Here is a 72,089-nt window from a genome sequence, read left to right on the forward strand (position 1 = left end):
ACTTTGGCCCAGATTTGAGAGAGGTTCTGGTGACCCAACATGAGGAGTGATGTTGCTGAGTACATGGCAGCTTGCCCTGAGTGTAAATGCAATAAGAGTAAGTCAGCACCCAGTGCCGGACTTCTCCGGCCTGTGCCATGCCGCCCCTGGTCTGACATTTCCCTCGACTTTGTCACTGGTCTGCCATTGTCTGAGGGCAACACTACAGTGCTCATGGTAGTTGACAGATTTTCTAAGATGGTGAAATTCATACCACTTCGTAAACTGCCTTCTGCCAAAAAACGGCAGAGGTACTCATGCATAATATGTGTCAAGTTTTTGGGTTTCCTAGGAATGTCTTATCTGACAGAATGCCTTACAGAACTGTGCCATGAATTGCAGACCCGTAAGTCCCGCGGGGGAGGCCTTTGCATCTATATAAACAATGACTGGTGTGAAAATGCCTCGATAGTTGCCACTCACTGCTCACCACAAACTTAGTTTTTAGTGGTAAGATGCTGGCCTTTTTATCTGCCATCGCTATCATGGTAGTGGCAGTGTATATCCCCCCTGTACAAATGTGAATGAAGCACTTGGAGAGCTTCACAAATCCATCAGTGAGCTACAGACAGCCCACCCCGGCGGTGTTTTCATCATTGCTAGGGACTTTAATCAAGCAAACTTAAAAACTGTTGCACCTCATTTTTACCAGTTTGTGAACTTTGCCACAAGAGGGAACAACATACTGGACTTATTTTACACTAACATCCATGACTCGTACAAGACCCACCCCCACCTCCACCTCCGACCACCACAGCGTCATGCTCCTGCTGAAAAGATCCAGGCCAGCACAAAAGACTGTCCGAGTGTGGCCAGAGGGGGCTACTGCTGCATTGCAGGACTGCTTCAAGAGCACAGATTTGGACCTGTTTAAGGAAGCAGCCACCTGTGACCAGCAGTTTCTGTGTCAGGCTACATAGAGAAGTGTATTGAAGATATCACAGCAGCCAAGGTGGTAACAACACGTCCCAGTCAGAAGCCGTGGCTAACTGCTGAGATCCATCCTCTGCTCAGAGACAGAGATTCAGCCTACAGATCTGGAAATGAGGAGGCTCTCAGTTCAGCCAAAGCACAGCTGTCCAAAACCATCAGGAAAGCCAAACAGCAGTATGCACAGAAAACTCACAATCATTTCTGTGATGAAAAGGACCCCAGGCGTATGTGGTAGGGCATCCAGTTACTAACAGACTGCAAAGTAACACCACAAATAAACAATAGAGAAGATAACCTTCCCAACAAGCTGAAAGATTTTTATGCACGCTTTGAGGCTCTTAACAACACACAGCCTGAAAAAGCTGTCTGACCACTGCTGATGTCAGGAGGACGTTATCCAGAGTCAGCCCACAAAAAGCAGCTGGCTCAGACGACATACCAGGGTGTGTGCTCAGAGACTGTGCTGATCAGTTGGCAGATGTTCTGACAGACATCTTTTATATCTCACTGAATCAGGCTTCAGTGCCTGAGAGCCTTAAGAAGACGACCATCATCCCTATGCCAAAAAAGTCATCATCAGTCATCGTCCAGTAGCACTGACACCAGTCATGATGAAGTGCTTTGAGTGACTGGTCAAGAGTCACATCCACTCCTCCCTCCCCAGCACACTGGATTCATTACAATTTGCCTACCGTCCCAACCGTTCTACTGATGACGCTATTTCTTATGCACTGCATGCTTCACTCAAATCTGTACAACCCAACCCATATGTCAGAATGCTGTTTATTGACTTCAGCTCAGCATTCAACACTAACATCCCCCAGCAGTTAGTAAACAAACTGTCCATGCTAGGCCTCAGCACCCACATCTGCAACTGGATCTTGGACTTTCTGTGCGAGCAACCACAGTCGGTGCACATCGGTAGCAGGACATCGGACACCATCAAACTGAGCACAGGAGCCCCCCAGGGGTGTGTGCTTAGTCCACTGCTCTTCACACTGCTCACTCATGACTGTACTGCAAAGTCTAGCTCCAACATTGTCATCAAGTTTGCAGACGACACCACTGTAGTGGGCCTCATAAGCAACAACAACGAGGTACCATACAGAGAGGAGGTGAGGCATCTAGTGAGCTGGTGCAAAAACAACAACCTGCCCTTAAATGTGCACAAAACAAAGGAGATGGTCATTGACCTGAGGCCCACTTACCAACTCCCCCTGCTCATTGATGGCTCTGAGGTGGAGAGAGTCACTACCACCAGGTTTCTGGGCCTCAACATCTCCAGTGACTTATCCTGGACCACCAACACCAACTCTGTTGTGAAGAAGGCACAACATCTTCACTTCCTACAGAGACTGAAGAGAGCCAGCCTACCACTACCCATCCTCACCATGTTCTACAGGGGGACTGTGGAGAGTTTGCTGACAAACTGTATGACTGTGTGGTACAGAAACTGCCACGCACTGGACAACAGGGCCCTTCAGCGCTTTCCTCCAGGAGGTTCACCACGAAGTTCAGACATCCCAGGACCAGCGCACACTGATGCAGGTCAACTCACACAGAACTGAAATTACACTGACTGACAGACAGTGGAGTTACAGCTACAGGAAGTCCCTGCACTTACAGCTGGCAGCTTCCTGTGAGCACTACAAGCCTACAAGGTGGGACTAATATTAGAAACCACATGAAGCTGATGATGAGATAAAGGATGAGGAGGAAACATTTCAGACTACATGAGGAAGCTGAGCATCAAAGAGGAAGAGACACCAAGTGAAGACAATAAAAACTGGACATGGCTCTCCTGTTGATGCTGCTGGTGTTGCTCTGCAGCTCTGGTAGGACTCTACTTTCATAGTAATGATGAACTTTAGACCATTTTGAGCGTAAAAGCACGGTCAGCTCTAGCTTTGACCTGGACGCTGGCGCTGCCGGCAGGGCGTTGCCAGCAGATCTGAGGCTGCGACTCGACTCGTAGCGGGTTGAAAAGTCAGGGATGAAGCTTGAGACTGGACCATCAGAAACAATCAGTCAAATATGAAAATCACTTCTTAAATCATTAAGAATGTCTGAGATACCAAATTGCTTGATGTCCCCCTAGAAAACTGATCATGTGCTAATTGGCTTTACGCAGTTTAGGCAGACAACTATTTTCACAATTTTTTTAAAAAATATCAAGACAAATGGCAGTCAAATGCAAAAACAGATTTATTTGTCTCATTGTTTCCCATAAAGGTATCCAATTAAAGAATTGCAATAAGCATACTTTTTCTGTCCCAAACAGTTCCAATAAAAATAACACTCAAACACTCTCAGTGCAATAAAAGACAATGACTGATGTCTTCAGCTCCCACAGTGCAAACAGACAGTTTTCACAAAATAGAATATATATACACATCTCGACATCATGGCAGAGCATTCCTGCTCGTCTTCTTCATGTTTCTGTGAAGTGACCGTCAGGCAGAATGGGCTTCAGCTGATCCAGAGACAGTGACTGGGTTCGGGTTAGTTAATGATGATGATGATTTTTCACGCAATATCACCACTACAGCTGACCTGAATCAATGTTTTTTTGTGTATTCCTTCTAGCTATGTCATCCTTGCAAATACATAAAGTTTGTTCTGAATAACCCCAGCCCTATAACCCTGACCCTGACCCTAACCCAAACCCTAACCCTAAAGTTATCTTACCTTTAAATCAAGTCTTGACCCTAAAATTAATAATTTTCACTTATGGGGACTTGCTTTTTGTCCCCATAAGGGAGGCGAGTCCTCACAACATGACTGTGTAAACAGATTTATGTCCCTACAACATTAGCAATACCAGGTACACACACACCTCAGCCTGACACACACACACACACACACACACACACACACACACACACACACACACACACACCTCAGTCTGACACAGACATACACCTCAGCCTGACACACACACACACACACACACACACACACACACACATACACCTCAGCCTGACACACACACACACACACACACACACACACACACACACACACCTTGCCTGATACACAGCTTCCCTGGGTGTTCTCTGTTCTGGGCGGGTTCTGTTCTGGGCGGGTTCTGTTCTGGGTGGGTTCTGGGCGGGTTCTGTTCTGGATGTTCTCGGTTCTAGGTGTTCTCTGTCATGCTAAAATATACTCCATCTAAAATAGTGCTTTTTATCACAATAAAATTTTAGATTATATTTGATTTTTTAAAATATAAAACCATGTTGACTCACAGTCTTTGTTCCACACACAAATGAGTGTCATATATAAAACCATGGTGACTCACACAGATGGTTGTCATAGCAACGATGAAACCAAAACAAGAGTTAGAAAGGCCTTGCGGCTCTTCGCTACAGTCAGGACGTTAGAAAAACATGGAGCTCTAACCCACGTAGAAAAATAACAAGTAGAAAGACAATAGAAAGCACAGATTTAATTTGCTACACCAGTATGGCCACACCCCCTTCAATCTGATTGGCCCACAGCTTCTTCACCACAGCTGCATATGGCCACACCCCCTTCAATCTGATTGGCCCACAGCTTCTTCTACACAGCTGCTGGCGATGTAGGGGTGTGTGTCAGTGTGCGTGCATTTGTATGTGTGTGTGTGTGTGTGTGTGTGTGTGTGTGAGAGTGTGTACATGACAGTGTGTGTGTGTGTGTGTGTGTGAGAGTGTGTACATGACAGTGTGTGTGTGTGTGTGTGTGTGTGTGTGTGTGTGTGTGTGTGTGTGAGAGTGTGTACATGACAGTGTGTGTGTGTGTGTGAGAGAGTGTGTACATGACAGTGTGTGTGTGTGTGTGTGTGTGTGTGTGTGTGTGTGTGTGTGTGTGTGTTAGATGGCGGTGTCCCAGAACACAGCGGTGGCTGGTGGCGGGTATGGCGGCGGGTACGGCGGCGGCTGCTTCCTCCTCCAGCTGGGCAGGATGGGCATGCTGTCCTGCTTGCAGAGGTTCTTCTCCGGCCGCTGTCGCGCTTTGATCTCCCGACACAGAACCCGCTTCTTCTCCATCGTTTCCATCATGGTGGCGTCGCCGCACAGCCACGGCATCTGGAGGAGGAGAACACATTCCTTTCACAACGTGGTACTTTTCATATGTTACATATAATACATACATTACACATTACAAGCTCCTTTCACTTCAAAGTAATAAGTTACTTTGAAGTATTACTGAAGTATTACTCATAGAGTAATGGATTACTATATGACTTTGGTGTAGTAAGGCATTACTCTATAAGTAATGTGTGTTTTACCAAAATAATTGCAGATGTACGATGAGACGTTATTTGGAAGAGGGGAATGTTTTTCATGGAATCAAAGCACAGAAGCTCAAGTTTATTGCAGTTCATTTTAGATCCAGTTGGGGGCGATGCTGTACAGCCTGATGAACCTGTTCTCCTTTTGGTCAACTCGTCCTATGAGGCGTTTGGGTTCCCTACAGGCTCACTCCACTGAGAGCTGAGGCTGTAAAATTATATTACTCTTGCACATTAAATCCAACTCTTTTCATGACCTAAATAATTAGGATTAAAAACCAAACAATGTCACAGTTCTGAAATGCCACCACAGTCTGAAGTGTGGATTTAACAAAAAAAGTTAATTTCAGCTACAAACACTTGACATAGTAACTGTAATAATATTACCTGTCCTTTTAGAAATGCATTGTATTACATATGTTATGTTACTGCTAAAAGAAATATATTGCTGTTGTACTGTAGTTTTGTAACATGACCACTTCCCTGCTGGCTGATGCAGCAGTTTCTAAGTTCCTGCAGCTGCCAGCAGAGGGCACCAACTGGCAGGGGTCCCGCTGCAGGGCCCCGGGGCCCCAATGCCTCCAGGGCCCTGCAGCCAACAGGATCATGATGTGAACATGGGAACGGGGACATGGAGGTGTGCTTCCTAAGGTGATTGTCACTGCAGGCAGGTGAGAGCCAATGAAAATCAAGATGCAAATGAGGAGTTCCATACTTGGATTTGCTGAAGCACCACCTGTTATTCTCTAAAGGCGGCTGAACTTCCTGCCAGCTGATTTCCTCATATTAAAGTGACAGTGGTGTTTCGTCTTCCATACGAGTAGAACAGATCCTCCACTTTGACCCGTTAGCGCCTAGCTGTGGAGAAAGCGAGCACTGCACCGCCACTGTTCTGCTCCAAAATGAAAGAACTGGATCTGGACCAGAAAAGAATACATTTTGAGATGAAAAAATGTTTTGAAGGATGAAAAGCAACACTCATTATCGACGCTCTTTTACACCTTTTCACCTCCCAGCTGGAAGGTGGAACTACTTTGTCTTGTGAAGCTGCTGCAGCGCTCTGCGGCACCACATCCCGTGTTGAACACAGCAGGAAGGTGAGTGGATACGGGGCAGATCCACTGCTTTCATGTCAACCTCTTTCTCTCCACAGGGAGGCGCTGATGAGTCAAACAGAGGATGTTTATTTAATTTACATGGAGTGAAGTTATGTTGTGCTCACTTTTATGATGCTCTGGAATATAGAAGGAAGGTGTGTGTGTGTGTGTGTGTGTGTGTGTGTGTGTGTGTGTGTGTGTGTGTGTGTGTGTATCTGTGTTTTGTTTTGTTTCCTGTTCGGTTGTCAGAGAAAATGTTTGATGACAGACTGAAAAAGACAGATCATGTCTTTGTCTTTTTCACGATGGTTTTAGACTCAAAGAGAATAAAAAGAAGAGAATAAAAGAAAGACTAAAAGAATAAAAACAAAGGAAAGGCTTGTTTTGTCCTGCTGGCGTGACATCATCAGCCTGCTGGTGTGACATCATCAGCCTGTGACACTCAAACTGTTTCTGATTCTACTGCTGGAAATGACCAGAAGAGCAACATAAACCAAAGTTGGTCTGATTCTTGTTTTTTGTTTCATGAAATAGAAATCTGATGTTTGATTCTGCTTCAGAATGTTGGAAAATGAAAAAGGCCTCAATCTGATTTTCATTTGGCCTCAGCGAAACAAAAGAGCAAAACAAATTTTACTGCCGAGCCAGAGGAGGTCGATGTCACAATAAAAGCGTGAGCCGCTGAGTTTCAGATGTGTGTGATTTGTACCCTCGTGTGAAGAAGAGGTTAAGATTCATCAGTGAGCTGAGGCTCTCCCACAGACAGGACACTTCCACCAGTGACCAGCAGGGGGCCCCGCTGCTGCATCTCAGTTACAGTTTAACTTTGAAATGGCAGAACCAGGGAAAAAAAGTCTTACAGTTTATTTGCCTACTTTTTCCTCGCCATATTTAATTTCCCCAGCTTTTAACAGCGCTTTCTTTCTGTGTTTGTTCCCAATCAAACAGGCAACATGAGTTAGAGTTAGGGTCCGGGTTAGAACCTGCAGCGTCTCGGCCGGTTCTGCTGTTCTCAGTACGTCTGTTATCCAGGCTATGCTAGGCTATATTAGCTGTTGGCTAGCCACTTAGCTAGGACAGCAGGGCTCCAGTCAGGGGCATTTAGCACTTTATGAATCCAACACTGTAACTTACCTTTTGGCCAAACACAGGTGTGCTTATGATCTTAATTAACATTTGTGTGTGTGTGTGTGTGTGTGTGTGTGTGTGTGTGTGTGTGTGTGTGTGTGTGGTGGAACACAGGTGTACCAGAGGAGGTGTGAGTCTGTTTTACTTTTAGTTTGGCTCAGTCTCTGAAGAAACTCTGAACCTCTGCAGAGACTTCATTCACATCAGTGGAGAGAGACGTGTTGATTGGCTGAGGGCAACATTTAGTCATCTCTGATTGGCCAGTTTGCAACTGAAGGCGGGGCTCAAACAAAGATAGAACATATGACTTTGCTCTGTAAACAGCAACTAAAGCAGGAAGTCTGGCTGCTGGTTTGTAAACTGCATTTTATCCAGAAGAAATCTGACATCTGATGTTTAAAACTCACACAGATCTCCTGTGTGTGTGTGTGTGTGTGTGTGTGTGTGTGTGTGTGTGTGTGGTCTGATGCAGTGAGCTTTGAGATGCACAAAGAAAGGTGAAGACAGAAAAACAGACAGACAAAAGTTTATTTTTAACTGTCAGATGGTGGGGAGTGTGTGTGTGTGTGTGTGTGTGTGTGTGTGTGTGTGTGTGTGTGTGTGTGTGCTTTTAACTCTTGTGTATATACTGTTGGTATAGCTGTTACATTGGCTTGTCCATTAATATCTAATATTTTGTTGAAAACAGATTCAGAAAAATGAGGTCAAAACTCTTTACAGTCAATGAACTTAAAGTTTAACAGGAAATATTGAAAATCTGATCTGATGATGTCATCCACCAATTAAAGAGTGCATTTTCATCATTTAATGATTATTATGAAGACAGACAGACAGGCAGACAGACAGGCAGACAGACAGGCAGACAGATGTAAGTTTTTATATTTCCAGGCTTTGCGGTTTCATGTTTTCTTCTAGTACTTTGATGCAAGTCGACAAACAGAAAGTGTTGCGACCAGCTGATTGTGGAGATCCAGGTGGAATTCCGGGCGGAAATACAGGCGAAGATCCGGGGCGGAGATCCAAGGGCTTTGGGTGGGAATCATGACATGGCGAGACGCAAACAGGAAGTGGAGCAGGTGTGTGTTTGAGGACACAGCGCTCACGCTCGATCTGTTTTCCGCCAGCTAGTCGTCACATTTCACTCATGCTGATGTTAAAAAGTTGAATTAGTTTGTTAAAAGGACGAGTTAGTTGGTTTGAGCGATTTAAAGTGATTAAAGCATGAAAGTGTTAGTGGGAGTGTACCGAGGAGTTTAAAGGATCTAAACAGAGAGCTGCTGGAAGTTTCCGTGGATGTAGATAAAGCAGGAAGGTGTTTAGTGCTCAGGGTCAAGGTTAGGGTCAGGGTCAGTGTTGGGGTTAGGGTCGGGGTCAGGGTTGGGGTCAGGGCTAGGGTTAGGGTTTGGGTTGTATTTAAATGATGTGGTTATAACACCAGGATTTGGTGCATCAGGTAAACTTTGTGGCACCAAATTCAAAAATCTTGATTTTGTTGACAAAAAGCAGAAACTCAAAATGTTGTTTTTGACTTTGTGGATGAAAATGAAAATGCAATGTTAATTTCATGAACATACAAAGTTAACATTTAAAATAAAGTACTAATTTATGCAGATCTACTTATTTGTATTCGTATTACCATAAACAGTACTACGGGGGGGGGATACTTCATTTTAAGGAACTTATAATAAGCATGAATTAATAGGTAAGTCCTTTATAAGATTGTGTTAAAGTGTTAATAACACTGTGTTTATTAATAATACACGTTGTTAAATTATACGACACTAAAATAAGAAATGAATCATTTTTTTTTACTTTAAAGCAACAAAAATGCTTTGTAAAGGTTTAACAATGACATAAGTTAGTTCAACTCAATAAATTTGTTTGTAATGCTATTATAAATAATGTCCAGTCAAACAGCTTCTATAAATGTCTTATAATCTACAAGACACTGATGAGACAAATAACAATAAATGTGTTTATAAATGCATTGTTAATACACGTATATAGTCTTATTAAAACTTATAAAAGTTAATAATCATCTTATAAAGATCTTCCTACCTTTTAACTGACATTTATTACAAGAACCTTTATGTAAATATAAATAAAAAATATAGAGAAATATTAATAGCAGTAAATAAATAAATCACGACATGGACAAAATAAAAGAAGCCATATGTTTACACCAACATGCATATTTCAGCAGGTGGCGCTACTTCAGGACTCCACACAGTCTCTGTCTGTGTCTACAGGTGGGGAAATACCTGGCTGAGGGCTGGGTGGGGGTCGTGGGGCTGGCGCTGGGGGGTCCCCCCGGGGGAGGGGACCCCCGAGGTGGATGCTGAGCGGCCCAGTTTGCACACGGCCTTGGACTCTGCAGAGACACAAACACAATGCATGCTGGGAGCTGAAAGGCAGAAACGTGTGCAGAAACAGAAGCTGAAACCGAGGTGCTCACCTCCTCCTCCTCCTCCTCCTCCTCCCAGCATCATGGTGGGGCTGACAGAGGACCGCCCCATCCTGCTGGAGGCGGGGCTTGATTGTCCGTCCCACTCTTTCTCTCTCTCCTTGCTGTCATGTCTGGGAAGTGACCTGGACTCACCTGAGGAGACCAGAGAAACACCTCTGAGTCTACAGGAACCACAAAGAACCAAGAGGGAGAACCTGGGCAGAACACTGATGAACAGGAAGTGACACCGTCAGAACAGGAAGTGACTCCGTCAGAAGAGGAAATGACAGTTATATACCATAAACTGTGGGAGCTGAAGCTTCATGAGCCTCATGGCTCCGTAATATTTTATTTACCACCAAGTAATATAAAGTTTGCGTGTAGCAAGTACACAAACTTTATATTATTTTTCCTTTTATGTACAAATTTATTTCTTGATAAGAGGTAGACTGCTTGTGTGTGTGACTGTGTGTGTGTCTCTGTGTGTGTGGTGGTGGGGTTTTGTAGGAGTATATTACTATCCAGAAGTTCATTTTGTGTGTATTTGTGTGTATTTGTGTATACTTGAGTTCACTGTGAGCGAGGTCTCACCCTCTCCTTCCCGGCCCTTCCTCCCCCCCGAGCCTTTCTTCAGCATCTGCCTCCCGGAGCTGAACAGGCTGTTGAGCTCCTCCAGCGGGCTGGTCGGTGTTCGAGACCTCGTCGACACGTTCTGCATGGAGCCGTGGGCAGAGGACGAGTTACTGAGCTTCACGCCTTCCTGGACCCTCTGGGAAGAGGAGGAAGAGGAGGAGGAGGAGGAGCGAGGCATGCTTCCTCCTGCCATCACAGCGTCGTATGGAGGCGGTCTCTTCAGACTGAGAGGAGTCAGGCAGCGGCCCATGCTCACCGGGGAGGGACACGCCGACTGACTGCGAGGGTAACCGTGACCGCCGTGGGCGGAGCTAGAGGACTTGTAGAGGTGTGAGGGGAGGGGAGGAGCAGACGAACGACCTGAGGACGTGATGGTGTGAGTAGAGGGGAGCTCTCTCTCTCTCTCCCTCTCTCGGTCCTTGCGCTGCTGGGCAGAGCTTGGCGGCGTTTCAGTGGGCGTGGCCCCGGACTTGCTGTAGCTGACGTTTTCCAACATGGGCAGCTTGGTGACGTCTAAAGGGGTCAGAGGTGACTCGTCGGAGTTTGGAGAGCACTGAGCGGGGGCGGGGGGGAAGACCAGGAGTGGCGGGCGATGAGTGAGGAGGTTGGGGAAGGGAGGTGGGATGTCGCACACGGACCCGCGGGGAGTGCACGAATGGCTCGATTCAGGGTCGATGACCATGGCTTGGCCGCTGTTGTCCCATTTTGAGTCGTGGACAAAGTCGTCCAGCACGGGATATTTCATCTCCTCGTACACGGACTCGGCCTGTTCGTCCTCCAGCGTCTCCTGTCTCTTCAGATCTCGCAGGATATTTCCCACCATCTCAATGTAGACAGGCTCCTCGTCGTCAGTATCTCGAGATACTGGACTCTGGCTTTGGGACGAAGATTTATCCCTTCGCAAGGAAGACTTGTTGCCATGGTTACGGATGTAAGACTCATCAAGGGAGGTGCTGAGCTGAGTGTTGGGATTCCTTTTCGGTTTTGGAGGAGGCATCTTCTTATGCTCGTCAGTGTAGGGATGACACTTCCCTGCAGACAGACACAACACTTCAACAGCTCCTCCAGAACAAATCTTTAACATCACCAACAGCATTTATGTCTAAACAAACCCAATTATTTGTATATGGTAAGTCAGTATTGTCCCTTCTATGTCGTTATTTGTCTCTTCATGTTGTTTGTTCATTTGTATCAGTCAATTGTCCATGTCTGATTGCAAACGGCTGTGAAGGGCACCTGCAATTTCATGGTATGAACACAATGACTGCGTTTACATGGTCTTTAGTATCCCGGTTTTGATCGGGTTTTTTAAGTATCCCGTTTTTGTGTTTGTGCATGTAAACACCATATCCCGAATTCAGAAACCGGGTTATGACCTTATCCCGGTTTCAAGAAACCCGTTTTTGCTACCTGGAGTACTCCGATAGAAGCCGGGATACTGGAGCATGTATACACCTTATCCCGGTTTCTGACGGCTGCCCACCGTGTGCGCAGGCGCCAGAGTGACGCACCAGATAAACAAGCAACATGGCGGCAACGAGAGCTTCCCATTTTTGGAGCGATGAAAAGACTGAAATTTGCCTGAAAATAATGAAAGAACTCAACATGACTACTGGCGATTTTCCGCTAGCACCTACTTGGCTCCACTCGGCTCGCCTCGGTTTCAGTCGTACTGAGTAGAGCCGAGCCGAGCCGAGTGGAGCCGAGTGGAGCTGAGTAGACGGCTGTACTACGAAGCAGGTTTAGTGGGTTAGCGAGGTATGTTGAGTCTAAAGCCAGGCTTTCCTGTATCATGAAGGTGGCTCTCTTTTTTAAACCGGCTAGATCACCATGGTAACTTATGCTTAACTCATAACCTGGTCCCGACCAGGTTATGAGTTAAGTTTAACCCCGTCCGGCTATAAAAGCGGTGCTATCTCACCATTTAACTCTTTTGGAGATGGCGTCACCGTTCATTCATGATCCGGTGGACCTGGGAGCCAGGACTGTCCGAGGCTCATTACGGAGACAAAAAGAGGATTTAGGGATCGCGCGGCTAACCCTGGCATTTCCTGACGATATTCTCCATGAGCGGTATAGATTTTCTTCTGAGGGAATACGCTACATTTGCTCACTTGTTGAGCACCGTTGAACAACTTAGGTCGCGGTGGAAATACTGAAGAAGCACTACTGAGTATTTATTAACGATGAGCCCGCTAGAAGCCACAGAGGTCTCATGTTTGGCTTACTTCTAAATATAATAAATATATCACACTTCCCGCTCAATCTGTTGTAAATAAAAGACGTAAAAGACGTACGACACGCCTGCGCAGAGAGGATGCAGTGATCAGAAAACGGGTTACTGGTATTTATCATGTATACAGGGATATGAATAACCGGGTTTCTGTGTTCCATGTAAACATCATATCCCGAATATGCTCAAAGCTGGGATAAGCCTCAAAACCGGGATACTAAAGTCCATGTAAACACAGTCAATGACAATACAGTTTTTTTCTATTGCTTACACACAAAACCTTTATATATCACACTATTTCTAAACTCTTTCACTCAAACCTCACAACTTCACCTCAAATCAGCAAAACCATAAACTAATTCTCAGCCTTGACACAGTTTTCAATTGAGCTATTCACTTTTTGCAAATCAATACACACAATTCTCTAGCTAACACACAAAAATCTATCAGAAAGTAACTTGATTTCCCATTTCAAACACAACCAATCAAAATGCCACACTTATTCATCAGTGCCTCAGACTCTGTCCTCACATGTGTAAACAATAATTGCTTTATTGAACACCAACCAATCACTCCTTGACATAGGCCTATAAAACTATCTGTCTTGAACAATGGATAACAATGCAGAGAGCCAGGGGGGTCAGAGGAAGACGCAGAGGACGAGGAGTTCAGGTTCATGGAGGACGCTTTGGAACAGTGATGGGTCGTTTGGGAACGGACCGGCTCCTGATTGAGAGCTGTGTTTTTTTTTGTTTTTTTTTCCAGGAGCCGAATTTTTTTTTTTTTTCTCCGAAAACCGCACGTGATTGGTCAAGATGTGGGGTACCGTCTGTCTCTGCTGAGCGCTTCACCCCGAACCGACAGTTACACACACACACACACACACACACACACACTCTCCTCCATATGTGATGGTTGGTGTACTTTGCTTTGATGCTGTACAATGCTGCATCCACAACAGCAACTGATTTATTCAGAAAATTAAATATTTTTGGTTCCATTATTGCTTGTGTTGATTTCTTTTTGCATGCTACTATATTTTCACTCTTATATGGCAATATATCAAGAAAATCCATAGAAACAAAAGAGCTTTAGATTTAGAGCAACAGTGTGTAAATGATATACACAAGTGTGTGATACAATGGGATATGTGTTTGTGATGTGAGACAAATGCTTGCTTTTGAGATGTGTTTACAATGTTTTGAATACTGTTTCATTTTGCAGTAGATAGGATGCATTTTGCATTTTGTGTGAGCAGTAGTTGGATTTGTGTTTAAAGTTTTGAGAAAAAGACACAGAGCTTTGAAAATGTGTGTAAACAATTGAAAAAACTGTAAGAACTGTGGCCTAATTGATGTTTGGTGTGAATTAAATCCCCTGGTTAAGGACTATATGTTTTAATCATATTCCAGGCTAGATTGTATTTTCATTTGTGCAACCTATGGTTAAGAGCTGTGGCATGTTAGGACATAACAGATGCCAGGTGTGTCTCTGATGCAGCAGGTGATGCAGGTGAGGTTGGACCTGGACCAGAGACATGATGCAGTGGCAGCAGCAGAGTCAGATAATGTCTGTATTTGCCAGTAATTCGTGGTGAGGAGGCTGTTGTAAATTATGTTCTATTATAGTATTTTTTATGTTTTATATATTTGTACAGTCTGTATTTTTCCTTCATTCCTTTACTGTGTCCTCAGTCCCTTTTCATCCCGTAACATATTGTGTGAAGATGTACTGTAGAATACATTATGAATAAAAAATGAAGTCGACATTTTTGTCTGTTGTGTTTATCATGTAAAGACAACCACAAGCAACATTATTCATTTCAGATTTTTGTGGCAGTGTTATGAATTTATCTCTGCAGTGCCCAACACTATGTTGTAGTGTGTGTGTGTGTGTGTGTGTGTGTGTGTGTTGTAGTGTGTGTGTTGTGTGAAGGCAGAGTTTGGTTTTTCAGCAAGAGGAAATGGTTTCGAGTGGAGAGTTCGCTTTTGACCTGGCAGTTTGACATTTGGGGAGTTGGGTGTGCAGTTTTTGATTTGTGTTAAGAGTTTTGAGAAATGGAGCTTAGTTTGGAGAAATGTGTCTTAGCAATTGAAAAAAACTGCAGCTTACCTCAATATTATGCTTCTACAAATAGCCATTTCTGACCAACAGTCTCACAATTCTACTTTTAGCTAATGCTTTCCGATAAGTCCCCTGCACCCTAAGGCACAAACACCTCTGGCCTGATTTCATTCCCTTTTTTATGCCACTGGTTGGAAGTTTTTGCCTCCGGACTCAGTGAATAACGCACAGATTTGTTTCCTGCTTAAGGAGGCACAAGTCATCATATTTTGACAACAATAAACAAAACTAGACTAGGCTAAAGTTTCTGAAGAAACTTTATATGTGCTTGCCACCGTTGCGTGGCCATGTGGTAAGCCTCCAGCCCTATGCTTTTTGTAGGTTGTGTAGTGTTGTTCGAGGGCTAGAGGGCAGTTACTGTGGCCAGGGTATTGTCCAGGCAGTTGTTATCATCTGTTGAGTGGTCACTAGGATGTCTTTGGGCAGTTTCTATGGTATATTGGGTGGTTGCTAAGGTGCTGCTAGACGGTAGTTATGTTGTTCCTGACGGTTGTTTAGGCCTTGCTAGGAGATTGCTATGCTTTTCCTGATGGTTGCTATGCTGTTGCTAGGCATTTGCCATGGTGTTCTTGATGGTTGCTAGGTGGTTGCTGTGGTGTTCCTGATGGTTGTTAAGGCCTTGCTAGGCGGTTGCCATGCTGTTCCTGGTGGTTGCTATGATGTTGCTAGGCGGTTGCTATGGTGTTCTTGATGGTTGCTAGAGCATTGCTAGGAGGTTGCTATGGTGTTCCTGATGGTTGCTAGGGAGTTGCTAGGCGGTTGCTATGGCGTTCTGGGTGGTTGCTAGGGTGTTTCTGTGGTGTTCCTGATGCTTGCTAGGGTGTTGCTAGGCAGTTGCTATGGTATTGTGGGTGGTTGCTAAAGTGTTGCTAAGTGGTTGCTATGGGGTTGCTAGGGTGTTTGGGGTCATTGCTATGGTCTTACATTAGAGTTTGGGGTCAGTGCTGGGATGCATTGGCTGCAGTGCTCGTGGCCCTTGAGGCAGAAAAGGAGAGATACAGAGCCGCGTGTGTATCTCTGTGTCAGTGAGAGGGGACTTTCTCCCTGGCAGGCTCTCCCAACATTCCGCCATTAGTGTGTATTGCGTCCAGATTTCGGCTTAAAGCCCAACACACACCGGCAGCGTAGCGTCGCGGTGCGTCAGGTGACGCGCGTCACCTGACGCACCCAACACAAACTGGAAGCGTCGTGCTGTAGAACGTCAATCGGCGTTAACTGGGGAAAAAAACTACATACCACGGAAAAAAGACAAATCAACCAGCATTGTCTGACAGGCTACCATAACTTAATATCCAGTGATGGGCAGTAGCTTATTGATCAAGTAGTGCGGTAGTTTCAGTTATGTTTAAAATGGAAAACCAGGAAAAAACGGTGCATATAACGGACATGTTTACCGCAATATATCCTTCAAACCAGCAGAGCGCTTATTTGTAATGTAAACTAGATCTGTTTGACTGACCGTTTTATTAAAATACAGGAAAGAGCCACAGAAGTAGAGAAGAAGAACAGCTACAGAAGCTGGGATGGACATCCGCAAGGGAAAAAATACACTTTTTCAGGCGCGTCGACGCTGGAAATAGGACAGTGGCGTAAAAGGTAGCGGCGCGGCGCGTCAACGCGCGTCTAGCCGCCGCCGGTGTGCGGACACACATAGAAAATAATGGGGGCGGCTGTTTGACGCGCGTCGGACGCCGCCGGTGTGTGTTGGGCTTAAGACTGGAATTGCGGAAAAACGGAAAGTCGGAGCGGCTTGAAAATTCACACGTTGCTTCTTCTCCACAAGACGCACGTTTTTCATATTTGGTGCGTGGACACAGGTCAAAAGCTCTGCACCCCAGGGCCTAGGGTTTTGGCCATTCATTTTGGATGGCCAAAATTTTCCGTAAAATCAGAATTGCGAACATTCTGTAAGTCAGATTGCTTATAAAAGTAATAGCACACTTCTCCCAACTGGGCCGCACATTCCTCCAATTCATTGTGTGGGCCTAAAATGAAAGCTGTAGGAGGAGTAGTGCACCAAAAAATTTGCACAAAAAAATCAAATATGCAAGAGAATAAGGGCGTATTCACATCTGAAAGTCCGAACCAAGGTCCGAACCAAGGTCCGATCAGGTTCGTGTTTCTGTTACATTGTAATACATTTGGTCCTGTTGGTTTTGGTTTCACACTGCAAATGGAGTAATGGACTTTACAAGACAAACCTACATGGGAAATTTATTCTTCTCATTAGTGGACGCATCAACTCCCCATATGACCCCATATATATTTTTTTTTTTTTTTCTTTTTTTTGTATTGTTATATGTTTGATGTATTGTAATGTATCATGTGTTTTGTGTCTGTGCTTTGTTGTTTTTTTGGGACCCCCTTGCAAATGAGATGTTTCATCTCAAGGGGCTATCCTATAATAAATTCAAATTCAAATTCATGTACTTCCACAGTTTACAGAAAATAAATCGAGCGAGCCATCTTTTTCCCGCTCTAATACTTTTGCTGGTATATTGCTACCAGCAGCATCAACTTCATGAGCAATACATCAGAGTAACTGGTATTCGCAAGATGAGCCTTCTCATCATGCGAAAACTTTATCGTCGTTGTCAGGAGAGGAGGAGAAAACGGCATACGGTCCTGTGAGTTATGGCAATGTCTATTCCGGAGAGAAGGTGAGTGTGGGAACATTTTTTTACAACATAAGCTGTCAGTAGTGATGTATTAACTTGTCTTTATAGTGCTATACATCTTACCATGCGACACTTTTCATTCAGCATAATAACGGACACGACTAACGTTACGCCTTGCGTGTCACAGCAATGTTTAACATTAGCAGCTAAAGTTTTCATGCCAGTTGGAGACACATAACTATGGTAACCAGCCGGTTAGCATGACATAACTTCCTGTACCGTAATTAAATCAAGAGGAGAAGAAGAAAAAATCTTCCTGTCATTGATATGAAGGTCCGAACCATACAAAAAGTTGTTTTCATACTGCAAAAGGTACGAACCATGGTTCGTTTGGTCCGAACTGAGACCACCTCTTTTGATAGGCCCAAATTTTGGTCCGTTGGTGCAGACTGTGGTCCATGGCACCTTTCACACCTGTAATTTAGGTTCGGATCAAACTAAAAAGTCCGAAAGTCCGGACCAAATGAGATAGGTGTGAAAACGCCCTAAACACATAATGATAGGATTTATGAAGGCACAATCTCTGCAGATAGTATCAGACAACTTTTGAAGAGAACTTATCATTGGAAGTGTCTGACGTCCTCCCAGCTCCTTCCTTTGGATGCAGAGACGAGTTTGTTCTCAGTTTTGGATCCTTTCAAATTATCTCCAGATTTTATTGAGTGGATCTGAGTGATTTACACCAGCAGCAGTGAACATGCAGTCCTCTGTGTGATTTCTTCTTGGGTGAGCTACAAGACAAGGTTATCCTATAATGCCACTGCTCTTTGCTTTGATTATTGGGTCTTTTGTGGCTATTTTTGTGATTATTTTTGATGCAATAAAAAAATTCAAGATAGTATATCTCTATTTTCCTGCCAATGTATGTGGCTGAAGCTGAACAAACCTTGTCTCATATTCTGGATGCCACCTCTTGATTTGCCAAGTTTTCTGGATACAAAATTCATTTTAGCAAATCAACTGCATGTTAAAGGCTGTGGTGTAGCCTCAAGCTAACCAGTGAGAAAGACTTCCCTTGACCTTGGCTCTGCATGTCAATAACACATAACATGGTGGATTATCATCTGGCCTGTATTATAAAACAAAATGATTTAATGACCTTTTTTTTTTTTTTTTTTTTTTTTTTTGCTGTACTCCTATTTTTGTTCCATTTTAGTCTAGCTTTTTTCTTTCTTTCTGCCATGCTATTTCTCTGTGCTTTTGTAATCTATTTATTAACTATAATGATTTTAATTGTTATTATTTTCTTCTGCAATTGTTTTTATTGTATGGATTTTCTTATTTCTTTTAAATGTTTGTTTCTTTTAAATTGTTTGTTTTCACTTTTCTTGTTTTTAAGTAAAGCACTTTCAGTTGGTCCATGTATGAAATGTGCTATAGAAATAAAATTGCCTTGCCTTGCCTTGCCTTGAGTCAGTTTAACTGCATGTTGCTGGCCTTCTACTGATTATATATGATCTTAATTATTAGTGTTATTATAATTTTTGTTTTGTTGTTGTTGTTGTTGTTGCTGTTATGGGTTATCATCAGCATCATTGTTGTTACTGTTTTCTGACCGACTGAATGAATGATTCCCTAAAACAAAATTTTCTCAGTATAATAAGTAGATAGTTCCAGCTGACATGTTCAGATACTACTCTAACAGTTAGTGATCGATTGTGTCTATTATTTATGTATTTATTTATTTATTTTTAGGCTCATTAAATGGCACATATTGCAGGTGCATATACTTTTATTAAAGCATCTTTAATGTGGGTGAAAAATGTGTGATGACTGATTGAATTCTGTTATGTAACACTGATTACACTGTAGTGTTGGTCTGCTCCTTATTTATCTTGAGTACAACTGAAAATAGAGCAGTATTCATGAGCGATGGAATAATCAGCAATTACCTAATTTCTGTGGTCATTGTGATTAACAGTGGTCATATCACTGCAGATTATGAAGGTCCATCACTTGTAGATACACCTTGACCTGGATGACTGACAGTTTTATCAGCTTATTGCTACACATTTTGAAGGGGATACCCTAAGAGTAATACAAGATTATGAGAGGATAGAAACGTATGGATCAGATATCGAGGGCTCATGATAAAGAGCTACAAGGCAGAGATGACGCTCTCAGAACCAGATACACCAGAGTTTGGCTTCAAAACTCCGCATGGAGGTCCGGAGGTCCTTTCAGACACAACACAAGAGATCTTTTATATTGCCAAAGTATGACCCTAACATAACCCTAACCCTAACCCTAGCCTGAATATGAATTCTGTATCAGTGTCTTCTGAAAAAGAAAAGTTAAGTAAAAGGATGAAAATAACATCAGTGCAGAATTACAGAGGTATGAAAAAGCCAACAAAGAAGAATTGAATTTTCTGTTCAGTCTGTTACAGTTCATTTAGTCTGATTTATGAGACTATAAACTGTTCAACTGCTGGTGGATTTAGATTTTGCTTTCTTCTTCTTTTTGACACTTTTTAAAGTTTTTTTTGTCATTTCTGCTTTATTTGACAGTGACAGTAGAAAAAGACAAGAAAGGCAGGGGAGAGAGAGACAGGAAAGGCGGGGGAGAGAGAAAGACAGGAGAGGCAGGGGAGAGAGAGAGACAGGAAAGGCAGGGGAGACAGAGAGACAGGAGAGACGAGAGAGAGAGAGATAGGAGAGGCAGGGGAGAGAAAGAGACAGCAGAAGCAGGGGAGAGCTGGGCTGACCTGCAGCAAAGGGTCTGAGGTCGGATCTGAACCCAGGACGCTGCGGTCAGAACTCTAGACATGTAGGGAACCCTCTCCAGGCGAGCTACTAGGCAAGCTACCAGGTGAGCTACCAGGTTTCACTTTTATTATAGCAGAGTTTGGGGTTACCTGATGGGTGTAAGGACTCACCTTCGGCCTGGTCCTGGGACTCTTTGGTCTCTTTAGCGTCTTTTGGGCTCCTGGTGACCCCTGAACTCCCGTTCACCATCTCAGAGCTGGTGCTGAGTTTGGTGTTGGGGTCTCTCTTGGGTTTCGGAGGCGGCTGTTTTCGATTCTGGTTGGCATCGTCGTCACTGCCCCCCACTGAATGGAGTGACTGGGAGCGTACAGTGAAGCCCTGGTTGGGGGGGGGCAGTCGGTCCTGGGGTGCCGGCATCGTCATGAAACCCATTCTGAAGTGTTTCCCAGAATAAGCTCCCTCCGTTGCCCTGGCAACATCTTCACCAATCCTTGAGGGAGAAAAAGAGATGCTACATGTAAGTATAACCCTCCCATCACAAAGCCTAACATTTATTGTTTGAGGTGCTGCATGTTCCACTCTAAAAACCTTTTACCGAACCTAACAGTAGCTGCTGTTCTACCCTTACAAATGCTAAAAAGAAAGATAATAGTGTTGTCTTTATAGTGCTATACTGCTCTGTTACTGATACTTTACAACTGACATTACCCCATAAACAGCTCATGCCATTTACTTCACTACAGTTACACTCCTCTGCAATTTATTGATTTATTTATTGGTATCAGGCATTAAGAGAAAAGTGGCTTTTCGGGTGTCAACAGATTTTTAACCAGCTTCCAAATTTTTTTAAAATTGCTTTTTGTGTGGCCAGGAGATGCATAGTAGTGACATCTGAATCCCCTCTCCTCTTTGATGGTCTTTGGAAATGAACAGCTGTAATCCTTTCGAAAACATCACATAAAGTTTTAGAAGAGGATACAACACTTTTCTCAAAATTTGGCAGCCATACCTAGAATATATAGACACATCACTGACACCATCATAGGACTGAGATCAGAATCAGAATGCCTTTATTGTCATTGCAAAAGAAAAATGCAACAAAATTTGCAGTGCTCCCATTTAAAAGACAACATTAAAAAGAAACATCAGAGAAACATCAATGACATTCATACTACTGAAGGTAAATAAAGTAAACAGGGTGAGGTTGTTGTAATGTATAGAGAGGAATAGAATGTATATTGCACCAATAAACTATAAAATACACCTATTAAATAAATATTTCACATAAAATATATATTTCACATAAAATATGTGTAGCACATAAAATATGTGTAGCACCGATAAAATATATATTGCACTGTTTTTATATTCTGTTGCTCTAATTGATAAGTCTGATGGCCTGATGTGGTAAAGTCTGATGGGGTAAAAACTGTTTTTGTGTCTGTTGCTCTGTGATTTAAGGTTCTGTATCTCCTTCCAGAGGGCAGAGGAGAGAACAGCCTGTGGCCTGGCTGTGTGCAGTCCTGTGGTGGCAGCAGGAGGCAGAGCACGGCCGATGGTTTTCTCTGCCACCTTTAACACCCTCTGCAGAGCTTTTTTTGTCTGTGGCCGAACAGCCACAGTGCCACAGGGAGATGCACTGTGCCAGCACACTCTCGATAGCAGAGCAGTAAATAGCAACCAGCAGCTGTTGGTTGAGGCAATTTCTCCGCAGCCGTCTTAGGAAGTGCATCCATTGCTGGTCCTTTTTCACTAGAGCTGTGGTGTTGGCTGTCCAGGTGAGGTCTTCTGGGATCTGCACTTCCAGGAATTTAAAAGTGGAGACCCTCTCCACCCTGAGCCCATTGATGTGAAGGGGGGCGACCTCTGCTTCTTGTCTCCTGAAGTCAATAACCAGTGCTTAGAGACAGGTAAGTAAGTAAGTAAGTAAGTACACTTTATTAATCCCACAAGGGGAAATTCCAATTTAAGTTACATCCCGTCCAAGAGACACCAAAAAGACATGACAAATACAGGGTTACAGGATCAGGAGAACTTCGGGTCAGCCACCGTGCGCGGCGCCCCTAACATTAGATGAGAAAGGAGGGCATTGTATGAGGCCCACCACGGTGGTATCATCAGCAAACTTGATGATGCTATTGGAGGGGTGGGCAGGAGTGCAGTCATGCATGTATAAGGAGTAGAGAAGGTGGCTCAGCATGCAGCCCTGAGGGGACCCGGTGCTGAGGGAGCAGGTGGAGGAGCAGAAGGGGCCCATTTTCACAGTCTGTAGATGGCCTCTGGGAGTTGGAGGTGGGACAGGGCTATGGCGTTGGCGTCTGCAGATGATCTGTTTGCCTTGAAGGCAAACTGATGGGGATCCAAGGAGAGAGGGAGGCAGGCTTTGATGGGTGTTGGTGTTGGTGGAGGGCAGCAGGGTGAGGATTGAGAGGGGTCTGCTCAGCTCAAAGCGGGCAAAGAAACTGTTGAGGGTTAGGGTTAGGGCTTGCATGCGTTTCTCAACCGTGACAATGTCTGTGCAGAATGTGATGTAGGATAGAATAGTCTCTGTGTGACCCTCAAGGTCCTGCTGTTCAAATACATCCCATTCAGTGCATTCAAAACACTCCCGTAGCTGTGGAAGCACACCCTCAGTGTGGTCCGCTGGACCTCAGTTGGACCATACCATACCACCCCCTCAGTCCAACTGAGGGAGTGGTATGGATCTGTATGCAGATTTCGGGTTGGAATAAACACGGTCTAATTTGTTTTTTTCCACTGGTTTCACTCTTGCACCGACTGTTTGGCACCAACTAGACCTGATCATAACACGAGTCACTGACTTCAGAGGCATCTTCTAAATACGCAGTCTACACAGTGCAGTCTGTGACACAGACCACTCTCTTGTTAACTGATGAGTCAAGCTGCGGGCAAAAAATATACACAGAGCCAAACCTAAGGGAGCCCTCTGCATTGACATTAGCAAAACAGCTGACCCGACCAAAGCTGCAGCCTTCCGCTATGCCTTAGAGGATTTACTCCCCCACCTGTCTCAGTCCTGCTCTGCCCAGCAGTATTGGGAGGGCATGTGGGACACCATCCACAGCACAGCCTTGTCAGTATTTGGCAAAAAACTGGAAAGGCAAAATTACTGGTTTGAAGCCAATTCAAAGAAATTGACTCCAATCCTGGAAGAAAAACGTACAGCCCTCACTAACTACAAATGCACTCCCAGTGACAAGACTCTACAGGCTTTCAGATCCTGTAGAAGGAAACTCCAACAAGCCGCTCGACGCTGTGCCAATAGCTATTGGCTACAGCTTTGCAGCAACATTCAATCAGCTGCAGACAAAGGCAACACCAGATCCATTAAGAGGGCATCAAAAAGGCACTTGGACCATCACCTCGCACAACTGCTCCATTGAAATCAGCTTCATGGGAAACCATCACTGACCGCTCCAAACAACTAGACTGCTGGGTGGAACACTACTCGGAGCTCTATGCTAGGGATAACACTGTCTCTGATGCGGCACTCAGCCATGTAGGATGCCTCCCTGTGATGGAAGAGCTCGACACAGAACCATCAACTGAGGAGCTAAGCAAAGCAATTAACAGCTTGACCTGCGGAAAAGCACCAGGCAGTGATGGGATAACTGCCGAAATCCTCAAGTGTGGGAAACCTGCTCTTCTGCACCAACTCCACAGGCTCCTCTGCCTGTGTTGGAAGGAAGGTGCTGTCCCACAGGACATGAGATATGCAAATATCATCACCCTAAAACAAGGGAGACAGGAGCAACTGTAACAACTACTGTGGCATCTCTCTACTGAGTAGTAGCGGTAACATGTATGGCACTGTCCAGTTCGATGGATCCACTTCAGACCCTTTCAAGATCTGCTGTGGTGTCAAGCAGGGATGTGTACTGGCACCCACCTTGTTTGGGATTTTTTTCTCCCTCCTCCACTGAAGGAGTCTACCTGCACACATGGACGGACGGCAAATTATTCAACCTCTCCCGACTGAAAGCGAAAACAAAGGTCAGACCACTCATCATCAGGGAGATGCTGTTTGCTGATGATGTAGCAATGGCTGCACACTCCCAGGAGCACCTGCAGATCCTCATCGACCGATTCACCCAAGCATGCCAGGACTTCAACCAGACCATCAGCTTGAACAAAACCAAAACGATGGGACATGGAACTGAAACCCCTCCTACCATCACCATCAACAAGTACACACTGGAGGCTGTAAGCAGTTTAATCAGAAGATGTTACTAGTGGCAGGCGAGCTGATGACGTTGCCACTCTTACTTTTTTTTTCACACACAGCTTTATTTAAGTGTTTAACATTTGCTGCATAGCGTACAGACAAGCATCAAGCATCCATGACGAAACAAGGCAACGCTTCACTTGTTTGACATTCCAAAAAATACTCATATATTCCTGTTCCATCTCAATAGCATTATGGATACGATGTAGTACACGCAGCAGCCTGATGTGTGAAATGGTCACCCCAAGGAAACTATTTAAAGCTTTTAGGAGGGGGACCGATTTCGCATAATTATAGCAATGACAAACTGGATACTGGCCAATATCTATGGTTGTAATAGAGTACAGACAGACACACAACAGACAATCCCAACATGAATAATAATATCGGAGTACCAACCAAATCATCAATACTCATTACACAAACATGTAATCAATCAAATATAGACAGGAGTTGTTTTTTTTAATTTTTTCTTAAAGGTGGAGACAGGATGTGACATTTTTAATGTAGCATCAAGCTACTAAGAATTCTGCTGGAGATTTCATCAGCTCTAGCGGAGTGTGAGCTTTTCATATGCATGACAATTTTACAAACTTCATCACAATCAGTTGGTTTTAGAAAGAAAGAATTCAGATAGTTACCTGACAGGTAATGTTTAAAGGAAGCACCCTGTGGTTGGCTGATTTTATTAGACAAATTTTCTCCAATGGAGCCAAAATAATTATTAAATCTATCTGCAAGACAGGCATTTCTGGTAGTGTTTCTTGTGGCGTGTGAGTGCATGTGTGTGTTATCAATGTCTGGAAGCACGTTGGTTTTCTGGCCCCTATTTAGGATCTTGTTTAATACTTTCCAGGATTTCTCTGAGTCACCCTGTGATGCTTTTATAAGTTCTGTATAGTGATTACTCTTACTCTTTCTTATAGTGTGTTAGTTTATTTTTATAATTATTATATTCATTCTTATTAGTAATGTCTGGTTTTTTTATGTAGCGTTTATATAATTTGTTTTTATGATTAATAGATTTTAAAATGCCCTTAGTGAGCCATGGATTTTGAGCACCTGTGCTGCACATGATAGTCTTCTCAGGTATTGTCCTCCAGATGGAGTCTGTGATTTCCTTTGTCAGGGTGTCATATGCAGTATCAGCATCACTACAATTGTAGACACTGTTCCATCCCTTGGCCTGCAAGTCCTCCAGAGGTGGCAAAAGTACTGACATTCTGTACTTAAGTAGAAGTAAAGATACTTGTGTGAGAAAAGACTCTGGTAAAAGTAGAAGTACCAATTCAACTTCTTTACTCAAGTAAAAGTAAGAAAGTACAGGCTCTTAAATGTACTTAAGTACAAAAGTAAAAAGTAAAAATGATTTTTTTTTTTTTTTTTTTTTTACCATTAATGATACATATACCTTTTTGATAACTTTTTGATGAAAAAAAGTTCTGGGCACACAAAACAGGAACATTTCCTCTTTTATTAACAACCTGCAAAGTGCTGGTACAGAGAGAATGAAAATCACGCAACATTCTAGTTTTGCTGCAAGCCCAGTTTCACACAATAATCAAGACTGAACTGACCAGAGGTCTTGAATGAGTACCTTGATAACAGCTTTGGTACTCTCAATACTTAATATACTTAACGTATATGACTTTTAACAGATTTTTTCTTGCTTCTCTGACTCTGTTTTGTTGTCGGCTAACGTTATCTTCCCTGGCAACTGTCTTCCTCCATGTCTCCAGATTTCTCTATATGGTTTTCTTTTTCTTAACTGCTCTCACGCCCCGCGCCCTCTCTCCCTTTCCCTCTCTGTGCAGGGTTTCCTCCAGGATTTTTTGAAACTGGGGGGGAGGGCTTCAGCGTTAATGTAAATAATTTTTACCACGGATCTTTTGTAGCACAGAGGAGATATGCTGCTCAAACACTCAGTATGTAGTGTTGGTGTATGTTTATGAGTTGTAGAACATAATAAATTATCTTGAAGGAGTAGATGTTGACTCTAATAATTTAAAAATATGTTAAATTATTATTTGTTTTAAAAATGTAAATTACTTATCAAACAGACCTAACAATTCAACTACCAATGAATGAGCAGTAGTATGCATGTGATAACATAGAATGAAAAATAAGCCGAAGTGATACCTCTTCTCTGAATAGACAAGCTAAGCCAGTGTGCTGCTGTTAGCCAGTGAAAATAGCGCGGAGTGGCAACTCTTCGCTTTGTTTCACAATCTATGTCAGTGCGCTGTTGTAGCCTGGAGAGTTTCTCTGCCTTTTGTTCTCGTACAGTGCCGGTGCAGTTGTTGTTTTTCTTGGTGGTAACGAGCCCGCCCGCCCCCACCAAAAAGAGAGAGAGAGGGAGAGAGAAGTAACGAGCCTGTTTTGACAATGTAAGGAGTAGAAAGTACAGATATTTGTGTTCAAATGTAGGGAGTAAAAGTAAAAAGTCGGCAGAAAATTAAATACTCAAGTAAAGTACAGATACCTGAAAAATCTACTTAAGTACGGTAACGAAGTATTTGTACTTCGTTACTTCCCACCTCTGAAGTCCTCACTCAGACATCATAGAGTTTCTGCATTAAGTATTTTGATTTTTATTTTATGATGTAAGAGTGAAGGCCTGCCAGCAAAGTTAAGAAACAATACAACAGGGAAATGATCAGAAATGTCAGAAAACACGACTTCAGACTCCAGCTTAGAATTCCGAATGTTTGTGATGATATTATCAATAACGGATTTAGTTGAGTGGGTGACTCTAGTAAAAGTGTTTATGGTAGGGAAGAAGGAAGAAGAGTGTAATGTATTTACAAAGTCATTTTTAGCTGCATCATCCCTGGAGAGATCAACATTGAAGTCCCCGAGGAGGATGCAGTTTTTATTTTTACTGTCCATAGAAAATAAGATTTCCTCCAGCTTGTTCCTGAAGGTGTCAAAGTCAGCATCTGGGGGATGATAGATCACACCTACAATAAGTTTCTTCCCATTTTGTATATTTATCTCAAAAAAGAGAGAGTCAGAATGATTATCTGTTATGACAATATCATCACAAATGCTCGCATGATGTCTGGAGGAAATGTAGAGACACACACTGCCGCCACTTCTGCCAAGTCTATTCTTGTTAAACAGTTTATAGCCATCAAGGTTTAGAATGTCAGTATATGACCTATTATTCAACCAGGTTTCACTACAACCAATTACATCAAAGCTACAGCCTGCACTGGCAAGCAGAGTGACTAGGTCACCATGATGTTTATTTAAGCTCCTTATGTTTAAATGCAAGAAAGAACAATAATTTTTATTGTTAAAACATACTAATTGTTCAGGAATATACTGATTACAGATTATATTCCTATCAAGGTCAATGCATTGTTTCACATCATCTCCATCATCAGTTCATTTTGGCCCATATGTACGGTAGCCGACGTAGTTTACTGGGATCACACAACAAAAATACACACAGAGACACAGACATGCACACGCACACTCACACCTACTGAAAATGGCCAGACAAACCCACACACACGCACACACAAACATACTCAGACACCCTGGTGGCATTGCTAGAGAACTAATTTCCAAGTGCTCCTGCTCTCAACCCACAACACAATGTTAAAGCTTCCTGAAACAAAATTAACTAGTAATGTTTAGAGAAAAAAATGAATATGGGTTGACAAGGTCAATCTTTAATATAGCTTTAGCTGAAAACAAAACAAACAAGATAAGCTCTCCCATCCCAGTTAGGGGAATAAAAAAAAGATAAGTGGAGGGCAACTACAAGTGAGAGGGAGAAGGCACAGTGTGCCAGTGTGTTCGACAAGATATGCCCTTATTATATAACCAAAACAATATGTTCATTAAGCACTCCCAGCGAACTCTGGTGTTGACCAGCATGTTTACATTGGTCCCAATTACTATAAGCTTGCTGGCTTCGACCAGCTAGAGTACATAGCACATGCTAATGATCAGACGTTCGTCCTTTCAGCCTGCGGTCTGGGATTAGTTTAGCAAGGTATTCTTCTGCATCCTTAACTGAGTTAAGTGTTTTCCTACCTCTGCCCTTCAGTTTGATGGTGAGCCTGGCAGGGAACAGGAGGGCTGGCTTGAGGTCCAGGTTGTACAGTTCTGACATCACCTCTTTGTACTGTTGTCGCTGTTCCAAGACCTCCGGAGCGTAATCCTCATAGACAAAGGCCGCTAGGATGATCCTTTCTTTCACCTGGAAATTGTGCAGGTGGATAATTACCGGCCTTGGTTTCTTGCCCGGCAGTGGCTTCGCAGTGAGTGACCGATGGGCTCTATCACATTCTGGTGGTGAGTCCAGGACCTTGCTGAAGACCTCGGCAAGCATCTTGGAGAAGAAGATAGCCGACGGAGTCGGTGGAGACGTAACTTCAATGGATTCAGGTAAGCCGAAGACTCTGATGTTGTTTCGTCGACTGCGCGATTCCAGATCGATAACATTAGCAGTCAGTTTAGCATTGCTGTCAGCCAGCTTGGCACAGGTTGTTTCCAGTGCAAACAGGCGTTCGTCCTGCAAGTTAGCACTTGACTCAAGCGCACCAATCTTCACTGTGTGGTTGGATACCGTGTGCTGGATGAGATGAAGTCTTTTCTCAAGTCTTGTCATAGCCGCATTGAAGTTGGCAGAGATAGCTTGCCGGTTCTCTTCTAGTAGACTAGCTATGGATGCCAGGGTCAGGAGGCCACCATCGTCATCTTCGTCAGTGCTGCCACCGGCCGCACCGTCAGTTTTACTCCTTGTGGTGGCTTTACTGGCAGATGCTACTTAAGGTGTCATGTTTGCCAGTAGAGTCCAGCTGTAAGTCGCTTTGGTTGCAGTTTCTTCCACTTAATGTAGAGCTATGATGGATTTACTTGATTTTAGGCTACTTTTTTCCAAGATCAATAGTGCTGGAATGGGAAATTTCTTGGTTTCAGGCTAGTTTAGCAGTTGGTTTTAGCAGCATGGTTGTGGGAGCGAGACTCAGCGTGCACCACACCCTACGCCATATTCCTCTCAGACCCGGTTCTATCTGTCTTACACGCGGCTCCGGGCCGGTGTGTGCGGTGCCGTTTCTCTGAGGGACATGAATGTTGTCTGGACAAAGTTGTGGTACAGTGTTATGATGGTGCAGCGGTCATGGAATCTGGACTAAATGGGGTGCAGGCTAGAGTTAAGGCGAGGGCACCTATGGCCTTATTCATTCACTGCTATGCACATCGACTACATAAAAAAAATAAAAATAAATAATAATAATAATAATAATAGCTGAGTTTTATATAGCGCCTTTCTAAAACCCAAAGTCATATTTAGTACTGACTCAAGGGGCCTCAAAGCTTAAAGAATGCAAGGTCTTTTTTGCCAACCTGAATGCGGCATTTTTCTCCAGATCCCCCAAGCACACCCAACCAGTAGTCGAGTTGTAAAAAAAAATTCAGGGGGGATGGTCAACTTTTCATTTGATGAAAAGTGAGGATGGCAGTGGGGCAGCACGGTGGTGCAGTGGTTAGCACTGTCACCTCACAGTGAGAAGGTCCTGGGTTCGATTCCCACCCAAGGTCCTTTCTGTGTGGAGTTTGCATGTTCTCCCCGTGTCTGCGTGGGTTTTCTCCGGGCACTCCCACTGTCCAAAGACATGCAGGTCAGTGGGAGAATTGCAGAAGAAAAATTGCCCCTAGGTATGACTGTGTGTGTGAATGTCAGTGTTTGTCTGTCTGCCCTGCAATGGACTGGCGACCTGTCCAGGGTGTTTCCTTGCCTTCGCCCTATGAGCGCTGGGATTGGCTCCAGCAACCCCCCGCGACCCTAGTGAGGATACACACTGGCCTGTTTGGCTGTGACTATCCCTGTGTCCATTACTTCTGCTGAGTGGTCATTCTCGGCTTTAAAGCAAATTAAAGCATATGCTAGAGATACAACTGGACAGACTCAGCTTTCGGCATTAGCCTCCATATCGATAGAAAAGGACTTACTGATGGAACTGAAATGCACAGATAAACTGTACAACAGAGTCATTGGAGTCTTCTTGAGGAGAGAAAGGAGGATGGATTTTGTGTTCAAATAAGCAGGTGTTTTGGGGGATAGCTGTTGCCCAATTTTCTTTCGACTGTTGTAGGGAACCAATAAGCCAGCAGCAGACGATCACAGTGCTCTTTGGGGTGCATAGCCAGTAAGAGAGTTGGCAATGTAGCTCGGTCCTAGCCCATGAAGTGCTTTGTATACAAGTAGGAGAACCTTAAAGTCAACTCTAAATGTTACAGGGAGGCAGTGTAGGGCAGCTAAGACCGGACTAATATGCTCTCTCTTCCTGGTTCTGGTTAATAAGCGAGCAGCAGAGTTTTGGATGAGCTGAAGTCTGTCAGTGGTTTTCTTTGGAAGGCCAGTAAAAAGTACATTACAGTAGTCAAGTCTGCTTGGGATAAACGCATGTATTAGTTTTTCAGCATCTTTTTGATTTATTAATGGTCGCACTTTAGCAATGTTTCTAAGGTGGAAGAATGATGTCTTTGTCACCTTGTTAATGTGGGACTTGAAATTAAGATCTGGATCCAATACAACGCCAAAGACTTGTAACCTCAGATTTAATCCTGGGAGCCAGTTTCCCCAAGTTAAGTTAATTTTGTTTTGGGGCCAGCTAACAGGATTTCTGTTTTGTCTTCATTTAGCTTTAAGAAGTTATCACTCATCCATTTGTGGCAAGATGGCGCCAGTCTGTTCGGCGATTCGTCTTCCACGGGCGCTCTGTTTAACGTTTATTACAGCCCTGTTTTTATGTATCTATCTGGATGTTTCTGCCCTACTGTGCTATGATCGTCAAGCACTGCTTATCATACGCGACCTAAATCTCCGTGACGCTCGGGCAGCCAGACTTGAATCAGGAGATTGGACCAAACCTCCCCCTTCCGTATGGTCAGGTATCCCAGCTTACCTGCGCCGCACGCCCGTGGCCCCTCTCCGCAAGAAACGCTCCAGGAGACGAGGAAGGAGGGGAGGTCTGCTGGTGAATCTCAAGTTCCAGCTGCCCTCAAATCGAGCTGCCGCTCGGCGTCTAGTGCGCTGGCTCCGTCCTGTTGTTTCTGTCTCGCCTGCTGCTCCTGCTGAAGCCTTCTTCGACCGTGATGCTGCTAAACTGCTTCGTCCACCGTTGATTCCAGCCCCTCCAGCTTTCCCGACAGCACTGACCGCGCCGCGTCGCACTCAAGTCCCCGCTTCTGCCTCGGTCAGCTGGCGCCCCCTGCGTAGGTCCAGCCATGGCGTTGACCACTCTAGCCTACGCCTGTTGAAGCGCACCGGACCGCTGGCTAGCAACGAGCAAATCCTATGGATGGCCTTGATAAACGTGCAGTCTCTGGCAAACAAAACTTTCATGCTTAATGACTTCTTTATCTCCCGGGAGTTGGACTTTCTGTTCCTGTGTGAGACCTGGGTCTCTGCCGGCGAAAACACACCGTTCTCCAAACTCCTTCCACCAGACTGTAACTTTCTAAATTCCCCCCGAGCGACTGGGAGGGGCGGTGGTGTTGCCTCTGTTTACAAGTCGCTTTTTCACTGTCGGCAGATTCCACACGCTGGCTTTGCTAGCTTTGAGTTGCAACTGTTTGAATTAATTCTGTCTTCCCCCTTTTTATGTGCAGTGGTGTACCGCCCACCTAAATTCAACAAAGACTTTATCAATGACTTTGCTGATCTTTTGTCTGGGCTTATGGTGAAATACGATCACATAACAATATGTGGTGATTTTAATGTCCATGTTTGTTGTGAGTCGCAGCCGCTTACCTGGGACTTTCTAAACCTCATCGACTCATTCAGTCTTAAGCAGGCTGTCACCGGCCCAACGCACGAAAAGGGTCACACATTAGATCTCGTGTTATCCTATGGTGTTTCTGTCTCTGTTAATGAAATCTGTGCCATGTCGTTCTCTGATCACTTCCCAGTTCTGTTCACTGTGTCAGTCCCATGCTCAGGTAATACCCCTAGTGTCTCCAAATGGGTCCTGTGCTTAATTAACTCTTCGACTGCTGGGCATTTTTCGGCCGCTTTCAATGACTCCCCCTTGGGTAGGCCGTCACTGGGCTGGGTTTCTATGTTCTCATCAGCTTGCACTGGCATTCTGGACTCTGTTGCCCCTCTCAGGCCCAAACGTTCGAAAGCACAGTCAACACCATAGCTTAATGATGCAACGCGCGACCTCAGGCGCGCCTGTAGGCGAGGGGAGCGCAAATGGCAGAAGGACCGCCTTCACGTGTCCCTCCAAATCCTCCGAAGCTGCCTAGCGGATTACCAACAAGCCGTTAAAACAGCCAAATCACAGTATATTTCCACCCTGGTCTCCAGAAACAGTCACAAACCCCAGGTTCTGTTCAAGACACTAACTTCTCTTATAAATCCTCATAACAATTCCCCTGCTGTGCCTTCACCCGCCCTCTGTGCAAGATTTCAAAAATTTTTCATAGATAAGATTGCTGCACTCAGGCCTTCTGATACCTCTGCCACCCCACTCCCCGCCCCTCCCCTGCTCCCCCAGCCAGCTGTCCTCAAGCAGTTTGAGCCCATTATCCTATCCTCCCTCTCAGATGCAGTCAGACATCTGCAGCCTTCCAACTGCCCCTCTGACTGTCTTCCTCCCCGGCTACTCAAGGATGCTACAATTTTCGACACGGTTGCCCCCTTCCTTCTACTGTTGATCAACAGCATCCTCTCCTCTGGTTGCGTCCCGGCTGCTTTCAAGCATGCCGTGGTGCAGCCACTATTAAAGAAGCCAAACCTCGACCCCTCCATTCTCTCAAACTTCAGGCCTATCTCCAAACTACCCTTTCTGTCAAAAGTCCTTGAGCGAGAAGTTTATGTTCAGCTACAATCTTTTTTAACCAACAACAACATCTATGAGAAATTCCAGTCTGGCTTTAGAACAGCCCACAGCACAGAGACTGCTCTCCTGAGAGTGCTTAATGACCTGCTCCTAGCCGTTGACTCAGATAGCCCTGTGATCCTGGTGCTTTTAGACCTTACAGCAGCCTTTGACACGGTGGATCACAGGATCCTGCTGTCTCGGCTTGAGCATCACGTTGGCATCAAAGGCACAGCCCTGAAATTCTTTCAGCTCTACCTGGCCGACAGGAGCTTCTCCGTCCAGATTGGTGACTTCTCCTCTTCTGTTGCCCCCCTCACCTACGGAGTCCCTCAAGGCTCTATATTAGGTCCTATCCTTTTCTGCTGTACATCTTACCCCTAGGGGAAATCCTGGTCAAACATAACATCTTCTTCCACTGCTTTGCCGACGATATCCAGCTGTATCTTCCCCTAAAGGTTGATGGGCAGGCTGCACTCCATCGATTGCTTGACTGTCTGGCTGACATCAAGGCATGGATGGGTGATAACTTCCTCAACCTCAATGAAAGCAAGACGGAGATCATTATATTTGGCAAAACCTCTCCGGCCTTCTCCACTGATGCCTTAGGCCCTCTTGCCTCTAACATCCGGCCTTCGGTCAGAAATCTTGGAGTGATTTTTGACAGTGCCTTCAAGTTCGAGCAGCAGGTTAATACAGTTGTTAGGATAAGCTTTTTCCACCTGAGAACCCTAGCTAAGACTAAAGCCTACCTGCCTCAGAGTGACCTAGAGAGAGTTATCCATGCCTTTATAACATCACAACTGGACTATTGTAACGCCCTATACACCGGCATTGATCAGTCACAGCATCGCCGCCTGCAGTTGGTTCAGAATTCAGCCGCCCGACTCCTCACTTACACAAAAAAGCACGAACACATCACCCTGGTCCTCGCATCACTCCACTGGCTCCCCATCCGTTACCGCATCGATTTTAAACCTCTACTGGCTGTTTACAAATCCCTTCATGGCCTGGCCCCCACGTACCTGTCTGATCTTTTACGCCACCACACCCCCCTCAGAGCACTACGGTCAGCTGACCAACTGCTGTTGGAAGCAGCCCAGACTCTGAATATCTTTAAGTCTCTTTTAAAGACCCACCTCTTTTCACTTACTTTTGATTAGTGTCTCTTTTTTTTTTTTTTTTCAAGTGCCAGTGTATAGTGTCCCCTGGTAATTCCTCAGTTACCTTTTAATTTATCTTTTCTTTTGGATTACTATCAGTGTTTTTTTAATCCTTTTTCCTTTTGCTCTAAGTATTTCCTGTGTTTATTGCACTTAAGCACTTTCATGTGAAGCACTTTGGTGTGGCTCAGCCATCTGTAAATGAAATAAATTTGACTTTGACTTTGACTTTGATTTGTTCGCTGCCATGAGACAGGTAGTGATGGAATTTATCGCTGTAGCATCATTTGGTTCGGCAGAAATATACAGTTGTGTGTCATCTACATAACTATGAAAACATACAGGGCCCTATCTTGCGCCAGACTCCCTAAACACGCTATTTGCGGATTTAGGATTTAGGAAGAGGCGTTCCCCCGTAAAAGTTGCTATCTTGTGCACCTCCCGCTATCCGCAAAACACCTCCGCTACCCGCTATATTATGCATAGGCGTGTTTTGGGCGTTACGCCAGTTAAACCAATCAGTGTGCCAGGTGCCATTGCCTTTAAGGGCAGGATGCGCTATCCTAAATCCTAAATCCTAAACCCGCGATGAAGAGAGGGAGGTAGATTTTCTCAGGGCTTCTACTGAGGCTAAAGCAAGTTGGCTTTATATACATACACATATACGAGTTAATTCGGGAGGTGGAGCCACATGTGTCCAAGTGGACGTGTCACAAGGTTGTACTGATTGAGTAAAATCCCCGGGTCACACCACACACACACAAGAGGCAGAGGTGGAACTATGTGTAAACTAATTTATTGACAAGGTAGATTAAATAAAATATTAAAAATAAAAATATAGCGCAGCTGCTGGCTTATGATAAAACAATAAAACATGCTGGCGTAAGTGTCCAATTAAAACAGTCTTTCCTCTAAACAGTCTATATGAGTAATATACTCAGTCCATTCTGGCGGCGTCCCGGTATCAGTCCGACCGTGTGTGTGGCGAGGCTCCGTCGGCGCGCGCATTGAAGCCGCCTGGACGCGCTCTCCTAACAGCCCACACTTTAGGGATAGCGGATAGCGGGTGGTCCTGACCACCCGCTATAGCGGGATAGCGGATAGCGGGTGGTCCTGACTGCTGTAATGCTTGAAATTTCCCCACTGTGGGACTAATAAAGCAATATCTTATTTTATCTTATCTTAAGTGTACAGAAGCACCGTTATTTGTATTTGTATTTGTTTTGGGGCAAAATAATTAGGATTAAAAAAGTAGGTGTGGTTAAAACCAGAAGTGATTTTTTTTATTTTTGGATTTTAACTATAAATAAATATAAAATGGCTGAAATTCCTGCTTATTTAGACGATATTAACAAAGAGCATCCTACTGCAGCTGTGGTGATCATGAGCAGCGCTGAGCTGGACTGAGTGAAGCTGCAGCTCCAGAAGCTCTGACACCATCCATCCTGCACATCAGAAGACACCTGGCTGTGGAAAAACACCTGACATCTCTGTGGGTGACCTGCAGTCTTCACCCACTCTGACTTTGCTGAGGATGACTGACAGCGCTGGCAGCCAATCTAGTTTGAATTAGAAAAGGGGTTTCACATATTCAGTAATATATGAAGCTGGACTTTTCGAAAAGAAAATGTTCAGAAGGTTGATTTATTAATCAGAACACTCGAATTCGTTACTTGCTGAATATGGGTTCAGGTTCGGGTGCAGCCCTCCAACACACTATACACTCCTGATCAAAATTTTAAGACCAGTTGAAAAATTGCAACAATTTACATTTTGCACTGTTGGATCTTTAAACTATACAACTATACAACTACAATGGTCACAGCCGCGATCTTCTCATTTCCTCTGTGATTTCTTGTTTCTTCTGTCCAACTGTTTTGTGTGGGTTCTCCTCGGTTCTCCGGTTCCCTCCCTGATCACTCTTCATTCCATTCCTACTAGGGATGCACATGGTTAACCGTTTAACCGTTAACCAATAACAGTAACTCTAACCGATTAATACTAACGGTCAATTTTGTTTTTAAGCTACGTAATTCAATCAACTCATGGGGGCGTGTCGACAGGTGCAACACATGCCATCACGTGCTTTCCATCACAGCCCACTTTACAGCGAAGATGAAGAGAGCAAAAAGGAGTTCTGTGTGGGACAATTTCGACCGGAAAGGGGAGGAGGTTATTTGCAAATTATGCGGTACAGCACTGAAATACTCCAGCAGTACGAGTACAATGCAGTACCACTTAAGAAACAAGCATCCAGCATCAGACGATGGAGGACCATCGCAGCGAACTTTGCCCTCCATGATGGCCGGGAGAAAGTGTGACGCGTGGCGGTCTGAGAAGATAATGGAGCTAATGGGCTATATCGAGCCTAATTACCAAATTCCATCAAGACCGACCATTACCCGACGATTAGAGGCTCGTTTTGAGGAGAGGAAAAAGGAACTGAAAATGCGATTTGCAAGTACTAAGTTCGTGGCTATTACAACGGACTGCTGGACCGCACTCTGCTCGGCTCTGCAGATGACACCTGAAGTCACTGACTAATTCCAGTCTCCTTCGTGTTGTACAGTAGGGGAGGGTGTGTATCCTTGTATGCAATTACGCACAAAACACACATTACATTGAATATTATTTTTTTATCTTCAGACACGTCGCGGGTCGTCCAGGTTTACAGTAAAATTGTTCGGAATGAAGCCGCATCATCCAGATAAACATTGAGCTCCATCAGAACTGTTTAAAAATCAGATTTCAGAAGTTCAAACTTTATTTTGGAAATGAAGCAGAACACACAATTAAAGAAATCACCAGCGCGCTCGCTCTCGACATAATTTAAAAAGCAATAGCAGACGATTGAAGCCTACAGTACTGTTAATTATATCTAAAGCTTGTAACTTTTTTTTTACATTTTAGATGAGTAATCTAACTATTTGCCGTCATTGTAAATCTGCAGTTCAGCACCAGACAGCGCCGAGTCAGTGACTCTCTGATTCCAACCTTTCCTTACATGGAAAGCCTTGTCGGAATGGTGGGACGTTTGTGTGTCGGAATAGCGGTATTTCGGGATGGTGATATGTCTAAATGGTGGTATGTTGGAATGGCAGCATGTCGGAATGACGGAATGTCGGAATGGCAGCATGGAAGGGCATTTAAATCTTATCGGTTAACGGTTATTAATCATTAAAGGGCATCGGTTAACGGTCATAAAAAAAATCCAAAATGTGCATCCCTAATTCCTACACACCTGTTAACCTGCACACCTCGACAGAATACAGTCTAGGTGTACAGGTGGACTAGTATTTGGACAGTGACACAATAGTCATAATTTTGTACTTGTACACCTCTTCCTCCTTCAGCTCCTCCAGCTGCTGCTGCTCTGTGGCTCTTCCTGCCTTCAGTTTGTTCTCCAGGTGAGAAGCAGCTCACCTGGTTCAGGTCGGGGAACTTTCAGGCTCTGGGGTTGCTTTCAGTTTGTTCTGGGTCAGCGTCCATCTGTGCTGTGAGTGCCATGCTGTCAGTTTAGTGGCAATCTGAGCAGACACTAGAGCCCTATAAACATCAGAATTCATCCTGCTGCTTCCATCAGCCGTCACATCATCAATAAACACCAGTGACCTGGTCCCACTGGCAGCCACACATGCCCATGCCATGACACTGCCTCCACAATGCTGGATAAATGATGATCTCTGCTTTCATTCTCCACACTTTGCTCTTCCCATCATTCTGGTACAAGTTCATCTTCCTTCCATCTGTCCAGAGAACCTTGTTCCAGAATCAGCCAGGGTGTTGCTGAGCTCACCAGTGCATTGCTTTCTTTTTCAGGATTTACCAAAGTGTTGATTTGGTTGTTGCTATCTGTCTGATAGATTTTTTTTTTGCTTTTTGAGCCTGATGATGGCCTCCTTCACCTGCATACACATGTCTTTGGTTCACATGTTGAGGGTTCTGATAAACATCTACCAAATGCAAAAGCAAACACGTGGAATGAACTCCATACCTTTTGTTTTCTTAATTTATCACAGAATAATGAGGGAATAAGCCTAACCTGGCCATGAAACTTTTTATGTATTTAAATTTTAAATAAATAAAAATTACTTAAATTACTTCTGAAAATGGGGTGACAAGGTATAAAAGTGGCTGTAATTCCTTAACAGTTAATGCCATATTTTTGTTTACCCCCATAAATTAAAGCTGAAAGCCTGCACTTAAATCACATCTTGATTACTCCATTTTAAATCTACACCAAAACTATAAATATTGTGTCACTGTCCAAACACTTCTGGGCCTGACTGTAGTAGAAACAGGTGTCAGTAAAGTGCAGTCCAGTCCAACAGCAGCACTAACTATGAGCTCAATGCCAAACATAGAAGTGAATGAACACCTCTGTTACTGCGACAACAAGACAAGCTGAGCATTATAGGCAGCAGGAGAGGAAACGTCATGGCACAACAGCTGGATTGTGTTAATTTAGACTGTACAGGTGGACCAAATAAAGTGGCCACTGAGTGTATATTTAACTATAGACCTGTGATATAGAAACACTAAAACAATTAAATGAGACAGACAGACAGCTGTATGAAAAGATTTGAAAGGTTAAACTTATATAATATTGGACTTTCATCCTCCTCAGTGACTGGCTGTAACTGAAGTCAGTCAGTGTAGCCAATGAATGAGCACAACTATCCATTTTTAACTAAAGGTCACAAAGTGAACATACATAGGGAATTTCCAAAAGCAAGCTTTTCCTGTCATTTTCCAGATTGACTCAAGCCTTAATCTCTTTTTTTTTTTTTTTTTACCTTTTGATGGCTTCCTCTTGACGTCTCTTCTTCTGGTGTTTTTCCTGCAGGTAGGTCCAGTTGGTTTGATTACGGATGCGGTCGCTCTCCCTGGCAATGTCTGAGGCATTCTGGATCACTAGGCCGTCGTAGGTTCGAAGCCCGCTGTCCTCCACGTACTGAAAAAACCTCCTGAAGGAAGACGCCTCCTCCTGCGATGTCATGACTCCTTAAACAGCTGAGCAGAGGAGAGACCACGAAAAGTCCAAGGTCAGGGTGATGTTCTTTTGTGCACACACACACGCACGCACGCATGTACACACACACACATACATGTACACATTTGATTTAACACATCTTTGGTGATCAGTGATGTCATTGTCAGTCTGCAGGGTTAGGGTCCTGTTGTGTTGAAGCAGAGCAGTCCAGGAACCCGCTATCCGCAACCATCTAACTGTAATCACAACCGTCTCACATGCCGGCTGAAGGAAACCACTGAAGATCGAGACCTACAGATGGAAGAGAATGACAGCCTGAAGACTGAAAACAAGACCTTTTTCAAACAAGAGTCATCCTGGAGACAGACTCCAGCAACCATCTTCCTTCTTCCCACATTAAATAAACCAACAGCAATTTTAATTGTTACAAGGCTGCTTTCTTCACAAAATACTACTACCGGAGCTACACTGAACCCTCTGTGGAGCACACAGAGGGTGAATGTAAAAACGGCCATCCTCCTGTGTGTATTCCCCTCAATATATCATACTGATTCTTCTCAGTACATGAAGTCAGAGTTCCTACCCTGCATGTGCCCCTGAACTCAGCGTTCAGATTTCCTACCCTGCATGTGCCCCTGAACTCAGCGTTCAGATTTCCTACCCTGCATGTGCCCCTGAACTCAGCGTTCAGATTTCCTACCCTGCATGTGCCCCTGAATACAGCAGAGTGCCATATGCTGAAGATGGCTGCATGGCAGGATTTTAATCAACTCAGAGTTTGATGATGCCTTTCCTTCAGTGTGCGTCCATAAATATGTGAGTTGAATGTTTTGTCATGTTTCAGTGCACATTTAGCCACTGGTATCTATTGAATTTAGAAGAATTAATTTAGAGGAGTTAATTGTTTCTGTCAATCTAGCTGACTTGATGCAGAGCTAGCTGCTAGCTTGTAACAGCTGATGAGACTTGTACTTATATTTGCTAGCTAATGTTTTATCTTGCTATGCTGTGTGTTTTGTTGCCATTTTCTGATGTTTATATACTTAAATACCAGATGACAAGTGACTGTTTCAGGGATTGTGATCCACATATTGTGTAGTTTGGGGTTTGGATGTTAGAGGCTTGTTGTTAACCATTCTAGTTTGCCATGGCTGACATGCTAGTTGTTAATTGTGTATTAACCCTTAGCTTGGTATGCTAGCTGTTAGCTATGTATATGTCTATGGCTAGCTTAGGCCTCCAAATCAACAACTTCTAGTCCGCTCATGTAACTAACAAGGTTGCAACCTGACCATAGCTGCATAATCATTAACCCCAAAACCCAAATCCTAAATCTACAGTTTAACATCTTAATTGAAAGAACTTAAATTTAGTTTGATACCCTAAAATTTTGGTAAATAATCTAAGATCTAGACTCAACAATGGCAACTCCAGAAGCAATCAAATAATGTTAGGTTTTTATCTTGAAGACCTCCACCACCTGCAAAATATTCCACAAAACAGTAAGGTAGAATCAACGAATAACAAAATGAGTTAGGCATGTAACATCAGCTGGGGTTTAATCAGCCTAGCTGGTCTCCACGGACCAGAGTGTAGAGTGTGTAAATGCTGGAATCAAAGAATAGAAAATAGCCAATAACCAACTTAAAAATAATGCAAAAGTGATTTAAAAGCCACCTTTGTTTGATTTTCCCTGTTGAATTGACAATTTATGTTGTACAAGTCGCCATTTTGTTCTGAACTACACTTAAACCAATACAAATCCTGAGGGTTAGCGGAGGGAAGGAGTGGCAGAGTTCTGGGTTCCACACAGAACCTCAGCACAGGCCTGTTCCTCCTAACAAGCCCACAGTAACTCCCCACAACACGAGCAGCTGCTCTGATAGGCCTGAGGCCCTGATCTGCTACAGCAGGTAAACACTGAGGGGACCCAGTTAGGCTGGACCCAGTCTTACAGCTGCTGCCACCCAGTCCTGGCCAGCAGGGGGTGCCACACGGCTTCACCTCAACTGGGAACCATTAATGTGTCGAGGCGTGTTGTTCTGCAGGGTTGTGGCAGATAAGACAGGGATGAGGGCGGAACTCACCTGGCAAGCAGATGAGTGGGGCAGGTGTGAACGATCAAGTTGATCGTTCCTAACACCTAACCCAACTTAACCCTAACCCTAACCCTAACAACTGACCCACCTTAACCCTAACTAACCCCAACACCTGACCCACCTAAATCCTAACACTAACCCTAACTCTTGTCTGCAGACTTACAACCTTCAGTGTCAGGGAACACAAGTGGAACAGGGAAGTTTAAAGGTTCTCGTCGAAGTTCTGGTCTTGGTTTTAGAGCTGTTACCAACTGCATCCTGTCAGATTATCTAAGCAGGGAAAATCCCCACCAGCCAAAAATGGTCATGACAGTGACCTGCTGTGCTTGTCATCACATCGGCTGCTGCTTCAGGGTTTGCAAGGTGGCTGGTGTTTAATCAGTGGCCAGCCAGTCAGCCAGCCAGCAAGGCAGCTAGACAGACAGCCAGGCAGCCAGACAGACTGCCAGGCAGCTAGACAACCAGGCAGCCAGGCAGCCAGGCAGCCAGCCAGCCAGCCAGCCAGCCAGCCAGCCAGCCAGCCAGAAAGGCAGGCAGACAGCCAGGCAGCCAGGCAGCTAGGCAGCCAGCCAGCCAGCCAGACAGACAGCCAGGCAGCCATGCAGCTAGGCAGCCAGGCAGACAGCCAGGCAGCCAGTTTCAAGTTTCAAGTTTAAGTTTATTCACACATTAACAATATTAATACAGTCGTGCAGTTGATGATGAAACACTGGCATGTATGTATGAATTTAAAGCTTTTGGGTAGGGGCCCACAATTCAGGAAAAGGAAAAAAACAAAAGTAAAGAGGTAGTGTACGGTAAGGTACCATACATACTGCTATATAAACATAGGATGTAACAATGCGGACAAGACCACACACACATACAATCACACAGTCATCCCAGTACATCAGTTATGTAGCCAGGGTTAGATTAACAATGAAGGTTATATATAGTAGGTTAAATATAGGTAGACAGTAGATTAGCTTTGAGTTTCCGTTTGAAGGCAGAGATAGAACACAGCATCTTTAGACCATCATCCAGCCTGTTCCAGATCTGTGGCCCCCTGCAGGCAACACTCATACCAGAACATTTTAGGCGACGCTGTTTGCCTGTTATAAGGTGTTTGTTCCTGGTTTGGTGTTGGTGCTGTGAACACCAGATGGGGACCAGGCTGGCAAGTCTGGGGCTCAGACCATTTACAACTTAAAGCATTACACAAGCATTATGGAAAACATTGAGTTCAGTGAGTCTTAAAAGACCATATTGGTGGAATAATGAGCAGGTGGGAGCATTGACAGTGGACCAAGACAAAGCACGTATGACTTTCTTTTGAAGACTCGAGTTTTTGAAGGTGACTGGGGAAGGTATTACACCATATGACATTACAGTAATTCAGGTGGGGTTCGAAAAGGGTTTTATACATAGTTAATAGGGCGGATAATGGAAGAGAATGTCTAAATTTGTAAAATAAACCAACATACTTAGTTTCCTAGTCAGATGATCAATGTGGTCTTTGAAATTGAGATATTTGTCGATGAGGACCCCCAGGAATTTCGTGTGAGTAACTCTTGTGATCTCCTTGCCATTGATTTTGATGTTTGATAGTTCAGTATTGAATTTCTTTCTGGTAGAGCGAAATAGTATGTAGTTTGTTTTGTTGACATTAAGTGATAGTTTATTGCATTTGAACCATGTGTCCACTTTGAGTAACTCAGTGTTAACAGTTTCTTCACTGATGTACAGGATGAATAAGAGTGGCCCCAAAATAGAGCCTTGGGGCGACCCCAAATTTTATGTGCTTGTATGATGAGTTATTGTCATCAATATTGACATACTGTTGTCTGGCATATAGGTAGCTTCTGAACCAGGCATGGGCAAGACTTCTGATGCCATAGTGATAAAGTTTGCTCAATAGGATATCAAAATGTATGGTATCGAAAGCCTTTGACAGGTCAAGAAAAATGCCAATTCCAAAGTCACCTTCATCAATACAGTCACTGATGCGTTCAACGAAGTCAAGCGTAGCCATGCAGGTTGTGCTCTTCTTTTTGCAGCCAAAGTGGGATGGAACAAGAATATTGAGTTCATTGAGATTAGGGATGAGCGAGTACACCACTATCTGTATCTGTATCTGTATCTGTTTAACCATCTACATTATCGGTATCTGTATCCGTACTCGGAATGGGCGGGGCCGAAACTGGAAGTGGGTGGGGCTTAATCTGGAAGTTGGCTGAGTTTGACCGGAAATGGTGGGTCTTAACCGGTAGGTTATTTTAAGCTTGAGACTGATAAGGGTTGATCAGAAGTTGCTATATTTATTGTTTATTGTTTATTTACTGTTTACAGAACAGCCTCAGAAGCTTCAGATCAATGTTTTTGATCACAATAGTAAACAAACTATTTACAGAACAAGCTTTTTATAAACATAGCACATGAATATTCTTAAGTGCATCAATGAATACAACACATGTATATATAGTATATAGAGTATATATATATATACATAGATAGACAGATAGATAGATATATTTATATAGCTATATATCTTAATTTGTAATAATTATACTACTACTATATTTGTTTTTTATGAACTACAGTGAGAAAGTGTCAGACTTTCAGTGCATACAGCCAAAATAAAATCTAAATAATAATATACTTTGTGTGTTGAGCTAATGTATGTGTGTACGTGGTGTGTGTGTGTTAAGACTGTGACTCTATATCGCGTCCGGTACGAGCAAAGTTTTCCAACTTACTTTATATCCAGAAACCAGCCGGTAAGAGCAAGCAGATGTAAAAAAAAAAAAAAAAAAAAAAAAAAAAAAGCGCTGTGTCGGCACTGAGAGACGCAACGCCAGTCGCATTCAGCCCCAACCCCCAACCCTAACCCCTGACCCCCAACCCGAACTCTGCTCAAAAGCAGCGCATCTGTTACCAAACAAGTTTAGCAGAAACTCTATCAGTGATTACAAACCGAGGGAAGAGCGAGCTGAGAAAACCTGACCGCTACTGAAGAGAGAGACGTGAGCTGTCACACCTGAGTGAGTGACAGCTGAGGTTGTCCCTGTGTGTGTGTGTGTGTGTGTGTGTGTGTGTGTGTGTGTGTGTGAGAGCGGGGCACACGGCGTAGGGGAGGGTCACTTTGGGCTTAATCATGATCCTTTTAATTGGCCAGTTTGGAGAGGCTATCGGCTGGTTTAGAAAATGTTTGGTCGAGGTTGGTGACACTTTATAAAGTTAGCTAAACATAATTCAGTGGGAGCGAGGTGCAACGAGCCAGCATGCTATCACATCGCGTCACTTCCACCGAGAGAGAGAGAGAGAGAGAGAGACAGGCAGCCAGATAGCCAGCCAGACAGCCAGGCAGGCAGCCAGGCCACATGAAGCAAAGGTGAGTATAGACCAGACAGGCAGGGATCTCTCCCTCTCTCTCCCTTCCTGTCTCTCCCTGCCTTCTTCTCTCTCCCTCCCTTCTTCTCTCTCCCTCCCTCTCCCTCTCTCTCTGCAGGAGTGTGAGTCAGGTGTGAGAATGAGTGTATTTTCTCTCTTTATTCTTCATAGTAATGTTAGGGTAAGGGTTATGGGTTATGGGTAGCCCTTGGTTAAATATCAGTGTTGTTAGGTTGTTTATGGTTCAGTGTTGTATGTAAATTCAGCAGGAGTGTGTGTGTGTGTGTGTGTGTGTGTGTGTGTGGGTGTGTGTGTGTGGGTGTGTGTGTGTTGGTGGGGGTCGGGGGTCAGCCATGGAGTTTAACTCAGTAGGAAGCTCTGTCTAAAGTTTTTCTGTAAATCAGTGTATAAAAGTCACTGCAAGGCAAAGTCAACATGAATTGTGATTAATGACGCATTTGTGCCAGTTCCTAACCGGAACCCTGTCACTTGACTGGCAAGAAAAGTGATCTTGTCTGATGTTCCACCTTCCATTTGTGAAGATGTTTGGAAAGGGAATTATCCAGACATGGAGAACTTGTGTCCTGGGCCATGAAGGAGGAAGTTTTCATCGATCTAAAGAGCAGGAGTGAAGAACCAAAGCTGGAGTTGAGGATGAAGGCTACACGTTGGGTGTCACTGAGAGGGATGCTGCTGTTCCTGAAGCTTCTGGTTCTGTTGGTTCTCATTCTACTGATCATGGTTCTGCTCTGCTGAGGCTCAGGGTTCTGTTTCTGGTTCTCCTGAGACCCAGGTATGACATCCCTGTCTCTGATGCAAAGGATGCTGGCTCTTCTGAGAACGTAGACGGTGAGATGGTTTGTGCAGCAGGAGAGAGACTCCACAGCTGCTGGAGATGTGGAGGAGAAGAGAAATACTGAACTGATGAAATGATTCAGAGACCCGGAATGGCACAGCATGAAAAAAATGTACAAAACTATGGGAAGAATGTAACAATGAAGATGAGGGTGAAACTGTAAATTTTTCTTATTTTTAGAGGATTTCAATGTGACTTTCAGAAATATTTATGCTCCTGCTGATGGTAATGTATGTTTGAAATGAGTGCTTTTTTTAAGCAATTGTAATTCAGAGGATTTTTTGAGGATGTTGGTGATTTCAGTTGCACTGAAGATGATTCAGTCAACAGACATGTGGAGGAGGATTCATACACATTTCCTTTACTACATTTTACCTTTTCTGTCTTTAAACAACACTGATACTGTTTAAAGACCTTTTTTGTCATCTCTGCTTAATTTGACAGTGACAGTAGAGAGAGACAGGAAAGCAGGGGACAGAGAGAGACAGGAAGGCAAGGGAGAGTGGATGAAGATGACCAGTTTACAGTTTTTCTCTTGGGATTCAGTGGGTATTATTCAATTGAAAACATGAGAAATATTTAAATTCATATAGAAATAAACTGTAAATATAAATAAGGCATGAAAGTTTTAATCAAAACCCAGTTGAAGCGTTAGGATTAGTATATCCTGGGCAGTAAACGATGATGTGCTGTTTCTGTCAATATTTTCATATCTGTTATTAATGTCATGTATGCTCCTTTTGTGGATGAACTGAAACTTGGTAATAAATAAATAAAGAAAGAAATAAATAAAAGAAATGAAATGAAAAATAAAATAAAATGGTAAAACTGCTTTTATTTTTGGAGCAGGTTGCAAGAAATTAAACAAATCAAAGTGAAGACTTCTTAATTACAAAGTAGGATAAGAAATACCTGGAATGCAGAAGAGCAGAAAAATTAAATTATAAAGCAGAACTATCCAAGAATCAGTTTCCATATTTATTCTCTGGTAAAGTTTAAGAGTGTGGGCAGATTAAAACATTTATGAAGCATCAGATGGTTTCAGGGTCCTCACCCAGCAGTGCTGTCATTTACACATAATCTGCCCTTTAGGGTTAGGGTTAACCCTAAAAGGTTAGGGTTAGGGTTAAGTCCATTTGTAATTTGTAAATCCTTCTGTCTTTTTTGTAGAATGAATTTAATACTGAAAAAACTTGTTGAAAATTGTGTCTCTCCCTCCCTCCCTCCCTCTCCCCTCCCCCACCCCCTCTCTGTCCTCTCCCTCCCTCCCTCTCTCTCTCTCTCCTCTCCCTCCCTCCCTCTCTCTCCCCTCCCCCACCCTCTCTCTCTCCCAGCTGTATGCTATAAATAGAACAGGGAGCTGAGAGAACGGTAACCTAGCAACAGCAGCATCTCTCAAAGGAGCATGACGTAATGCTTCCTGGTCCAGGCTTAGGAAGGAAAGAGGGGAGCAGAGGAGAGAAAAAAAGAAGGGATAGGAAATGAGGAAAGAAGAAGGTGGGAAGAAAAGGTGAAGAGGATGGAATAAAGAGCAGCTGCTTCATCATTTTTCTGTCTCTGAGATGAAGAAAACATTCCCGTACTCTTTACATCAAACTGTCCAGGAGCTTTTAAAACATCATTTAAATTAACAACAACAACAACAACGACAACAACGAAGAAAACATCAGGCCTCATGTTACCTTGTTGGTTATTTGTGAAATGTGTTTCTATCAGAGATTCATTATCGAACCCAAAGCCATGGTGAGTTGCTTCAGTTACACTGGAAGTGGCTTTTGGAAAACTTAGCAACTTACGCTTACGTTTTTTTTTTTTTTTTTATTATTATCGTAAATAAAGATGATCACTTTATTATAATTGTTGTTGTTGCTCATACATTTTACACAGATTTTTATATATATTTATATCTGAATTAGCTGGTAAGTGACACCAACTGACATAAACACTGACTTAACTGACTTAAACCCAAACAGCAGCACATCAACAGGTTTAAACCCAACACACACACACACACACACACGAAAAACATGTAAGCCCAACACACACTCATCTGTGTTCTTTAAGTTAAAGGACAGTAATTAAAAACACCAAACTCTCAGATTAGACTAAAGAACATTTTCACCATTTCCACCAGCAGATGGTTTGGATTTCCTTCTGGCCAATCACAACAAGCCACAGCTCAACAAGATGTTTTCTTCAATCAATCTTCTTTCTTAATTAGCTAAAATCAGTGAGAAAATGTGGTTTTATGGACGTTTGCTTGGTTTATAGTAAAATTATGCCCTCCTGCTAGACAAAAGCAACACTGAGAGCTGCTGTTGTTTTGTCTTGGGGTTAGGGTTAGGGTTGTCTCAGATTTGGGGTTAGTTCATGTCGGTTCCAACTCCACAGGCAACACATATAAATTATGTATTCATTACCAGAAATGAGTATTTCAGGTTCATTTATGTTACAGAACAGCTGCTGAAACCTAAACAGGGTGTTTGCCCAAAAACATGACAAAAAGGCAATGAGCAACTTAACCAGAAACAACCCACAACTTAGAAAGAAATTAGTAAAATTTCCAGAAAATGACAAGAAAACTGAATGAATGAATGAATGAAAACAAGCAACAACAAACCAAAACAAAAAAGGATGTGACCTTAAATTAAGCAACTGAAACATCCTGAAAACTTAAAATAAATAAATAAATAAATAAAAAGGATCTTTTGGCTGTTTTTTTTTTTTTTTTGTAGTTTTTTGGGGGTAGTCTTCCAATCGTTTCTCTCTCTTCTCTTTTTCTCTGGGTTAGGGTTATGAAAAGGTTGCACAACCCAAATCTAAAGACAGAATACTCACATTTCTCCTGTTTATTTTGCTCACATTACACGAGAAAAACACTTGGAGCCTTTATCTGTCTGAGCAGGAACACAAGACACATGATGTCTGTCCAGCTTTCAAAGGGTTAACACAAATAAGGAGACTGCACTGGTACAAAATATGACTGCTAATTCAAAGCTTTAAAACACTGCAGACTAACTCTGTTGCTGTTTCAAGTCACAAAATGCAGAGATCCACCCGATTCATTCAAAGCAAGAACAGAAATCTGCTGCACAAAGAGTGACTGGAACCTTTGAGCAAGGCAGTAATATCAGCAGGGTTAGTGGTCCCATTCCCTATGTAGCTCAATAGGCAGAACAAGGCAGTAAAGCGGTTTTCACATGGGACATGGTACCGAGTCTGGCGCATTGGATAGAAATGACAAGGCATTTCCTACCAGTGGGGAAAAGAAAATGGAGAAAAAATGAATCGAAGCAGATTCAGAATCTCCCAAATTGTCCAGAAGAAAAGTCTCTGGAGGACGACAGACATGGCTCTTCTCAGTTCTGCTTTTTGTGGCTTCCTCAAATATGTAATGAGGATGTAGAAAAGTGGCAGGGCTGGACTTCTGCTCAGGTAATAACTTGACTTTATGGCTGTGTGGTCATAACCCGATGCAGAGGAAATAGCTGGAAGCTTGCCCAAAAGCCCAGTGCATGTGTGTGCCAGCCTGGAAGCAGCTAGCAGGAGCTGACATTAGCTAGCATTAGCTCAGCATGCAGTGATTCAACAAAACAGGCGGCCATACTGTCGGCCAGGTCTTACCGTGGCTCCAGCAGGAGACTGGGAGGAGCTGAGGAGGAACCTGAGGACCAGGAAGGAGTCAGAGCCTCGCACACCAGCCACTCTCCATGCCACCACCCGATCCCCAGATCTAATCCACTGGATCCTCTCTTCCTGTCTCTCACACCATGGAAACAGCGAAATTCCAGTTTAGTTAATCCCTCTCTCCTCGTCTCCTTCCTCTGTCCTCGTCTCCTTCTTTCTGTCCTTGTCTCCTTCCTTGTGTCCTTCCTTCCTTTTTTGTATTCTCAAAGCACGAAGGATCAAGTCTCTCTCTCCCTCTCTCTCTCTCTCACACACACACACACACACACACACACCACACCACACACTCAAACACCCTTCAGTCTCACACACACATCCCCAGCAACGGTCGTCACTAGAAACGGGAGGCTGAAACCACGGCAACCTGACAGCATCTTCGCCCCAGTGGCTCCTCCTCTATACTGCTGCTGAGAGAGAGAGACAGAGAGACAGAGAGAGAGAGAGAGACAGACAGACAGACAGACAGACAGAGAGACAGAGAGAGGGAGGGATGAAAGGAGAGAGAGAGAGGGATAGAAGGAGAGAGAGGGAGAGATAGAAGGAGAGAGAGAGAGAAGGAGAGAGAGAGAGAGAGAGGGAGGGATAAAAGGGGGGAGAGAGGGAGAGTGGGAGAGCTCAGCGAAGTCTATAGTTGTTAGATCTGTTGTCCTGAACAGCAGCCATGCTCTGGTGTGTCTGTGTGTGTGTTGCCACATTAATCTGTTCCTCAGAGCTTAAAATAGATGAGTGCAGCTGCTTTTCTTTCTCCGTAAATCCAGCCCTCATTTTCTCTCTGACTGCCATGATTCTGCAAAGTGAACAACAGCAAGATCAACTTCATTTTATTGTTATTATTGTCATGTCACATGATGCTGTGATGTCACAAGATACTGTGTGTGTATATGTGTATGTGTATGTGTGTGTGTGTGTGTGTGTGTTGCTGTGAATGAGGGTTATTATGGAGACGGTGTTCATGGCCCACAGCTTCAAACTGTGACAACAAAAACCATTTGTGTTTCCACTGTGGTGCCATCACAGCAGTCTGGCCCTATAACCCACCCGTCACACGCTGCTTTGGCATGAATGTCACACATCCTGTCCATGTACACTGGTGGGAATGACAATAATGACACACAACACACCGCAGATAACAACCAGGGGTCTGTTTCACAAAGCAGGTTCAACAAACTCTGAGTCTTACCCTGAACTCTGAGCTGATCTACTCTGAGACAGGAAACTCTGAGTTTTCGGTTCCAGAACAGCTGATGTGAGTCAGTTTTATCAACTTGGAGTAGTTTCACCTGGAGTTAAGCGCGTGCACCACAGCTGTAAAAAGACAGCGTCAATGGAGCCCCGATTTGACGAGTCACCATGGCAACGGGGAAGCGTCGGGCTGCTTTTCACCCCAGTTGAATTGGAAATCTTAATGCTTAATGCTTAAGCGAGTTTGAACATGTTTTTTACTGCAACACCGCTGCAGCGGCAAAGGAGAGGGAGACGGCGTGGGAGAACACTGCTGCTCGGGTCAGTGCGTAAGTTTAAATGGAGTCCGTTACAATCACAATAATATTACAGGGGAAAACTGCTTGAATGGTATGCCTATTAAATGATTTAATTTAGGTCCAATCCTGCGGGGGAGAAGCGCACTTGGCAGCATCTTAAGATTAAATATAAAAACATTGTTCAAACAGGTAAGACCTCGGCATAATCTCATGCGTGGTTTTATCTCCCAACAAATATTTAATTCCCTGCGCAGTAACACTGCACCTTCATCCATGGGATCAATTGTCGAAAGGACATGCCATGTTCGTGAAAAAAAGTCGCTACCTAACTACTAATAGACTAATAATAAAGGCCTACTGACTGTTTTTTTTTTTTTTTTTTTTTTTAACAGACGGCAGAACTAATATGCCACGCCAAAACTCGCCTGCTGACTGAATAAATGAAGTTAAATACCGTGTGTGGCTGAAAGAGGGCGGACACAGAGAGAAACTCGAGGTTTCATGAGAAAAACCTGGTCCCGGCCAGGTTAGTTTCATGGAGTCTGTTACTGCGGTAACTGACCGAGAGCTTAAGTTCCCTCCCTCTGTGAAACAGGCTAGAGTTACCCCTCTTTCTCTGCTTTGAGTTACCTCCCTTTGTGAAACTGAACAACAGTTTCGGCAATATATATCACAAGTAAGCTGAGATGTATTCAGTTTATGTACTTTTGCTGTTTTGCCAGCAAAATAAATGAATGCCAAAGAATTCACCGATTGAATCTGCCTCCTGACAACGCCATCCTGGGTGCTCTCTCTGCCCAGGAGGCTGTACATCAAGTCAGACCACAGGCCTGAGTTTTTTGAGACCTCAGTTTTTTTTCTGAGTTTTCCGTTTTGGGCAGATCTGTCCCATTGTGTCCCTACTGCTTCCAGCTTTCGCTCTTTTCTTTGTTATTTTTCTGCTACAAAAGATAGGAGCCGGTGTGACCGTAAGTCACACAGGCTCGTGATTGGTACCGTTGGAAAGCTCGTGGCCGAATTAGGGCAGGCAGAAATTGGTCCTGAGTCTCTACGACCTTCCGTTCAGAAGTTATTGGCGAAAAACGCTCGTCCAATGAGATTTCAGCATGAGAAAGTAAGTGAAAAATTTTTTTTAACCCTAACCCTAACCAAGTGTTTATGTGAAAAATCTGTCTTCCAGAAAGCAGTTTGGGGCATGTTTCAGACCATTTGGAATTGATTGGACCCCACTTTTTTGTTGACCGAAAAATGTGCTAGGTGTAACAGTGTTGTGGACTCTTTGGTTGTGCCCCAGTGGTCTCAGGAACTCTACTGGTTGGTTCTACCCAGCTGGCCACTCCTGTCTTACCAAACAGGAGTAGGCCAGCTGGGTAGACCCAACCAGTAGAGTCTCTGAGACCACCGAGGCACATAAGCCCCCACACCACGTCAAGGCAGAGTCCCTGTGAGTTTTTTTTTTTTTTTTTTTTTTTTTTTGGATTTTTAGTGTTTTATATATATATATACACTACTCACAAAAAGTTAGGGATATTTGGGTTTCGGGTGAAATTTCAGGATGAACCTAAAATGCATTATAAACTTAATGTGACCTTCTGTAAACTTTTGAATGCACATGTCCAACTGTTTAATGTTTCAGTACTTTTTGCACAAGTTGCTGTTCTCTAACAAGGAGCTTAATGGCAAAATTCACAACAGGTGTTTGATCCATGAATCGACCAATAAATTTCCTGGTTCAATTAGAATTGGTATTTAAACAGTCCTCCTCATCATGCTGTTCACATTTTGACATCATGAGACCAAGACGACACCTAACAATTGATCAACAGTACCTCGCCATTGCGAGGCTTCAAACAGGATCCCACACATCCCACACTGATGACCGCTTCATTGTGAACAGTGCCCTGCGGAACCGGATGATGAATGCCACTCAACTCCAGGCACGTTTAAGGGAGGTGAGAGGCACCCAAGTGTCATGTCAGACCATTCGAAACCGTTTACATCAGTATGGTCTGCGTGCTAGACGACCTGCAAGGGTACCTGACCACACCACCAGGCACAGGTGTCATCGTCTTGCATGGGCCAGGGAGCATTTGCGCTGGACGAGGGACCAGTGGGCCTCAGTGCTGTTCTCTGATGAAAGCCGATTCATGTTGAGCAGAAATGATGGCCACCAACGATGTTGGAGACGTCAAGGAGAGCACTATGCATCAGCCACTGTTGTCACCAGACGAGCCTTTGGTGGTGGTGGTGTTACAGTGTGGGCAGGTGTGTCTAGTCAGCACAGAACTGCCCTACACTTTGTGAATGGTACAGTGACAAGCCCATACTACCTGAATAACATCATTAATCCAGTCATTGTGCCCCTGCATGAACAACAAAGGCCTAATTTCATCTTCATGGACGGCAATGGTCCAGCTAATCGAGGTCGCATAATTAGGGAACGGCTGCTGGAGACTGGGGTACCTCAAATGGAGTGGCCTGCACTTTCTCCAGACCTGCATCCCACAGAAAACCTATGGGATCAGCTGAGTCACCGTGTAGAGGCTCGGAGCTCTGTATCCCAGAACCTCAATGTCCTGAGGGCCGCCCTTCAAGAAGAGTGGGATGCCATGCCTCAGCAGACAATAAGTCGACTTGTGAACAGCATGAGACGTCGTTGTCAAGCTGTAATTGATGCTCGAGGGCACATGACAAGTTATTGAGACATTGACATTTTTTGTTGTGGTATATCCACCACTGTTGTTGGCTTTTGTTTCAAGAAATTGTTTGAGATGAGGAAATCACCAGTGCATGCTTCTACTTAAATGCCCTACTTTCATGATATAATATCACTGTAGCGTGAACTTTTTACATTTTCCGTAAATTTCACCCGAAAGCCAAATATCCCTAACTTTTTGTGAGTAGTGTATATTTACCTGGACAAAAATACACACAACATTATTAAAGGGGAGGTGACGGGGAGGGCAGTCCCCGTCCAGAGTCGCTGGGGAGAATCTCCCTGGGAAGTCCCACCAGTTAAAAGGGGTTATGTATTCTACTGTCTCTGGAATTTCTGTCCCTCCTCTCTACCCTATGGCTATCTGAGTCCTGCCTCATTGAGGCCCTTAGGGGCCAAGGTGTCGAGCCTAGCGATCCAGGCTCTCTCTGCCCTCCTTCTCTGCCCGCCGGTCCAGCCCGGGTTAGCCTCAGGCCCTGAATCGTGAGATTTTGGGCCCCATGCAGTTTAAAGTGTAGTGCCAAGCGCAAGTTAAAGTTTCCTCTCCGGACACGGTTGAGATGCTGTTTGAGGCGAACTCTGAGCGGTTTGCCCGTCTCGCCTATGTATAACATATGACACAATTCACAGGAAATACAATATACAATGTTGGCCGTGGCCAGGCTGAAAAGGCCCGTGACCGGCGTGTAAAATCTGCGATTTCACGATGCCCCGGAATGTAGGTGTCGGGTGGTAGTGTGCCTTATGTAAGAGCGCATGTGTGTCAGTAGGTTTAAAAAAGACTCCTCTTCGAGGAGTCGTTGACGGGTGTGAGTGTGATTGTAGTGTCCAAGAAATTGACCTGTTGTGGGTGAATGGAATGCTTAATTTTGATGGATGGGTGGTGGTTATGTAGGATGTCGACGAACTCCCCGAAAGTGTCTGGCCCGTGCGGCCAGGCACCAATGATATCATCTAAAAATCTCAGGTAAAACGAGGGTTTCAGCGGACATCGAGCCAGGGCCTCTCGCTCCCACTCGCTCATATAAATGTTAGCGTACGATGGGGCATACCTATGGCCCATGGCGGTGCCCTCCACCTGCAAGTACTTATCATCAAAAAGGATCATTATCATCAATCACTATTAGTCAAGCAAATTTCTAGTAACCGGAGCAGCTCCTCGTCGAGCCTCCGCGGGTCCGGATACCTGTTGAACACCGTGCGGACCGCTTGCAGTCCCATGGCGTTGTTGATGTTTGTATACAAGTTATCAATGTCTATTGTAAACAGTAGAGCATGGGAGGGCACCGTCATGGGCCGAATGGTCTCCAGGAAATGATAGGTGTCCTTTAGATAGTTTGGATGCCTCATGGAGAGGGGGCCCAAGTAATGGTCTATGTACTTTGAAATGTTATAAGTGTTACTGTTGCAGTCTGAAACAATGGGTCGGCCGGGGGGGACTTTGGAGGGGACGTCGGGACCGCACAGGTAGTCCCGCTGCTTGGCTTGTGTACTTGTGTCGGTGTAAGGAGTGAACCAATTCTCTAATGCAGTGCTGAGTGTGGATTTGGATACTATTTGCTATGTGTTTGAAGTACTTTGCAGTGGGTTTCTAGTGCATATTGTTGTTTATCCATGATTACTATCTTGGAACCCTTATCCGCCGGTTTAATAATTATATGTGGGTGGTTGAGTAAACCAACAATCGCTTGTTTTTCTGAAGCAGCGAGACTACCTGTGCGGTCCGCGTCCCCGGTGTAGGACCTCAGAATCTCCCTGTCCCGGCGGAGGAGGTTGCGGACCGGCCGGCTGAGAGTCGACCACTCAGGCTCCCAGGTTGAGGGGAATGTGAATGGAACGTGGTCGACCTGGTTATTTTGAAAATGATCAATTAGTTTGATGCACCTGTGGTATTTATGGAGGGCCCTCCAAAGCCCCTCCGAGTCGAAATTATCCGGCTGGGGAATGAACGTGAGCCCCCTCTCCAGGAGGTCCATCTGTGCCTGCGTGGGATGAAAGAGTCTGGATAAATTTAGCACATTGCTCTTGGATCGCCAGGAGAAGTCCGGTCCCCGGTCCGGGCCCCGAGGCGGCGGCGCCACTGACCCCGCCGGCGGGCCGGGCAGGGGAGGCGAATGGGAGGAACTCCCGGGCGCTCCCCCCGACCCTGCCCCAGGGCCGGTCGGGAATGTCGGACTTCCTTCCCCGGGTACCTGTCTGGGTGTGAAGTTATTTATAAATTTAGGAGAGCGCACCAGTGGGCGAACATCTGCTCCGCCGTCTCCCTCGTCCAATGGATCTGATCTCTCTCTGTGTGGAACCTGTTGGAAGGAAGCGCGGTTAAATGTGGCAAGTGTGCCAGGATGTGGTCGTTAATTTCGCAGGTTCGCCTGGCCTGCTGGTCCTCCTCTAAAGACAGAGAAAAATTCAAACATGGAAAGAAAATTGTGGCATTTGGGAACGTGTTCCGAGCCGCCCTGTACAGCGCGCACAACTGTTTTATCGAGATCTTGTTGGGGTCCTGGTCTTGATTGGTGATGCCCACCAAGAGGACCAGAACCTTGGTGTGTGGATGGACTGGTGTTGTCTCACAGACTTTCAAAAAGTGCTAAAAATTGGCTCCCGGGTAGCTATCTATTTGAATATTGTTGTGATGTCTCTGTGGCGGAATGTGATTGAGGTTCAAGTCTCCTAAAAACCAAACGGGCTTATGGCCCCGGAAATGCCAATACTGCAGTTTTCTGCTTGCTCTGGCTTTGTGGTATGTTGGAGTGCAAAGGCTCTCGCTCGCCGTGTGGTTTGGGCCGTCTGCTCCCGGAGCATCCGAGCCCCCGGTCGCCCCAAGGTCACCCGCGGAAATATTTGTAGAGGCTTCAGACGAGGCAGCATTAGCAGCCATTTGTGGCCTGCTGGCCATGGCGGTGGCTGTGCCGTGCCCCAGCATCATGTTTGGGGATTGCTCCCCCGCCTCCCACGGTTGCGATGGTTAGGGTTAGGGTTAGGTTAGGGTTAGATAGAACTCGATATCTCACGCCAACTTCATCTCCAATTTCGGTAGTACAAGCAGCATAGTTGTGAGTTTTCGGGTTAAAAGGCACTGGCCCTCGCACGTTACTGGACTGCCAAAACCCTGAAGAACACCACATCTTAACCAAGGTTCGGGGTTGGTGTGATACCATGTGGCAGAACCTGATGCCCGGGACTGGGATTCAGGAACTGTCAGACTTGGTCCAGCCTTATGGAGTCACCCCCTACCCTCAGGTCATAACGTGTTGTAACAAATTGGGGGCCTGGTGCTAATCATAAGTCTACGGCTTGAGATCGCTTTCTGGGGTCAGTGGGGGGATGGGTTCTGTGTCCTTCGGTCCCTGTCCCTCCAAATTCCCCAGCTATCGCAAAGGTCCGATAACCTGGTTTGTTATAGTTTTATAGACGGGAGGCAGAGGTGGCAAAAGTACTGACATCCTGTACTTAAGTAGAAGTAAAGATACTTGTGTGAGAAAAGACTCTGGTAAAAGTAGAAGTACCAACTCAACTTCTTTACTCAAGTAAAAGTAAGAAAGTACAGGCTCTGAAATGTACTTAAGTACAAAAGTAAAAAGTAAAAATGAATTTTTTACCATTAATGATACATATACCTTTTTGATAACTTTTTGACGAAAAAAAAGTTCAGGGCACACAAAACAGGAACTTTTCCTCTTTTATTAACAACCTGCAAAGTGCTGGTACAGAGAGAATGAAAATCATGCAATGGTCTAGTTTTGTTGCAAGCCCAGTTTCACAAAATAATCAAGACTGAACTGACCAGAAGTCTTGAATGAGTACCTTGATAACAGCTTTGGTACTCTCAATACTTAATATACTTAACGTATATGACTTTTAACAGATTTTTTCTTGCTTCTGCGACTCTGTTTTGTCATCGACTAACGTTATCTTCCCTGGCAACTGTCTTTCTCCATGTCTCCAGATTTCTCTATATGGTTTTCTTTTTCTTAACTGCTCTCATGCCCCACGCCCTCTCTCCCTTTCCCTCTCTGTTCAGGGTTTCCTCCAGGATTTTTTGAAACTGTGGGGGGGAGGAGGGAGGGGGGAATACGGTTCCCAACGATCTCCCTGTGATGCACTCTCACACCACAGTTGCCGTTGTCTGTATAGACGCGGGCAGAGACCGAAGGCGTAGCACTGGCCGGCGCATGTCAGTCTCAGATCTGCTCTATCGTTATGTCTCTGGTCCAAATCAGGAGGGAGAGAGAGGGAAAAATATATCCATAGATTCAGCCGGTGTGGGAGTCCATAGAAAAAATGTGTTACATAGGCATATATACTAATGCTATGAATATCTTATTCTGTCTATTTTATATTTATTTTTAATAAATTTCATTTAACATATAATGATTTTTGTTATTATTGTTATATTTATTTATTTATTGATGTACTATTTTTATATATTAAATTATTTGTAATATTTATTATTTATTTATTTATTTGTTATTATTATTGTTGTTATGATTATGATTATTATTATTCTTAATATTATGATTATTATTATATATATATATATATATATATATATATATATATATATATATATACATATTTTTTTATATATATATACTAGTATAGTACCGGAGTTGTTGCAATTGCATTTCACTGTTGTTGTATCTGTATAATCCTGTATGTAACAAATAAATCTTGAACCTTGGTTCTATGGAGAAAAAGAGCTAAGTGTACTTTTTAAAGCAGTATAAAAGGTATTATTAAACTGCCATAAGTCGTCAAGAGTCAGAGTAAATTTATATGAATTGATGTTAAATTTTGGAACACACTCATCAGTAGTGTACCAAGGGTTCATCGGGTGTTTCGGCCGTTTAAACACTATACACCCTCCCCCAAGGCAGGCCACCAAGGGTGATCAAATCCTTGGTGTATGTCCCATGTCCAATTAGAAAATATCAAATAGTAGTAAAGTCATAAGTCCATCAGGTAAGGCCCAGGGGCCATGTACTCACCCTATGACCCACAGAAACTGGTTGTTGACACCGTTAGATTACCCCAGTTCAGTGAGTCACAACTGCTGCTGTTGAATGATGGATGTGTCAGGAAAGCAGGTATTAAGTGTAAACACATAAGGTTATCATGGACAAGTCACAATCTTTATTGTAATCCCAGTGTTAATTCACCCTTATTTAAATTTAAAGTATTATTATTATTATTATTATCCCATATTGTTATTATATTTATTATTATATTTAAGCATAAATCAATTGATCATAATATTTCCTGTGTCCCATACACCGCAAGACCCCAGGTCATCATTGACATTAAACAAAAGATTCTGAAATGAACCTTTAATTTGGTGTTGTCTGGGTCCTGGTTCATCCATTTCCTGCTTAAAATTTATATATTTTCCACATTTTTTGTATGCATTATGTAGAAGAAGGTGACCGTATTTCGATTATCTGTGTATTAATAACACCCTTTATCCCATACAGTTGTTATGCTCCCATTTTGTCCAAAAGGGTCATTTACCCAGAATGCAACACTCCTGTACTTCCTGTATATTAAGTTTTTAGGTTAAAATTCAAGGTTATGCTTCCAAATGGGGTTAATTAAGGTTAGGGTTATACATTAGGTGAAGGTTAAGGTTAGAGCCTGGGTTGAGGTTAAGGTTAGGGTTAGGAGTTAGGTGGAGGTTAAGGCCTAGGTTAAGGTTAAGATTAGGAGTAGGTGGAGGTTAAGGTTAGGGCCTAGATTGAGGTTAAGGTTAGGGTTAGGAGTTAGGTTTAGGGTTAGGGTTAGGGTTGGGTTAGGGTTGGGGTTAGTGGTTAGGGATGTAACTAGGGTGCACAGGCCTACAGTTCTGATAGGGTGGGAAGACAAGGGAGGTGGAAGCCCCTCCCGAAGGAGCCAGGGGTTGGTCCCCAAGCAGAGCATCCACGGCAGAGGAGGAGGGGCCTGCCAAGATGTTTTACCAATACTATAAGGGGTACGGGGGTGGAGTCCAGACCCCCAAGTTGGTTTGGGGGCGAGGGCCCCACCCCGGTCCCGGCCTCACGGATCCCTGGGGGAGGAGGAGATAACCCATTAAAATTATTTTAATTTTTAAATAAAGAATTTTTTGTAAACTATGTAAATAAATAAGTAAAATTCAGAGTCTGGGGAGAGGTCTAAAATAAGTGCTGTAAGAATAAATAAGTGCTGATAAGATAAGTGCTAAGAAAAAGTGCTGAAAATCACACACAATAAAAATAAGTGCTGATAAAATAAGTGCTAAAAATCACACACAACCGATAAAATGTATATATAAAACACACGATATAATACAAGAAAATATATACAAGAGGATAATAACTTAAGACTCCCCACCATCATCTAAAAATCACCAATAAATAAGTAAAAATCAATTCATATAAAAAGCTAAGAAATGTTCTCCTCCTCCCCAGGCGGGGAATCGAACCCCGGTCTCCTGCATTGTGGGTGGAGAGCTTAACCATTAGGCTATATTGTTTGTCTGGTAGTGTAGGGATCCGCGAGGCCAAAAAAGCAGGACTAGGGATGGGACGACCACACCAGGAGTCGATGATGTGTTTTGCCATTAGTCGGCGTTAAGTCCTCCTGGTGTGGTGGTCCCAAGCCTGTGGATCCAAACCTTCTCCGCTCTCCTCCTCTGCCCGCAGGTCCAACGGTCGTTGTTTTCTAAACCGGAGATTATGAGATGGGTGGGTGAGTGGGTCTGGAAGTGTTGTACCAGGGGGGTGGTAAGTCGACCTTCCCCGATGTTATAGAGGTGTTGTGATAGGCGGGTGTGTATGGAGTGTTTGGTTTCTCCTATGTAATGTGTGTGGCAGAGTGTGCAGGTGATGATGTAGACAACGTTGGTGGTGGAAATGGAAAGAGAGCCTAGAGTGGGGAATGCAGTCTTGCTGTGTGGGTTCTGAATGAATTTTCTATGTCTGTAGTGGTGGCTGTGTGGGAGTTGATGTGTGGGTCTATTGTCGGTAAATTTGGATCTGGTGAGGATGGACTGGAGGCTCTTGTGTTTCCTGTATGCAGAGATGACTTTGTGGTTGTGAAAAGCCGGGTGATGAGTCTGCAGTTTTATGAAGTTATGTTTGACTATCTTGTGAAATCCTGTTATTTTGTGTGAAAAGGTGGAGACAAATGGTATGAGATGTGGAGGTGATGAGGGGGTGTGTTGTGTTGTGGGTGTATGTACCTGAGTAGGATCCGAGCCGTCCCCCTCCTGGGGGTGGGAGTGGAGGAGAGGGTTAGGGTGAGGCGTGGGAGTAGGGAGATGGTTAGGGTTAGGGTGGGGCGTAGGGGATGGGGGAAGGTTAGGGTTAGGAAAAAGGGTGGGTTGGGGGTTAGGGTCAGGATGGGGGTGGGAGGAGGGATACAAACCCTGGTTCGGGTAGGGGGAAGGGTTAGGGTGAGGCATGGGGGGTGGGAGAAGGTTAGGGTTAGGGAAAGGGGTGGGTTGGGGGTTAGGGTCTGGAGGGGGGTGGGGGTTGGGTTAGGGTTGGGGTTAGTTGTTAGGGATATAAATCATGTGCACAGGCCTACAGATCTGAGTGGTTGGGGAGATAAGGGAGGTGGAAGCCCCTCCCATAGGGGCCAGGGGTTGGTCCCCAGGCAGAGCATCCACGGCAGAGGAGGAGGGGCCTGCTATGAGATTTTACCAATACAATAAAGGGTACGGGGGTGGAGTCCACACCCCCAAGTTGGTTTGGGGGTGGGGGCTCCACCCCGGTCCCGGCCTCACGGATCCCTGGGGGAGGAGGACAAATTCATTAAAAAATGCTAAAATATGTGAATAAATAAGTAAGTAAAATTCAGAATCCGGGGAGAGGTCTAAAATAAGTGCTGTGATGAATAAATAAGTGCTAGTAAGAAAATAAGTGCTAAAAATATAAGTGCTAAAAAACACACACAAGGATAAAAATATATATATATGAAAATATATAAAAAAAACCACACAATATAATATAGGAAAATATATACAAGAAAGTTAATAAGTTAGGGCCCCCCCACCATCCTCTAAAAGTCACTAATAAATAATTAAATCTCAATTCATATAAAAGACTAAAAGGAGATGTCCTCCTCCCCTGACGGGGAATCGAACCCCGGTCTCCTGCATCATAGGTGGAGACTTTACCCATTGTGCTATTTGTCTGTAGGTTTAGGGAACCGCGAGGCCATAAAAGCAGGACCAGGGATGGGACAACCACACCAGGGGTAGATGATGTGTTTTGCTACTAGTCGGCGTTAAGTCCTCCTGGTGTGGTGGTCCCAAGCCTGAGGATCCAAATCTTCTCCGCTCTCCTCCTCTGCCCACAGGTCCAACGGTCGTTGTTCTCTAAACCGGAGATAATGAGATGGGTGGGTGAATGGATCTGAAAGTGTTGTACCAAGGGGGTGGTAAGTCGACCTTCCCCGATGTTATAAAGGTGTTGTGATAGGCGGGTATGTATGGAATGTTTTGTTTCTCCGATGTAGTGCATGTGACAGAGTGTGCAGGTGATGATATAGACGACATTGATGGTGGAAATGGAGAGGGAGCCTAGAGTGGGGAATGCAGTCTTGTTGTGGGGGTTCTGGATGAATTTTCTATTTCTGTAGTGGTGGCTGTATGGGAGTTGATGTGTGGGTCTATTGTCAGTAAATTTGGATCTGGTGAGGATGGACTGGAGGCTCTTGTGTTTCCTGTAAGCGGAGATGACTTTATGATTGGAGAAGGCCGGGTGATGTGTCTGTAATTTTGTAAAATTGTGTTTAACTATGTGATGGAAACCTGTTATCTTATGTGAAAAGGTGGAAACAAAAGGTATGAGACATGGAGGAGAAGGAGGTGTGTGTTGTAGTGTAGCTGTGTTTACCTGGGTGGGATCCGAGCGGTCGCCTTCCTGGGGGTGGGGGAAGGGGAGGGGATTAGGCTGGGGCAGGTTAGGGTTAGGGAAAGGGGTGGGTTGGGGGTTAGGGTCCGGGAGGGGGTGGGAGGAGGGATGCAAACCCTGGTTCGGGTAGGGGGGAGGGTTAGGGTGAGGCGTAGGGGGTGGGGGATGGTTAGGGTTAGGGAAAGGGGTGGGTTGGGGGTTAGGGTCAGGGAGGGGGTGGGAGGAGGGATGCAAACCCTGGTTCGGGTAGGGGGGAGGGTTAGGGTGAGGCGTAGGGGGTGGGGGATGGTTAGGGTTAGGGAAAGGGGTGGGTTGGGGGTTAGGGTCAGGGAGGGGGTGGGAGGAGGGATACAAACCCTGGTTAGGGTAGGGGAGAGGGTTAGGGTGAGGCGTAGGGGAAGGGGGATGGTTAGGGTTAGGGAAAGAAGTGGGTTGGGGTTTAGGGTCTGGGAGGGGGCGGGAGGAGGGATACAAACCCTGGTTCGGGTAGGGGAGAGGGTTAGGGTGAGGCGTAGGGGGTGGGGGATGGTTAGGGTTAGGGAAGGGGGTAGGTTGGGGGTTAGGGTGGGGATGGGGGCAGGAAGAGGGATACAGACCCTGGTTAGGGTAGGGGAGAAGGTTAGGGTGAGGCGTAGGGGGTGGGAGATGGTTAGGGTTAGGAGAAGGGGTGGGTTGGGGGTTGGGGTCTGGGAGGGGGTAGGGGTGAGGATACAAACCTTGGTTCAGGTAGGGGGAGGGAGGCGACGGCTCGGATCCCTGGACCTGGGCTGGGGGGGCAGATGAGGGAGGAGATGAGCGAGTGGGAGCGAGAGAGGCCAAGGTGGAGTCTTTGATGTAGCGGAGGAAACGTTTTGAATATCCTCTAGATCTGAGGCTATGGAAAAGTGTATTGGTGGCTTTGTGGAAATCGTCGATGTTTGAACAAATTCTGTGAAAACGGATGAGTTGTGATTTGATGAGACCGCGGAATGTGTGTTTGGGGTGATAGCTAGATTTATGTAAAAGTGCGTGAGTGTCTGTGGGTTTGAAATAGACTTTTGTTTGTAATGTATTGTGTGTGTTGTTGAGGGCCCTAACAAAGACTGTAGTGTCTAAAAAATCAATATGTGTGGAGTTTATTGCGTATTTAACTGAAATTGAGGAATGATGGTTGTTGAGGATATGGATGAAGTCTTGAAATTGTGTGAGGGAATGGGGCCAGATTCCAAAAATATCATCCAGATATCTGAGGTACAATGATGGTTTGAGGGGGCATTTACCCAAGGCTTCTCGCTCCCACTCGCTCATGTACAGATTGGCGTAGGAGGGGGCGAACCTCTGACCCATGGCTGTCCCGGTGACCTGTAGAAAGTGTTGATTGTTGAAGAGAAAGTCATTGTTATTGAGACAGAGTTGGATGAGTTGTATCAGTTCTTTGTCCGGTCTTTTTGGGTCTGGATATGTTTGGAAAATTTTCTGTAATGTGTGTATGCCTAATTCTGTATTGATATTTGTGTACAAGCTATCTATGTCAATGGTAAATAAAAAAGCTGAGGTGGGGACAGCCATGGGTCGGATGCGTTCCAGGAAGTGATAAGTATCTTTGACGTAGCTGGGGTGACGTATGGAGAGGGGGCCTAGAAAATGGTCAATGTACCGTGAAATATTGTATGTGGCGCTGTTGCAGTCTGAGATAATCGGTCTACCGGGAGGAACTTCAAAGGGAACAGTCCAGGTCTGTGGTTCTTTGTGGATTTTTGGCAAGAGATAAAAGTACCTGGGTCGTGGGTTGTCTGGTCCGTATAAAAAGTCTTTTTGTTTTGCAGTGATGTACTTTTTTGTGTAAAGTGTCTGGATTATTGTACGAAGTTGTGCCTGTGTGTGAGGTTGAATGGGATCGTCCAGGGGTCTATAGTAGTTGGTGTTTTGGAGTTGTCTGTTTGCTTCCAGAAGGTAGTGCTGTCTGTCCATGATTACAATTTTGGATCCTTTATCTGCTGGTTTGATGATGATGTTTGGATTTTGTACTAGTTCCGTCAGGGCCCTGCGTTCGGCCCCCGACAGGTTGTCAGGGACATCCGCCGGGGGCCGATAATTCCGCAGGGCCCGTCTGTCTGTCCTGATGGTGGTCTGTGTGTATGGGTGCAATCCGGCCTGTTCGGGTTCCCAATGTGACGGGTGAATAAATGGTGTGTGCTGGTAGTCTGAGTCCGGGTGGAAGTGGTCAATGAGTTTTAGTCGTCTGTGATAAAAGTGGAGGTCCCTTTGAAGTTCCTCCCGGTCCAGTCTGGTGGGACGTGGGATGAAGGAAAGCCCCCTCTCCAGGAGCTGTCGCTGAGGGGTAGAGGGAGTGAATAAAGTGGCCAGATTCAGAATGTTGGATTGGGAATTCCAGCCCAGGTCCTGGCGTGGTTGTGTGGTGGTTGTGGAGGTTGGTGGTACCGGCTGGGTGTTTGATATTACTGTAAATTTAATTGCCGCATCCAATTTTGGAAGATTAGTTGAGCTGTGTGAGGTGTCCAGTGAATGTTATCTTTTTCGGTATGGAAGGTGTCGTGGGGGATCTCTGTTAGGATGGGAAAATGAGTGGCCATGATATTATTTACCAGTTTGAGGTTGCTACGCTGTGTGGAGGTGAGCAGGGGTGAAAAATTGATGATGGGGAAGTATAAATCAGCATTAGGGAAGGCCGACTTACCCAGACGGAACAGGGACTTTAGCTGTTTGGTGGTGGTCTGCCGGGGGTCCTGGTCCTTGTTGTTCAATCCCACAGAGAAAACCACGATCTTCACCTGTGGGTTGGGGAGGGACTTCTCACACACCCGCAGGAAGTGGTAGGCATTGGCTCCAGGGTAGCTATCCAGTTGCACTTGTGGATGGTTGTGAGGGGGGATACGATTTATATTTGAGTCACCCAGTACCAGGACTGGTTTTCGTGGCCGAAAAAACCAGTCCTGGATTTTTCTGGTTGGTCGAGCAATGTGGTAGGAGGGATAGAAGGGAGCTAGGGCTGTGGTGTCAGGAGGAGGCAGGTGAGAGGTGGGGGAAGGAGGAGGGGGGGTATCCGGGTCCCGGGTGTCTGGCCGGGATGGGACGATTTGTCCTGAGGGAGCCTGGATAGGACTCCGTGAGGAGGGAGAAGGAGGGGCCAAGGGGGGAGGCGTCTGTGGTGTAGGGGGAGTGGGAGGAATGGCTTGAGTAAGGGGAAGGAGGGGCGAATCTACCTGAGGTGGGGAGGAAGGGGGAGGGGAAGGGGGAGGGGGGTGATGGGAGGGGGGAAGGGAGTGGGGGGAGGAGAAGGAGAGGGATTGGGCCGGTGGTTCAGAAGGGTTGACAGGGGAGGCGGGGGGCAGAAGGGTTCCTAAATCCAATTGCGGGAGGGAGGGGAAGGGTGGAGGGACCGAGGTGGGTTGTTGGGGGGGTAGTGTGGGCAGACCAGATAGAGAGGGAGGAGAGAGGGGACAAGAGTGGTTGGTTGAGATGGGGGATGTGCCGACTCCCCGGGAGGTCCGGCCAGACAGCTCGACTCTGGTGGTATTGTGAGGGGAGGGCTCAGAGCGGGCTGTATGTGGGTTATTGATAACCTTTTGGGGCCCAGTCATCATTTCAGCCCCCCCGCTCAGTTCCGGGTCTTTAGGTGGGATCTGCTGTCTGGTCCGGTCCCCCGGGGCGTCCGCAACATCTGACTGCTGTGAAAAAGAGAGGATGTTATCTTGCATATGAACTGAGACATTAGATTTATTGTGCAGAGAAAAGGAGTGCAGTGAAACGGACTGTAGTGAGGGGAGAGTGGTGGTGGATTTAGGGGGGGACTGGTGAATTTCGACTTCTACCGGGATAGCTACCCTGGAGCCTGAGTGGGGAGTGTTGCCGGGTGGTGTAGGGGCCGGGGGGGTAGGGGGTGGGATGGGTGAAATTGTTGCATTGGTGGTGGTAATGGTGGTCCGGACGTCTTCTCTGGAGGGAAGGGGTCCCCAGGTCACCCTCCTGGTCCTTTGTGGGAGGGGAGTGGAAGTGGCTGGGGATGGTTCAGCAGGTGATGGAGGGGTGGGGGGCGGCGGCTTGATGGGTCCTCTTCTTATTGCAGGTTGTGTCTTAAAAGGTGGTTGGCTGGGGGGAATGAACTTGTGTGCGTTGTAAATGGGATAAGATGTTGGTAATGTGGTCTGTTTATATTGCCGGAGCTGGGTGGGGGGTTGCTGGGGAAGTCCTGTGAGGTGGAGGAGTTTCTGGGGGTCCTGTGCTGCGGGTAAAGATGGAAACTCTTCTTCTGGGATGGTGGGTAAAGTCATGGTGGTTATTGTTGCTTTGGGCTGTTGCAGGTGGCCTAGAGTTGTCCTGTCTGTCGGTGAGTGTGGGAGATGAAGGATCCTGTGTGCGGCGTGTAGAGTCTCTGAGGTGAGCCTCGGGCCATATCGTTTCCTGGCCCAACCAGTGGCTATTTGTAGGGCTACAGGATTTGGTGGTGTGGTGGATATGGTGTCTATTGTCTGTTTGTAGTGTTGTTGGAGTATGGAAATAGTGTTGTGCATCCAGTCTGTAGTGTTTTTATGGATCTTGGTGCGTGTATCTGGTGTGGGTGTGGATGGTTTAATAAAATCTGTCAGCCGTGTGACTTGTCTCATCATGCCGGGTGGGAAAGTGTTTGTAAGTGCTGCTTTGTCCATTATGTGTTTGTGATGTATAGCCTGTATCAACTTGAAGTATTGTTTACTGGTGTGCCTGGTTTCTGCATCTGGTGGGTGAGTGAGTGGTGTAGGATTGGGTATGTGTGTGTGTGTGTGTACTCTACGGATTGAGTGAGTGGATATGGACATAAGTGGTTGTGGTGTGGGTGTAATGTCGTAAGGTGGGGGGCCATGAACAGCACTGCTCTGAAAAGGAGGCCTGTTATGGTTAGACATGGTGGAGGGTTCTTACCTGCTGGCCGCTGGAGGTTGTTTCTGTCACTTGTGGGAAGCTTGGTCCGTGGGGGAATCGAACCCAGGTCCTCAGCGTTGCTGTTGAGGTGGAAGGTGTGTTTGCAGTCCACTGTGCCACCGGATCGGTGATGTGCATTAGTGGTTCAATCTTCCTTCAGGGGTCCAGAGTCCTTTTAAAACCAAACTTGTGCTCCCAGTGATAAAACAATGTTCTTTTTCTTGTGATTTCAGTCAGTTAAAATCAACAGTCCCATGCCATTTTGGCCCGGGCTGGCAGAGCCCTCCACCACAGTTAAAAACAACTTTATTAGCTAAAATTTTAAAAGAATGCTTTGCCAAGTGCCCAATTAAAATTGTACTAAGGTCAGTAAAAGAGACCATAAGACAATCAAGGTTGTAAAAAAGTTAGTTAAAAAAAGCTTACTTTAGCAGAGCAGGGTCCCGACGTTTCGCAATCAATATTGCTTCCTCAGGGGATACTGAAAATGGCCCAATTGCAGGCTTATAACTGTTGGGAGAGGGGGACTAGATCCCTCCCCCAAGAGAAAGAAAGCCTATGAGGTGGAAGTGTGTGGTCTATTTTTGGAGGGAAGATATGTGTAGGATGTTGATTGGGTGTTGAAGGTGGTGTGTTCCTGGGTTTTGGAGGGAAAGAAGTGGATTGGATAATGTGAGGGGTGTGTAGGAGGAAGGGAAAATGTATGTAGGGTTTAAGGTGAATGTTGATGAATGTGGTGTGTAGCTCACCTGGTTGGGCCCAGGGCTCCCAACCGGGGGATATGAGCTCAAGCCCCCGGCCGGCGATCAGTCTTTTGTGGTTGAGGCTGGGTAGTGGTGTGTTAACAGTGAGCAGAGTTCCTGGAAGCTGGTGCGAGTATGTGGCTCATCCAGATGGCAGAGGACTCCGGGGCAAAAGGTCCCCGGTTCAAGTCCCCGGCCTGCAACAAGTCTTTTATGGTCAAGAGTGTGGGGTGGTATGTTATCAATGTCCAGAGTTCATGAGAGGTGATGTAGGTGTGTAGCTCATCCGGATGGCCCGAGGCTCCGGAGCAGAGGGTCCCCGGTTCGAGGCTCGATGGATCCAAGGTAAGGGAGGTAGATGGGGGAGGGGGGTTCAGATCTGTGGCACGGGCAGGGTTAGGGTTGGGTTAGGGTTGGGGTTAGTTGTTAGGGATATAAATCATGTGCACAGGCCTACAGATCTGAGTGGTTGGGGAGATAAGGGAGGTGGAAGCCCCTCCCATAGGGGCCAGGGGTTGGTCCCCAGGCAGAGCATCCACGGCAGAGGAGGAGGGGCCTGCTATGAGATTTTACCAATACAATAAAGGGTACGGGGGTGGAGTCCACACCCCCAAGTTGGTTTGGGGGTGGGGGCTCCACCCCGGTCCCGGCCTCACGGATCCCTGGGGGAGGAGGACAAATTCATTAAAAAATGCTAAAATATGTGAATAAATAAGTAAGTAAAATTCAGAATCCGGGGAGAGGTCTAAAATAAGTGCTGTGATGAATAAATAAGTGCTAGTAAGAAAATAAGTGCTAAAAATATAAGTGCTAAAAAACACACACAAGGATAAAAATATATATATATGAAAATATATAAAAAAAACCACACAATATAATATAGGAAAATATATACAAGAAAGTTAATAAGTTAGGGCCCCCCCACCATCCTCTAAAAGTCACTAATAAATAATTAAATCTCAATTCATATAAAAGACTAAAAGGAGATGTCCTCCTCCCCTGACGGGGAATCGAACCCCGGTCTCCTGCATCATAGGTGGAGACTTTACCCATTGTGCTATTTGTCTGTAGGTTTAGGGAACCGCGAGGCCATAAAAGCAGGACCAGGGATGGGACAACCACACCAGGGGTAGATGATGTGTTTTGCTACTAGTCGGCGTTAAGTCCTCCTGGTGTGGTGGTCCCAAGCCTGAGGATCCAAATCTTCTCCGCTCTCCTCCTCTGCCCACAGGTCCAACGGTCGTTGTTCTCTAAACCGGAGATAATGAGATGGGTGGGTGAATGGATCTGAAAGTGTTGTACCAAGGGGGTGGTAAGTCGACCTTCCCCGATGTTATAAAGGTGTTGTGATAGGCGGGTATGTATGGAATGTTTTGTTTCTCCGATGTAGTGCATGTGACAGAGTGTGCAGGTGATGATATAGACGACATTGATGGTGGAAATGGAGAGGGAGCCTAGAGTGGGGAATGCAGTCTTGTTGTGGGGGTTCTGGATGAATTTTCTATTTCTGTAGTGGTGGCTGTATGGGAGTTGATGTGTGGGTCTATTGTCAGTAAATTTGGATCTGGTGAGGATGGACTGGAGGCTCTTGTGTTTCCTGTAAGCGGAGATGACTTTATGATTGGAGAAGGCCGGGTGATGTGTCTGTAATTTTGTAAAATTGTGTTTAACTATGTGATGGAAACCTGTTATCTTATGTGAAAAGGTGGAAACAAAAGGTATGAGACATGGAGGAGAAGGAGGTGTGTGTTGTAGTGTAGCTGTGTTTACCTGGGTGGGATCCGAGCGGTCGCCTTCCTGGGGGTGGGGGAAGGGGAGGGGATTAGGCTGGGGCAGGTTAGGGTTAGGGAAAGGGGTGGGTTGGGGGTTAGGGTCCGGGAGGGGGTGGGAGGAGGGATGCAAACCCTGGTTCGGGTAGGGGGGAGGGTTAGGGTGAGGCGTAGGGGGTGGGGGATGGTTAGGGTTAGGGAAAGGGGTGGGTTGGGGGTTAGGGTCAGGGAGGGGGTGGGAGGAGGGATGCAAACCCTGGTTCGGGTAGGGGGGAGGGTTAGGGTGAGGCGTAGGGGGTGGGGGATGGTTAGGGTTAGGGAAAGGGGTGGGTTGGGGGTTAGGGTCAGGGAGGGGGTGGGAGGAGGGATACAAACCCTGGTTAGGGTAGGGGAGAGGGTTAGGGTGAGGCGTAGGGGAAGGGGGATGGTTAGGGTTAGGGAAAGAAGTGGGTTGGGGTTTAGGGTCTGGGAGGGGGCGGGAGGAGGGATACAAACCCTGGTTCGGGTAGGGGAGAGGGTTAGGGTGAGGCGTAGGGGGTGGGGGATGGTTAGGGTTAGGGAAGGGGGTAGGTTGGGGGTTAGGGTGGGGATGGGGGCAGGAAGAGGGATACAGACCCTGGTTAGGGTAGGGGAGAAGGTTAGGGTGAGGCGTAGGGGGTGGGGGATGGTTAGGGTTAGGAGAAGGGGTGGGTTGGGGGTTGGGGTCTGGGTTAGGGGAGGAAAACTGATCCCTTCTCCAGCCGGAGAAGGGTGATGCACGCTCCATCCATCCGGGGCGTGCACTTCCCCTATCCCAAGTGGGTGGGCGGGCACGCCGGCGCCTCCTCCCATACTCCACCAGCGTCCACCCACCATCCATACTGCAATTTTGCTATAAGTTTTTTTTGTCTTTTTTTTATTTTTTTATTTTTTTTGTATTTTTTTATTTTTTGAAAAAACAAACAAACAAGAACAATAAAACAACAAGAACTATTTACAAAAAATGTGTGCCCACAAAAGCGACGTTTCGACCCTGAAAGGGTCTTCTTCAGGCAAGGCACACAAAAGAAAAAACACTGGCTTGGCTAGAAACTGGCTATGAAGCTCAGTGATGTTCACTCCCTGAGAGTCACAACAAGAATGAGCTCTTTCCCATAAAAATCGCCTATAGGCTTTTTAACACTGTGTATTTATTCTGTTCGTCTTTTTTAACCCCAAATCTCCAAAAATGAATTGAATATGTTTTTACTGTTTTTAACCCATATTTATTAACCCCATGAATTCCAAATATGAATATATGATATTAATACCCTTTATTTATTTATTAATCTATTTATTAATTAATTTATTTATTGAATGTATTTTTACTGTTTTAAACCATATTTATAACCCCATGAATTCCAAATATGTATTTATTGATATTAATACCCATTATTTATATATTTATTTATATAGTTATATATAAATATTTATATTATATAACTATTTATATATTTTTTTATTTTAATTTATTTATATATATATATATATATATATATATATATACATGAATGTATTTATTTATTTATAAAACTAGGGTTAGGGATTAGGGTTAGGGTTAGGGTTAGGGTTAGGGTTAGGGTTTAGGGTTTAGGGTTAGGGTTAGGGTTAGGGTTGGGTTAGGGTTGGGGTTATTGGTTAGCATTATAATTTATTTGCACTGGCCTACTGATCTGGGTGGGATGGGGAAGAGGAAAGGAGAGAGGGGGTTATAGTCCCTCCCAAGGACCAGGGTTTTGGTCCCCAGGCAGAGCATCCGGACAGAGGAAGAGGGGACCCGCTTTGTGATTCTTAACAATAATTTTTTATTTGGATCTGGGGGGGGCCCGGACCCCTCCTAAGTGTGGGGCCGGACTCCCCTCCAGTCCTGGCTGCACGGATCCCCAGGAGATGGGGGAGGGGGGACATCCCAACAGTTGATAATTGGATAAAATAAATTAAGTTATTAATAAGTGCATAAAACAGTGGAGTATAGTGGCTGGGGAAAGGGGATTTAAAACAAGTGCTAAGATATACACACAACAGTCAAAAGTGCTCAT

The 72,089-nt window shown here is 45.0% G+C and overlaps 1 protein-coding gene across 1 annotated transcript; it reads right to left on the reverse strand.

Moving 5' to 3' along the window:
• Window positions 1-4,799: 4,799 nt before the first annotated feature.
• nyap2a (neuronal tyrosine-phosphorylated phosphoinositide-3-kinase adaptor 2a) lies at window positions 4,800-55,650 on the reverse strand. Its single transcript, XM_030066548.1, has 8 exons — window positions 55,633-55,650; window positions 49,489-49,955; window positions 39,344-39,560; window positions 20,463-20,782; window positions 10,508-11,581; window positions 9,926-10,069; window positions 9,732-9,841; window positions 4,800-5,039 (listed from the first exon to the last, which is right to left on the reverse strand). Exons 3-8 carry the CDS (start codon window positions 39,544-39,546, stop codon window positions 4,824-4,826), a joined length of 2,067 nt encoding a protein of 688 aa, XP_029922408.1. The 5' UTR covers window positions 39,547-39,560; window positions 49,489-49,955; window positions 55,633-55,650; the 3' UTR covers window positions 4,800-4,823.
• Window positions 55,651-72,089: the final 16,439 nt, after the last annotated feature.

The sequence above is a fragment of the Myripristis murdjan genome, chromosome 13 (genome assembly GCF_902150065.1).
Source record: "Myripristis murdjan chromosome 13, fMyrMur1.1, whole genome shotgun sequence".
Classification (NCBI taxonomy): Eukaryota; Metazoa; Chordata; class Actinopteri; order Holocentriformes; family Holocentridae; genus Myripristis; species Myripristis murdjan.

Excerpts from the sequence above, each read along its gene's own strand:
- nyap2a (XM_030066548.1), bottom strand. The coding sequence starts at position 39,546 with ATGACATCGCAGGAGGAGGCGTCTTCCTTCAGGAGGTTTTTTCAGTAC. Across the intron at positions 20,783-39,343 it reads CAAGAGGAAGCCATCAAAAG|GATTGGTGAAGATGTTGCCA; the intron begins GTAAAAAAAAAA and ends TTCTCCCTCAAG. Across the intron at positions 9,842-9,925 it reads AGGAGGAGGAGGAGGAGGAG|AGTCCAAGGCCGTGTGCAAA; the intron begins GTGAGCACCTCG and ends GTGTCTCTGCAG.